The sequence below is a fragment of the Lactuca virosa genome, chromosome 5, assembly GCF_052849685.1.
Source record: "Lactuca virosa cultivar CGN04683 chromosome 5, Lactuca_virosa_CGN04683_v6, whole genome shotgun sequence".
Taxonomy (NCBI): Eukaryota; Viridiplantae; Streptophyta; class Magnoliopsida; order Asterales; family Asteraceae; genus Lactuca; species Lactuca virosa.
In genome coordinates this window covers 164520873-164592961 of record NC_136430.1, presented here as the reverse complement: position 1 = coordinate 164592961, position 72089 = coordinate 164520873, and positions in this window count along the sequence as shown.

Genomic DNA, 72089 nt, shown 5'->3' with positions numbered 1-72089 from the left:
CACACATTAGTGCACGATTTCTTGAGCCATGGGATTCTTTTATATGGTGGCTATTAGGGTTACACCATGTAACTCATAACTTTACCCATTCCTTATGCTCCATGGATTTTAACCTCCATGGAGTATCCATGGGTCACCCCATGGACTTAGTCCAACATAAGGAATCTTGGATCACAAGCCCACATATATAAGAATGAATGATTTACACAATCAACCCATATATTTAATTAGTCTCCTTTTGATCACTTAATTAATTCCAAATTAATTCTTGATCAATACTAATTAAATAACCTTATTAATAAATTAGAACTTATAGTATATATTAACCAACCTTAAGTGTTATTTCTCTCATTATAGTCTATCCAAATGCATGATGCCATGCAACCCAAATGGACCATGCCGGGTCGGGTCAAGTTTTACCAATTATAGTTATGGACTTAGACATTAATCCAACAGTCTCCCACTTGGATAAGTCTAAAACTATTATTGCGTATGACTTCAGGAACCGATCAGCAATCGTAGCTCTCAAAAGCTTCTGTCGAACTCTGACCTTGTCGATGAACTCTGACCTTTGTCAATGACTTGTCCATTAGATAAGGGATCATATATTCCTCCATTCTAGATATCATATGGACTGAGACATGGATTATCAATCATTCTCTCTGTCCATTTGTTGTTTCCCGATTTCCGATTCATGATGACTGACTGATTGAACAAATCAAATCAGTCCTGGCTTGGCCAAGCACTCACATGTATCATCTTTAAATCATCGAGGGGCCCACATATATCGCTTTTATCCCGAAGGTAAAAGGAATGGATAAACTTCGACTCATATGGCTTGTTCTACTACTTGTTGAATCATACACAAAGGCACGTTTTATAACATCGAGTTACCAATGCATTTTCGTGCAATCAATGTATAACCAACTCATAGTAACAACTCATATCTCTAGGTTTGAAGAATATAAGATATTATCGTCTCATGATCACTCGTGATAAAATCCATGAAGTGATTCAAATGAGCGCGGGTTGAAACCAATACTCAGAACTTATGAGCACTCATGAGTGTTGTAGCACCACTTTGTCCACCAACTTGGACCTCTACAAACCAACCCATGACAGTCTTGATTCATATCTACTTCCAACATATGACCGACTGTGGATGGTTTGAATAACTTAATCATTCAGGAAGAGCGACTTAGTTATTCTGGAAGTCAAAACATGCAAAGTGAAACACAAGAATAAATGAATCAAATATGGTATCAAACCCTATGAATATAAATAAACACTTTTATTTATCACCATACTGATTACTCATTATTCATTGTTTCGGTTTTATCAACTTTATACTTGAATTAAAAACACTAGTTGTCCCATGCTCCAAGCATGTACACTATGTTTTTCTTAAACAATAGCTTTGCCATACACCAAGTATGCACTCTATGTTTGTCTATGATCCTTACTTTGTGAAATAAACCAATTGAACGTAATTTCAATGATTCTAATTTCACACTCCCAAATCCTTATCGAAAAATGTGAGAATTTCAAATTCCTATCATTTATCGAAATCTGTTTAGATTTTAAACTTATATGCACTGACCCTCCTGTAATGAATATGTACAAAGTCACAAAGACTTGTCAAAAGTCATTATAAGGTATTCCAATGGAGATCAACTCCATGGAAACTAAGTCTCATATTCAAAGTACATTGCTTTGGACATGCTTCTTGCATTAAGTTTTTCTAATCTTACACAGATAACTTCCACCTATGGAGACAACTCCATATTCTCATTTTGACTATCACTTCTGAACAAGAGATGCCTCTTTTCAGAATATGTCAATATGGTCCTTCCAAAATTAGCACTATACTTCCAACTGTCCCTGAGCAACCAATCTTTGGTAAACCTCAGATTGTCCTCGACAATTGCTTAATCAGTTTAGTCATATCCAATTCTAGACCTTTTCCCTTCTTAATGCCTCTGGGCATTTGGAAAAATTTAGAAATGACAAATATTATAGCACATGCAATCGATCCTGTACCCAAAGCAAATGGTACACGATTCATGATGTCTCACATAAAGACATGATTCTAGACCAGTCTTTTGCTACAATATTTTTATTTGCCATGTTTTCAAAATTTGACTATGAAGAGGGATGCCGTAATCATAATCGAATTTTGAAAACGCAATATATAGAATTTCCTTAAGTTGAACCAATCCAACATGAAATTCATATATATATTCTTGACAAAAGATGATTAAGGTCTCAATCTAAGCCTTTAGAACTGAAATGAAGTATATCCTCTCCCTTAATTATAACAAAAACAACTTTTTCAATCCCTGCAGCCTCACGAATTAAAACTTTTGTTTTCTATAATTAACATTGCTAACTTGCAACACTAACAATAATTATCATGCTCCCACTAACATGATGATTATTAGCATAACACTTATGCTCCCACTAGCTTTGACATGTACTCAGAAATCAGTTGGACTTCTAGAAATCAATACTTTATTGACTTTCTTACCAAAGTTCAGATTTCTGATACCAGATGCTTTGATAAAACTTTATCAAAATCATACACCTTACCTTAGATAGCATGCATGTGTGTCTAAACAATTTCAGAACTATGAAAAGGGATGACGTAATCATAGTCTCAATTGTTTAGACCTTTTGCCATCTGCTTCAAATCTACTTGGTGGAAGTGTTTCCTCACCATCATTTTCATGAATCGGAGAGAAACCTTATTACCCTTAGATTTTATGGTGTATGTGTTCTTATCCATGTGAATCGTCAAAACCATAGTCACAAGACAAGGATAATGACAAATCCAAACACATATGGACTGAACTCAATCTTAACTTCTTGCCACCTGGCAGTACAAGGCCTGCCATTGCTTCCAAGTTGTTATGAAACCAATTGAGAACTCTAAGAACTAATGCAAAACCAACTTTAACTGGAATGGGCACAGAAATAGAAGTATGTCAACACAATTGGTTATAAACCTCAAGTCGTGTGCTAGTGAAGAACCTCAGGTTTTACTCTTGATTAGTTCTTGAGACTTTCAAGACCTTTAAGACTCCCACTGTCCTCTTGACATATAAGACTCTCTTGTCAAATATTCAAGGGATAGTGCGGATTCTATATCAAGACAAACACTTCACACAATTGGCCTTAGTTAGTCTTTGTTTAATCCAAAACATCACAACTTACCAACTTCAAATGTACAAGAGTAGGACACTTTTACTCTTACATTTGACAAGTGTTATAAACCTTTCTTTAAGATATGTCACTCAATTTATAGTCTTGGAGTATGACTCTAAGACTTGTTTTGAAACGAAGTATGACTTATCTTCTTGATTTAACCATTTCAACAATTCATGACTCCTCTTCTTAGTCATAAGAATGCACTAAGATGTCGTTAGAAGACCAATTGTGATGTGGTTCTTAAATCATTAAGATGATCACAAAACATGATACTAAATTACTCTCCCATCTTTTCAGATTTGAGAAAACTTTTATCTTTCTGCCTAATTTGATTCTTCTCATTCGTTCTGCCATACATTGAGACTTTTCCAATGTTTCAGAATTATACTTAATCTTGTAAGTATAACCATATTTACTAAACTTTAGTAAATCATGACGAATAGTCTTATCGATCTTTGTGGTGGACTTGACCAGTGCACAAGAATGTGTACTCGATCCCTTTAGTCCTTTACTTGATTCACACATCCATGTGAACAAGTCTTAATTTTCCAATGCTTGAAAGTTCACATTCATCATACTATTCAACTTGCATGATTCCAAGTTTCTATCCAACTGAAGCCTTGGGAATGAGAATCTTTCCTTATTTGGTAAATTATGACACTATCACAAACGAAAGAATCAAGTCCATTTTTTTTCTAAATATTGCTATTAATGGAATCATATAAACAACCATTTTTCACAAATACCACTTGTAAGGATATTTTAAAATAAATATAAAATTAAAACCTTTTATTTTATTTCAAAACTTTGCGGAAAAAACTTATCCTTACAGTGCAAATGCATATGAAAATCTTGTTGTTATCTATTCCTAAGCAATATATCATAACTCCTAAGTAACAGCTTCAAAAATTCTGATCACTGAACCATGCGATTGAAATCCATCTTCGCGATCAGAATCAGCATATACTTCCTTTAAGTTTCTTCACTTTTCTTTGATTCTTAAAACATCAACATGTGACCGAGTCACATCATGTAATAAGAATCTCAAAATAGAAACTTAACAGAGTTAGATAGTGGACTTTTACCTAAAGTAGAGTCAAACTTCTTGACTTTATCAACCTTATGATCTTTCAGGTAAATAGGCAGCTTCGCAATCAATGCCCCTTCCTTTGGCAAGATAAACATATGGACTCTTTGGTAATGGGACTATCTCAGACTTAGCCTTTCTCTTTACCATTTGGTCAACCGGGTTGACTATGGCCAATCCCTTTCCATTGGGAAAAGAATGCTTTTTCTGGATATCCAACGTTACCATTGTCAATGTCCATTGATAAGTTGATCTCCTAATCAGATTTGCTCTGCCAGTGCTCCAAATCATTGCTGATTAAGCACCCCAAAGCAAATAGATAAGATCATTCTGGGTCATGTCATAGTCCTTTACATGGTAGTTCATAAGGAACTTACTATGTGACTTAGAAAGTGATTGAGCATCCAACTTTCTCAAGACTTTGGCACCCAACTCTCCCGGCTTGTCAATATGTGACTTCATCTCCAAGATGTGATCACACATAGACCTTGCTTGCCAATAGGGCTTGAGTGACCTTAAATTTTTCAAGAACTTGTGGGTTAGGGAGAATAATTGGAGGAGGAGAAGGAAGTGAAGTTTCAAGAGATTTGGGAAGATCATAGATGTCTGAACTATACATCTTTTGGGAGATATTCAAGATAGTTGATTTAAGTCCTTAATATAACACCCAATATGAGATATTAAGGCTAGGACCCAACACAATATTTTATAACTTGGAAGAGGGATGCCGTAATCCAGGCTATAAAATATTTGAAGGTAGGTGAATGACGATTCACCAATTTCCACCACGAAAAACGAAATGTATTATTAGGTTTTAATTGGATTTGAAACTCCTAGATCTTTTGAGATTCATTGAACTTTTCAATGGCATGTTTCAATCTCGAGTGTGCCCTTCAGGTTTTGTGACTGGGATGCCGAGGATCACAAAACAAGGTGTGAAGTAACCATGCAAATTACTTGGTACCCTTAATATTTACCCCTCAATCGATGTGCCGGTTAACCACACGAGCTCCACCGATACTATGATAAATATTAAGATACCCTTTGCCTACCTTGTTAAATCCAGGTTAGAGTGCCGGTTAACCACACACGCTCCACTAACGACTTAAGCAAAGTGCAAAGTGTAATTTCATGGGTTAGCACCAAATTCACATTTTCCTAAGTAACTAAGATTGGGTATTAATAAGAGTTTAGTTACTTAGTATTTATCATTAATACTTTTAATGAAAGGAGAATTATAGTCCTTGTCCTACCCGTTCGGCTAACGACCCTCCACCAGTCAAGGAAGCGGTGGGTGAGAGTGGACACCCATTAAACTGCCATTTTATAGGCAGTAACCTTATACCCCCCTTATAGACCGGCTTCGTGAATGAGGCCTACTAACGGTAAGACTGACTTTACTCTTATACATATATATAAATATTATTAACTTATAATATTATAAAGTATAAGGGTTGAATTTTAACTTTTAAAATTCTAAGGGCTAACTTGGAATTAAAGTATTCATAAGTGAAAACTTTTCAAATTCCAAAACTTGAGGGCAAGTTTTGAAATTATTCAAAACTAATTAATTCCATAACTTATGAGTTTAAAGTAGTTTTAATTAAAAAAAAAACTCTTCAAGTTCAATAACTTGAGGACAAGTTATGGAAGACTTTAAACTAATTAATAAAAAAAAATAACTTTTTTTTATTGTAACTTATGGAACTAATTAAGGTTACACTTTTTTTTTAATTTAATGAGGAGACTCTTGAACCTCCATAACTTGAGGACAAGTTATGGAGTCATAAAACCATTTAATTAGAACTAGACTCTTCATTTTGTAACCTTTGCCAACTTTTATGAATTTTATGATTCTTAAATGTGACTTTTCATATAACTTGAGGACAAGTTACAAAAACACACTTTGGAATCAACTCTTAGATTAAAATGGATTGAAAACAACTATTTCACACAACTTTTCTATTAATCTAAGAACCTCATAAGAACAAGATAATTCAAATCATCAATCTTCAAGAAATTAGCATGAACATACAAACTAATACAAATCTTGAAATTATGACAATTATCTTAGAAATTGGATTAGCATGAACATTACCACATCAAAAACAAGTTTATAAGTCCAAAAACATCTTAGGGTAATGTTCCTAGTCCAATTCCAGCCAAAACAATCGAATATATGCATCCAACTCGATTTTTCAGCTACTTTTGCAAGTATAACAAGAAAACAAGCCTAGGCTCTGATACCACTGTTGGGTTATGAGCATTCTAACACTCCTAAGTGTACATGCAACCCTAAATACATTGGATCTATGTTTTCTCTATTATACATACAATTATGAACATCCAAGGTATTATCCTAATCTAGCATACAAAATAATAAATATAACAAGATAGAATACATACCTCTTTGATGTAGAATGTCTTCATGAAGCTTGAGTGCCTAGTGCCCCAAGTGTGACACCTCAAATGGTTCACACAACACCAAATACACTTGGAATAACTTGAGAGAAACTTGAACACTCCTTGAAATCGTCTGGCCCTCACACTCACACATTAGTGCACGATTTCTTGAGCCATGGGATTCTTTTATATGGTGGCTATTAGGGTTACACCATGTAAATCATAACTTTACCCATTCCTTATGCTCCATGGATTTTAACCTCCATGGAGTATCTATGGGTCACCCCATGGACTTAGTCCAACATAAGGAATCTTGGATCACAAGCCCACATATATAAGAATGAATGATTTACACAATCAACCCATATATTTAATTAGTCTCCTTTTGATCACTTAATTAATTCCAAATTAATTCTTGATCAATACTAATTAAATAACCTTATTAATATATTAGAACTTATAATATATATTAACCAACCTTAAGTGTTATTTCTCTCATTATAGTCTATTCAAATGCATGATGCCATGCAACCCAAATGGACCATGCCGGGTCGGGTCAAGTCTTACCAATTATAGTTATGGACTTAGACATTAATCCAACATAATACTGGATGAAAAGGTACTATATTTGTATCCTTAATACCTGAGATGCATAGTGGGACTTAAGTGTAGGGAGTACTATGCTTTGATAATGGTCAAATGCTGTTCCTTAACCGGACAGTTATAAAGTCCATTTTCAGGTATGATGTGAACTATGCAAGAGGCTTATGTAGTCAAGATGGGATTTGTTCCTCTTATGTGTTGAGAGTTAGACATCCAAGGCGCCTTACCAAAAGTTGAACAACTAATGAGATTGATCTCGATCCGCATCTCATGTTCAAGATGATGTCTGTAGAAAAGGGATAACTGATAAACTCACCTTATACCCCAATTGTAGCTTTGTGCTTTTGGGAACTAGGCGTTGATAGAATGGCACAAAAAGTTGTATGGTCTTTGGGGAAGTGAAATGTTGCTAGACGTTCACCACTGTCTATATCAGTCTATTATGAATCTTGCGCAAGTGGGAGATTGAAAGGTCTAGTATGCTCAAGAGTCATATTGAAGTGATATTGTTAAATAACACATGATACTAATGGGTCACACTAACAACAACTTGATATAACTGATTATCTATAAGAAATTGATTTTAATAAATATTCAATAAAACTCTTATAATTAAATTGGAAATTATTTGTTTCATGGATATAATAATTTTCATTAGCAAGTAACGTTATATTATTTCATATGGTATGACTTAACAAGTCATGCACAACCTTTTGGACTAGTTGAAAACCTTTTGTCTTTTACTCAAAAGACAAAGTTTATATTTTATAAACCTTGAGTTTATAAAATTTAAACTAACTTTCCTCTTTTTTATGCAATTTTCGAGATTGCATAAAAAGAAGAAAAAGTGTGGTTTTTTGACTTGTTTAATCAAAAGTACTAAGCCTAAGAAGCATGCTTGGACACACTCATGACAATAGGGACAAGCTTGTCTAAAGTGGAAGTAACTAATGGTTAATATCTTCACTTTATGCATATAAATAAGAGGGCTTGCATTTGGCTAGATTGCTCATTCATTCCTTGAAGAAGTGGCTGAAACTTCTTCTCTCCCTCTGATTCTCTCCTAATTAATTAAGAACACTTGAAGTTACTTTCATCTTCAAGCCTTATTTAAGTTCATATTGGTTATGAACTTAAAGCTTAAGGGTGTAAGAGTTTTGGACTAGCATCTACATCAAGTTGAGTCATTGTTGGTGTCTCAAAGGTTCCACATTCTTCAACAACTTCCAAGCCTCCCACGAGGACCCAAAGAACTACAAAGGTTGTTATTTCTTCACCTCTTCTTTGGTTGGTGTTTTAATCTTTCTATAACTTGCAAGAAGATCCTTGGTGGGTATAAAATGTTTATGTTATTTTAAAAATTAAAGTCTTCCGTTGCCATATTTTTCTAGTTAATGATACTATTTTTGAACTAAAACCCAACAATATCTTCATAAAAAAACATAAACATGCATGTAAGAGTATTACCCAAAGGTTAAAAGTTTTATCCATCATATATTAGGTCTAGGACCTTTGTGTAAAGTCGTTGTCGAACATGTATTTTGTTTGCATGGCATGCAATCTCCCTTGAAAGTGTAAAATGAGTGAAAATTCGTAGAAAGGGGGGGGGAGGGTATGAACTCACCTTTTGTGCTTTCCCTAGTAGATGGCAAGAAATGGTGGGAAGATGATGTAAGAATCAAGTGACACCTTATTGAAACTCCAAGATCTTGCCTAGGGTTTTTGTTTCAAGAGTGAAAATGAGACAACCAAAAGATGATGGTAGAATGTACTAGGATCTCGAAAATATGAAGAAAACTTACCAAAAATACTTGCAAAACACTGCCAAAAGCCTTGAATCAACTAGAGAATTCTTGGAGAGTTTAGAGAGTATAGAAGTGAGATTAAAGATGAAATGGTGGGGAGGGAGGCCTCTTGGCCGAATTTATAGAAGGAGAGGGAAAGAGAAGAGTGGTGGTGGTTTGCATGGGGAAGAAAAGAGGTAAGGTGTTGTGAATATTTAATTTAGGGTAAGCTTCTCTAGATTATTTTAATCAAGTAGGGAATCTTGATTAAAATATTCAAGCATGGTTCCTTGATTTCTTTATTATATGGATGATATGATGATGTTGTATATGGGGAGATATGTTGGGAGAGAAGGGACATAATTCGTCTCATATAGTTTTTATAAAAACCTAGCCCTTTTTATAAAAAGTTTGTCATTTTTATAAAAGTGTGGTGGGATTTGAGAAATTGGTAAGGTTTAATAATTGATAAAAATATTGTTATTTAATATTATTAACATGTCACACCCCGCTAAAGCGGAAATACGGGGCGTGACAGTACAAAGGGTTTCATAGCAAAAGTTAAAAGACAACACCAACCATAGTATTAATAATCATTACAAATTTACAATGAGTTTGAACAACTTTTTAAAAGAAATTACAATGTATTTAAAAGACAACACATGTGAATGCTCCTACAAGTGATGTCTCTATGTGCCACTTACTCGATGATTCCTGAAAAAGCATGTAAAACGAGCGTCAACTATAAAAATAGTTGGTGAGTACTCACAGGTTTATAACATAACATAGTTCGAAGTCATGAAAATCAGAATATTTATAACAATTTCCACAAACAAATGTTCATTACTAAATAAGTAAATAAGTTTTCATGAATAGAAGTTCATTGCTAAAACGAGTAATAAAGTTTTCATAAATAGAAGTTTGTTGCTAATATGAGAAAAAAAGTTTGTTGCTAAAATGAGCAAACAGGATCACTACTACAAAGATCAAACAAGTTCGTTGCTACAAAAATCAAACAAGTTCATCGCTAAGACAAGTAAATAAGTTTCCAATAATAAAAGTTCGTTGTTATAATGAGAAACAAAGTTTGTATGTGCGTAGTGATCAAATCATGAGTTCACTACCCAAGCCTAAGACCGAATGCCCTCTTGAATGCTATGTCTATCACTAACATAGGGAGAAATAATGGTAAAATGCACTCAAGCGAATTGTGCGAGTGAGGAGTTGTCTACCTCCGAATAGCGCTATCCATAATGACCATAGGCTAAAATGAGTTAATAAGTTGTGTGAACTGATTCCAGGGACTTAAACATGATAAGGCCTCATGAATTAACAATAACATATACATACACCACAAAATATAGCAACCAAGTTTGATACAAGTCAAATTAAATACAACGAACAATAAACATTTTTTTGTACATGCTTTTCCACCCCAAAACATTTAAAAAACGAAAATAGGGGGATTCGTGAATACTCACAATGATACGTTAAGGTATTTGTGATGCCCTAGGCTAACTTCCCTCACGTCCTACTACCGATTCCCTACGATAAGGTTACACACTAGAAAGTCTCTAGTCGAAAATCTGTCACCAGTATACTTAATTTCTCCAATAGAATTATGTCAATATTGTGTCAAAATTAGGTTTTGTATAAGTTGCAAATACTTTTCTGAAAATTCAGATTTCCATATACCAATTGACTTATTACATTTGAAAGTGACAAATCCCATTTTGTGTTATTGTTTGAAATGCATTTTAGCACTTGTGGAAGGGCTTTACAAACTAAAAATCCAAAACTAAATCAAATCAGTTCTAAAAATTTCCAAACTTTACATTTCAGTTCTAACTATAATTTAGAACCCTCTTATAATTTTTCATGATTTTTAAATATGTTTTACCATTTTGCCACCATTTAATTCCTTGCAAACATCATAAAATCGTGAAAAATAATAAACAGTTAATAAAAAGTTTCAATCTTTTTTTAAAACCTGTTATACAATGTATATAAACTGGGGAAAAAAAAATACTCAAATTGATTTTCAAACAGTTTAACCCGATTTTATGATTTTTGTGTATTTATTATAGAAAAAATCAAAATAAATAGGAATCAGTTTATAAATTTCTCCAAAGATTTTTGCCACTGTTATTTAACATATATAAGCTTAGAAAAATATCAAAGTTGGTTTTCAATCAATTTGACTATTTTTCTTTGTTTTATTCATTTAAATAAGCATTAATTAATGAAAAATTAATAAACAGTAGGTAAAATGCACTAAACTTTTTATTTAGGATTTATATGTAATATAAGATATTCTGATGCATTTTTATATGTTTTGGATAAGTGTAGCTATTTTTCATTAATTTAATCCCTTAAACATTCATCAAATCGGAAAAATAAGAAATTGTCTTGGAAAAATCTGGAAGAATTTTCATGGAATATTTATAATGTATAGAAGATTCGAAAATTATGAAATATGGATTTGGACATTCATAACTGTATCTTGCTATTTATTTCTCTTCAACAAAAATTAATTATAAATCAACAGAAAACAACCTTAGAAATGAACACAACTTCATGAAAAGTCTTAATAAGTGCATAGGTGATATCCTAAATTTACCAGAATTTATTAACCATAAAACTTATTTTATATGTTTTGGATAAGTGTAGCTATTTTTCATTAATTTAATCCCTTAAACATTCATCAAATCGGAAAAATAAGAAATTGTCTTGGAAAAATCTGGAAGAATTTTCATGGAATATTTATAATGTATAGAAGATTCGAAAATTATGAAATATGGATTTGGACATTCATAACTGTATCTTGCTATTTATTTCTCTTCAACAAAAATTAATTATAAATCAACAGAAAACAACCTTAGAAATGAACACAACTTCATGAAAAGTCTTAATAAGTGCATAGGTGATATCCTAAATTTACCAGAATTTATTAACCATAAAACTTATTTTATATGAATTTTTTCTCTATTTTCTTGCAAAAATTACAATAAATTGAGAAAAACGATTTATTTTCTGAAAATTTCCAAATCATCTTATTTTGTTGTTTGGATTCTGGGAAAAATCGGATTTGAGCGGAAAAGAAGTTTTAGATATTGAATGAACTTATTTTTGTTTAAAATGATGTTTCTAAATGAAAAACTTGAACGCATGTGGTTTTGAATCTTTAAAACTTGTAAAACTCAAGTTGATGGATTTGATTTAGGTTTTGATAATTGGATTTCACCTTCTAACAACATGCATGTTGTTTTTGGGTGAAATCCTACCACCACCATCATCAAATTCGACATGCATGAACATGCATGTGAATAATTTCAAAGAAAAGTGTTTATGGAGAAGAAAAATGCAAGAAAACTTGATATTTTGAAAGAAAAGTGAACAAAATGTATGGAAATTGATTTTACCTTGAAGATCAACTTCAAATGATGAATATTCTTGAGTAAAATGAGGGATATTTGCTGGAAATTTCATGGATTTTGGAGCTAATTCATAGAGGGAAAGAATGAGGGTTTTAGAAAGAAGAAAATATAGATTCTATCTCTCTAGATAGCTCATCTCTCTCGTCATCTCTTTGGGGTTATAATCCACCAAAATCATTCACCAGAATACAGAGATGCTTATGAACTCATGAAGAATTGACTGGCTAAATCTCTCCCACAGATTTGAAGTGGAGAGAGGATATTTGATTTTTTTTATTAATTCCTTAATTTTTATAAAGTTTCTTTCAATTTACTCTCCCACAGATTTGAAGTGGAGAGAGGATATTTGATTTTTTTTATTAATTCCTTAATTTTATAAAATTTCTTTCAATTTATTCTCCCACAGATTTGAAGTGGAGAGAGGATATTTGATTTTTTTATTAATTCCTTAATTTTTATAAAATTTCTTTCAATTTATATAAAATGTGTATCTTATATAAATTTTGTTCATAACTCTTGGATTTTTAGCTTATAAATGTAAGTTTAATGTTAATGAATTAATTTAATTTCCTTGATTATATTTCCACATTTTAAATATATTAATTTGATATTATAGTGTGTATAAAAACTTTTATGGGATTTTAATATAAAACTTCATAAATTGAAGTTTTTATGACTTTTAGGGTTTTAAGGAATTTTGTAAATCTTTGGATATCAAAATTAATTGAATTTTGAGAATTCAAACTATTTTAGAGTTTCATAACTCTTATTCAAGTTAGAAATAATGTTTGTAATTTATTTTTATCGGTTTATTGGCATTTCTATGTAGTGGTTCCGAGATTCAAGTGAAGTTGATGAATCGAATATACTAGTCCTAGTTTCAACTTTGACTTAAGTTTTTATGAGATTTTTACCTAATTTCTACTTCTAGGTCAAGTGCATGATGTGTCTACATGATTCATGCAAAGATGTTCAATTCAAGGAATGACCCGAATATGGATAGTCATTACAATTAAGTAGTTGTAGAATTCACATACCAATGTGAAATCTAAGTACACTATCCTTCGATTCTACTTGTTTCCAAGTTTCTAGTAGGTTATAACATAGTTCCTAGTTACAAAGTCTAGTATGTGTCGTGACTATATGTGCAACTAAGTTTATTCAAATCTAGAACTGTCTCAACTTTGATGGTTGTCACATAACAATAATATTAACACCTTATAATTAAATTGGTTTTCTCAAATTCGTTATATAAAATGTGAGTGTTAAACGTGATAACATTTCGTTTTGTTGATGTATGACCTTTTTCCAGAATAACCACCGAAGTATCAACTAAATACTAGGTCATATGATGTTTAAAAAGTGTTTATGGATTTGTGAACAAGTAAACCTCATGTTATGAACATTACCCAATTCCCAGTAATATTTGTGTGTTTTTATCAAATTACTACATTACCGTAGTTTACTGATCACAATAAAAGCGTTTATTCGATAATGGATTCAAAATAGCGTACATAGCATTATAATATTCAATAATACATTAGGGATGTTACGAAAATCACATTTCGCTTTTTTTTGACCTAATATACGCATAATTGACTTTTGTTGACCCTTGTTGACTTTTGTTGACCAAAATTTGACGGATGTCACATCATCCCCCGCTGAAAGGAATTTCGTCCCGAAATTAGTCTTGGATATCGGGTTCCTAGGGATTTAGGAAAAGTTGGGCATACTTCTTTTTCATTTGATCCACACGCTCCCAAGTGTACTCAGGTCCTCGCTTAGCGTTCCTGCAGACCTTCACTATCGTAATGCGACTTTGTTTCATTTGTTTGACCTCCTTATCCATGATTTCGACCGGTTATTCGATAAAATTTTAGCTTTCATTAACCTCAATATCGTCTAATGGAATGACAAGGGTTTCACCGGATAGACATTTCTTGAGGTTTGATATGTGAAAGGTGCGATATATATTGCTAAGTTCTTGTGGTAGTCGGAGCTTGTAGGCTACAAGAGCTATCCTTTAAAGGATTTCAAAAGGTCCTATATAATGTGGATTAAGTTTAACTCGTTTGCCAAAACGTATCATCCCTTTCCGTGGAAATAATTTTTATAGTACTCGGTCGCCAACCTGAAATTCCAAAGGCTTGCGCCTCCTGTCTACATAGCTTTTTTGTCGATCTCGGGATACTTTCAGTAGTTCTCGTATCTGAACGATCTTATCTGTTGTTTCCCGTATGATCTCAGGGCCGGTGAGGGTGCTATTGGTCTCTTGACCCTTAGCCAGTTATGTGTCTCCGACTTCAGCCCAACATAATGGTGATCTGCACTTATGTCCGTATAGTGCCTCAAACGGAGCGGATTTGATGCGGACGTGGTAGCTATAGTTATAAGAGAACTCAATCAATGGTAGGTGAGCGTCTCATGCTTTGTCAAAGTCCATCACATAGGCACGAAGCATATCTTACAATGTTTGAATGGTTCGCTCACTCTAACCATCTGTTTGTGGATGGTAGGCTGTACTCATATCGAGCCGGGTCCCCAAGGATTTATTTGCAATGATTGCCAAAAAACGTGAAGTGAACCGGCTGTCCTTATCTGCGATTATGGACAATGGCACATCATGCTGTCTTACGATGTCCTTGAGATACGTCCAGAGTATTGCTTCTGACTTAAGGCATATGCTACGACGTTTTCCTTGCCTAGGTTGTAACGAATATCACATTCGTAATTTTTTAACAATTTGAACCATCTTTGCTGCCTAATGTTAAGCTCTTTTTGGTTGAGGATGTGTCCAAGGCTCTTGTGGTAGGTAAATACTGTACACTTAGTGTCGTACAAGTAGTGTCTCCAAATCTTCAGGGCGAAGACTACGACTCCAAGCTCAAGATCGTGGGTAATGTATTTGACTTTGTATGTTTTGAGTTGCCTAGAAGAATAAGCGATGACCTTTCCTATTTGCATCTGTACGCATCCCAACCCTTGATTCGAGGCGCGTAATACACGATGAAGTCCTCCGTGCCTTCCGGAAGGGATAGGATTGGTGCGCTACACAACGCTTACTTCAATGTCTGAAAGGAATCCTCTTGTTTGTCTCTCCAGTCAAAACTCACTCCTTTCTGGGTTAATGTTGTGAGGGGTTTAGCTATCTTAGAGAAGTTCTTAATGAATCTCCGATAGTAACCCACAAGACCCAAGAACTGGCGTATCTCTGTCGGTGTCCTTGGTGCCTTCCTGTTCTCTACTGCCTTTATCCTGGATGGGTCTACATGTATTACTTCTTTGCTGATTACATGTCGTAGGAAGTCTACCTTCCGTAACCAGAACTCGCACTTTGAGAAATTTGCGTAAAGTTTCTCTTTTCATAGTAATTCTAGTATTGATCGCAAGTTGTCTAGGCACAGTCTGCATATGCGATTCATGAGGTCCATGAATACTGCTGGAACATTGGTCAATCCGAATGACATTACTAAAAACTCGAAATGACCATATCGAGTTCTGAATGCTGTCTTCGGAATATCTTCTTCCTGAACTCTAAGTTGGTGATAACCCGATCTCAAATCGATCTTTGAGAAGTAGCTGGATCCATGTAATTGGTCGAACAGATCATCGACCCTGGAAAGCGGGTACCGGTTCTTGATGGTCAGCTTGTTCAGTTCCCGATAGTCAATACACATTCTAAAGGCTCCATCTTTCTTCTTCACGAATAAGACTGGCGCTCCCCAGGGTGAAAAGCTTGGTCTAATGAATTCCTTATCTAATAATTCGTGTAGTTGAATAGAAAATTCTTGCATTTCCGTAGGGGCCAATCTGTGACAACCGTCAAATTCTGGTCAAGTCAAAGTCAAATAGAGTTAACAAGTCAAACCGGTCAACTCAATTAACCTTGTATATTAGGGTTTGCATTATGTTACTACTGTACAAATCGCTATTTTAATAAGAAGTTATCACTTGAAAAATTCATATGTTCAGAATTCTCAAACCCTAATCAGGGTAAGTGATGAGACTACTTGGTAAAACACTATTCTGTACCCCCTCGGGAGCGTATAACATTCATAACGTGGCTTAGCGAGGTTTACAAACCTTGCGTGACGAAGCTAAACATCCAAAAAGGGCACAAACGAAGTCGCTCTCAAATCTCTCCCAAATCTCTCTCAGTATGTGAAATCTCTCCAAGAATATGAAATCTCTCCCAAATCTCTCTCAAAAATCTCTCTCAACTTTTTATAATCACTCGGGGCATCCCGACCCTTACTTTAGTAAAAAACAACTCGAAACGGGAAGATAAACGGAAAAACAGCTCTATAGGAGCGAAACCCTCTTAGAGGCGAAACTCTAAGAAGCGAAACCCTAAGAAGCCTCTTGGACCGAAACCCCTCTCATGGACCGAAACTCCTAGTAAGAACCGAACTTGCTTGGACCGAACTGCTATTAGAACCGAAACCCCTATTAGAACCGAAGTCACCTTCGGGTTTGACTCCTTGCGCGCCTCTCGGTTCATTTCGCTCCTTCAGAGTTCGGTCTATTTCGCTTCCCACCACCTTCGGTCCTAGCCTTGCAACCGAACCCTTCTCGGACCGAACCTGCTTTTGGTTGTTCAGCACCATGGACTGAACCTCGCCTCCTGACTTCGGCTGTTCGCAGCTTCTTCTCGGTTTTCGACCCCAACTTAGTTTTAAGCCCGTTTTTTCGTAATTTTAACGCGGGATTTTCACCCAAACTCGTGTTTTGACTTAAGAGACCCTATATTATCATATATTAATCACATTTTGAGGAAGGGGATCCTAAACTAAGTACAATATCTTTTGGGAAATATATGGCGTTGGAGTGTTGACTTTATCTAGAGTATGACACAAGTTAACACCCATATCCTCATAGGACAACCCTCAGTCACTATTCCTCCCTACCTTGTCAACTATTGGTCCTTTGACACCCCTCCTCCAGCTGCATAGCTTCATCAAAAGCGGGAAACTCTCATATCTCCTTCCACTTTACTCACTCTCTCTCACCAAAAAGCAAACACCACTCTCTCTCACTTTCCCTCCCCAGAACTCGAGATTTAAAGGCTGTTCTTGAGCTTTTCACTTCAGTCCTTGTAAGTATATTCATCCTACATTTGAATACTCTACACTCCTTCACTCAAATTATGAATCTCTTATACAAATGTCGTCATATTTGTGCTTAGGATCTTCGAATCTTCAAGTATCTCCCAAGTGTTCTTGACTTGGAAACCTTTCTTCTTCCACCTTCATCTCAGGGAATAACTCAAGGTGATTTCATACCCCCCACATTTTCATGTTTTTCTTCAAGTTTTAGGGGGAGAATACAAGTTAAAACACCAAAAATTTAACTAAACTCAAACATCAGATTTCAACAGGAAAGTTTGGTTCCATTCACGGACTGTTTTGACCATCTTAAACTTAATATCTTTCAAAACTGTTTTATATGAAAATAGTTCAGGTTCTTACCTTTAAAATGACTACTAGCACATCTCCATACGATTTTTCTACGATTTATGGTGATTTTTACAAAACTGCCTATCAATTCAAAAACAAATTCGGACTAGTCTGTGAATATGAACATTTTCACACAAGTTAGAGACTTCTAAAAAACATAATAAAAATTATGAATAAACTAGACACATTTTCTAAACTCTCAGAGTTTACGTATTCAATTTTTGACTTCGTATGATTTTTCTATGACTTTTCTAAAACAGTGTAGAAAGATAAAAACAAGTTAACAGCTTACAATATTCATAACACTTTGTAACATGTTGAGCAAAGTGTAACCTTTGATGACTTTGTATTTTGCATGTGTTTATCTGTTGTGATATGTTTATATAACAGAAACTACTCTATAAAGTATAAGGGTCCTTTGTAATTTCAAATAATGCAAGATGAAACATAATAAGTATAGTCATGCATTGGTTAAACTGTTACATACACATAAAGGGTCTCACCACAATACTATCAGATTTTCAACTACTACATGATAAACTATAATAGGTATGGTTTAGGAAACTCATATCACTAATTTGGCACGCAAAGGGGGATTTCACTCCCACCACAGAAAATGTTTTTACTCAAACACTACACGTAAACTCGTTAACGTAAGTTGTGAGACAATTCTTCAAATGTACTCTTAGAGTACGGGTTAGAAATTCCTGTAAGTTATAACCAGAATCTGCTTTAGGGAGAGCGTGATAATTGTGTATAGATCTATATTGGGATTGACACCCCACACCTTGCTGCTAGCTACAGCGGGTGACAAAAGTCATAATAAAATTTTAACGTCTGAAAAACATTGTAACATGTCATCCGGTTGTAGTATGGTTATAGCGACTCACATAGGGATTTAACATCACTTAAAGTTTACGGGAAATTCTACTTTAAAAAGGAAACGAAGAGGGGTTTTATCTATTTAAAACTGCATTCTTCGTTTAAATTACGAACCCACACTCATGCATTCGGTCTTGGGGTTTAAGACTACATAATATTTTATAAGGAAAATATTGGATTTTTCTTGTGTATACATTTCATTTTACCAATAAAGGTTTTTCCAACATTTCACCCAAAAGCTTATGAACTCACCAACGTAATTGTTGACACTCTTCCAAAACTATTTGTATTCTCAGGAAACCAGTGAAACAGGTAATCAACTGCTTTTGAGGATGGGACGCCAGACGTCAAATTATATATTTTTGTCATCATAATGTAATTGATTTTAAAACATGTAAACTCATACTATGGTGTAACTTTTTCAATTATATTTGTGATGGTTGTATTTACTATGCGCACTATTATACTCGTTGTTGTGATACTATACATGAAGTCCTCCACCCCTGAACGTTTCCGCCATCCTTGGTTTGGGGGTGTGACACAATCTGTACGGAGACTTTGCTATGGGGGCTGCTTCTGGGATTAAGTCGATTCTAAACTCGACTTTTCGTACAGGCGGTAATACCGAGAGGTCTTCTAGAAACACATCAGGAAAATCACGGACTTCTGGTATGTCCATGATTTCCTTCACCTCTTTCTTCTGGTCCACTATGTGTGCTATAAATGCATAATACTTCTTGTGCAAGTACTTCTGCGCCTTGATGCACGAGATGATTCGGAGGCCCTTGCTTTGTTTATCACTGTATCCCACGAGGGTTACGTTGTTTGGTAGGTTGAGTCGGACGGATTTGTCGTGACACATGATGTCGGCGCGCTGAGTGGTTAACCGATCCATGCCGACTATTACGTCGAAGCTCCTAACAGTCATAGGCATGAGATTGATTTGTAAGGCGTGGTCATTTAGTGTTAGGGTGCAGTTTAGGTAAATTTCTTTGGTGTTTTCGGTTTGCCCGTTAGCCATCTCTACCGTATAGATTTTCTTAAGTGCTTGTGGGTTCTGATTTAGTAGTTGTTTGAACTTATGTCTAACAAAGCTTTTCTCGGCACCATTGTCGAAAAGTACGTATGCATAGGAGTTATTGACAGGGAACGTACCAGTTACAGCGGTGGGCTCCTGCATTGCTTCTCTTGTTCACATGGTCAACACCCTGCCTTGTCCTCCTCCACATGGATTCTTTGTTTTTGGACAGTCCTTCTTGAAGTGTCCTGTCTCTCGACATCCATAACAAGAGCGGGTTGCTCCTGAGTTGGAAGTTTGGTTGGCCACTTGGGTTGGGGCCCTACATAACTTGGTAGTGTGCCCCTTTTGTCTTCAACTGGAGCAATACATCTACCTACGGTTCCGGTATGGTGTTAGGGACATCTGTCATATTTTGGGAGGTTCCCAGAGTATTGCTTCGTTTGGTTGGTGGATGCAGTTGTGATAGCGGAGACAACTGCCATTGTCCCTTGTTTCTTCTAGGGAACCTATTGGGTTCTTTTCTTCTTTTTATTCTAGAATTTCCTGTTGTTATCTCTCTCTTTGGGAGGGTCGGATTTCTGAACCATGGTTCCCTGGCGGATGCCTTGGCCAGTCAACTGATGAGCAATGCGCTTTACGCTGTCAAAGGTGGTTGGTCGAGAAGAAATGACCATCCATTGGATTTGTGGGGTAAGACCCTAGATGTATCTCTCTATCTTTTTGTACTCAGGATTAACCATTCCTGGGCACAAGACAACCAGATCATTGAAGCGGTTGGTGTAAGCTGCTATCTCGGAATCCTTCATGGTGAGATTCCAGAATTCTTGTTATAGGCCTTGCATCTCGCTTCTTGGGCAGTGTTCTTCCGTCATCATGACCTTTAACTCCTCCCAGCTCATGGAATTTGTATTAGTAAGGCCCATAGTCTTTACATGGCTCTTCCACCATGACAGTGCGAAATCCATGAAGGTGCTTGCAACAAACTTCACCTTGGACTCGTTTGCGCAAGAGCTTATCTCGAATACAGATTCATTCTTTTCAATCCAGCGTGTTAGTTTGATTATCCTCCATCGCCATAGAAGTTCTTGGGTTTGCAGTTGGAAAAGACTTTGTAGGAACCAAATCAAGAATTTCCCATGTTGTCATTATGGGAACTGTTGTTAACGTGTCCTGATCCCTCATGTCTATCGGCATGGTAGTTGCCTACCACGATTGCTACCCTTTGTACAATTATTTATTTGATTGCAACTGCGTCCATGGATATCGGTGTTGGGGTTGGTGTTGGTCTCGTACGAATTCTTGAGCTTCGTCTGAGTGGCATGACCTCAATAGGCTAACCTATCTATCAGATGCCAAAATAGCATACAAGATGTCCATCCATCTTTCTCATCTCACCAGTAGCTTCTTCTACCCTTTTCTCCATGGCCGCTGCTCTAGTCTCAGCTGCTAGGGCTTGTCGCTCCAAGGCGGCCACCCTCTCCTCTAAGGAGTGTACGGGGGTCGTAATGTCCACCTACTCATCCTGTAGGACTAGTATGGTCTGCCTATGGCGGTCCTGCTCTTCATCGATGCGTCGAACTCGAACCGTCGTGATCCGGGCCTCACCTACGACCTCCATCACCTCATGGCTGAGGGCCTGAACTCGGGTGTCCAGGCGGGACACTTGTGGTACCATGATAGGCAATGCTCGGTATGTGGTGGTGCTAGGGCCCAGACATGGTGCGACGGATGCATGCCAAATGTGGATCCCATACCATCCTCTCTCGCCCACGAGTGTAGCTGTTTCTCCCATCATGCAGGCGCATCCTGAAAAGTGGGAGGTTGAAGGGGCTCATCTCTGCCCCTGATGGGATAAGACTCGTCAATGATCTCCTCGATGTCTATATCCTCGTCTGACTCCTCCTCAGAATCCTCTTTTGGATCCTCCTTAGGGTCTTCCTCGTGAATCTCCTTTGGTTCTTCCTCGATCCAACCATTAGCTACCATAGCAGGATAATAGGGGTCTCCATGGTGGAATCCCGTCATCTCTAAGAAAGAAAGGGCGCATGAGTATGTGCACTATGTGATTCTTAATATAGTAACTAATACTACTAATTCGTTAATGCAGACTCTTGACAGGGTTATTAAGTATTATTATGTTGATTACTTGAGTTTTATATTGTTGTCCACTATACCCACACTTAGTTACATGTCGGTCAAACCCTAGTCATGCGTAGTTGATCAAACTACGTCTGCCCATGGTTCGACAACATGTTATACTAAGTCTATTCATAGTATCCAACCTAAACTTCGATGTTCTTGGTTTGTTTTATTGCGATACTGCCTTTGGTTGTATATGTATACTTTTATATAATATTGTTATTATATTCTAAATTATAATTGTAAGTTGTAATTTTTAGTCAGAGGTATTAGTCCCTGTATCTATAGTTGTATTTCTTACATGGAAGAATATACTCAGTTCGCTATAGACAATTGCTCTGATACCAATCTGTCACACCCCCAAACCGGATGGCGGAAACGTCCTGGGGTGGAATGAGAATTACAGCATCACAATAATTGTATACATTGAAACACAAGTACATAAAAAACCATCATATCATATGATTATATCAGTTACATGACCCAAATGTTACTTAGTATCAGAATACATTACAAGATTTGCATTTTATCAAATATAGTAGTTCCCGTAATGATATTTGGTGTCTTGTCTTCAAAAGTAGCTCCACTGATCCGAGCTTAATTGTTTCCTGAGATTACATGTTGTTTTAAAGTCAACATAAAGTTGGTGAGTTCATAAGAGTTTAGTTGTAGAAAAATCCGATATTTTTCCGTAGATGAAAATCGTATCTCCGTCTTGTAAAAAGTTTTGTATTTGTACACCTTCAGCATAAAAGAAGAATGTATGAGTGCAGTATGTATCCAAAAGCATTTATAAAATAAAAGTTCCCATAACTTCTAAACTTATAAAAAGTGTGACTTGTCATGTGATTTTTATTATCAAAAAATCGAGTGTATAAGTAAATAACCATACTTATAAATATAGTATATAAGTAAATAACCATACTTATAAATGTTGTGTATAAGTAAATAACCACACTTAAAAATGTAGTGTACAAGTAAATAACCATACTTATAAATGTAGTGTATAAGTAAATAACCATACTTATAAATATATTATATAAGTAAATAATCATACTTATAAATGTTGTGTATAAGTAAATAACCATACTTATAAATGTGTTTTGCACTAGAATTTCACTATTCGATGTTATAGTGAGCCCCTATAATCGAGCTATCGACTGTAATGTTGCCGGCCACGACGCTTCTTCGAACGTCGTGAAATGTTAATACAATTATCACCCTTTACCCGTCAATCGTGGTTGTAGCTAGCAACCATAGGTGGGGGTTGTCAATCCCATATAGATCTATACACAATTCTCCCCCTCACTTAAGATTTAACGATTATAAGGTCCGGGACTTAGCGTAATGATTGAAGAAATGTCTCACATAACCATCGAAAGTATGTTGTTCTAGGTTGTAAATGAAATCTAAGCTTTTCCATGCTCAAAATGTTGTTCCAAATGTATGTTGATTACCCACTGTGTAATAGTATTACCCAATGGATAATGGTATTATCCAATGGGTAATTGTTTTATCCAATGTGTAAACAAAAAGTTTTAATCTTTCACAACTAGACTTTTGGTAAAAATGTTAGTTTATGTTTATCCATTGTGTAATAATATTATCAAATGGATAAAGATATTATCCACCATACAATATGTCTAATATGTGAAACTTGTGCATATGAAAGAATAACAATTGTGTGCTTTCTTTGAAAACATGAATATATGTATATATCTTCATAAAAAGAACATAAACGTGCATGTAAGAGTATTACCCAAAGGTTAAAAGTTTTATCCATCATATATTAGATCTAAGACCTTTGTGTAAAGTCATTGTCCAACATGTATTTTGTTTGCATGGCATGTAATCTCCCCCGAAAGTGTAAAATGAGTGAAAATTAGTAGAAAATGGGGTATGAACTCACCTTTTTTGCTTTCCCTAGAAGATGGCAAGAAATGGTGGGAAGATGAGGTAAGAATCGAGTGACACCTTCTTGAAACTCCAAGATCTTGCCTAGGGTTTTTGTTTCAAGAGTGAAAATGAGATAACCAATAGATGATGGTAGAATGTAGTAGGATCTCGAAAATATGAAGAAAACTTACCAAAAATACTTGCAAAAAGCCTTGAATCAACTAGAGAATTCTTGGAGAGTTTAGAGAGTATAGAAGTGAGATTGAAGATGAAATGGTGGGGAAGGAGGCCTCTTGGCCGAATTTATAGAAGGAGAGGGAGAGAGAAGAGTGGTAGTGGTTTGCCTGGGGAAGGGAAGAGGTAAGGTGTTGTGAATATTTAATTTAGGGTAAGCTTTATAGCTTATTTTAATCAAGTAGGGCATCTTGATTAAATATTCAAGAATGGTTCCTTGAGTTCTTTATTATATAGATGATATGATGATGTTGGATATGGGGAGATATGTTGGGAGAGAAGAGACATAATTTGTCTCATATAGTTTTTATAAAAACCTAGCCCTTTTTATAAAAGTTTGTCATTTTTATAAAAGTGTGGTGGGATTTGAGAAATTGGTAAGGTTTAATAACAAATAAAAATATTATTATTTAATATTATTATCAATAATATAAAACCTTATAATTAAATTGGTTTTCTCAAATTCGTTGTATAAAATGTGAGCGTTAAAAGTGGTAACATTTCGTTTTCTTGATGTATGACCTTTTTCCAGAATAACCACCAGAGTATCAACTAAATACTAGGTCATATGATGTTTAAAACGTGTTTATGGATTTGTGGACAAGTAAACCTCGTGTTATGAACATTACCCAATTCCCAGTAATATTTGTGTGTTTTATCGAATTACTACATTACCATAGTGTACTGATCGCAGTAAAAGTGTTTATTTGATAATGGATTCAAAATAGCGTACGTAGCATTATAATATTCAATAATACATTAGGGATGTTACAAAAATCACATTTCGCTTTTTTGACCTGATATACGCACAATTAACTTTTGTTGACTTTCATTGACCAAAATTTGACGGATGTCACATCAACAGGTCGTGTCGGTCACATTAGTAGTGAATGAGATACTTACTTTGGTGGTTACTGATGAATATATAGACTCATAAATAGGAAATATTTGATAATAAATACAAACGTGATTAGATGAGAGTAATTATTAATGTTGAAAGCGGAGATTAATATTATCTTATAATATTATAGTGATGTATGAAGTAATAATTAGTTACAAAGATGAATATTGAAGTGTAACTAAAGAAGTATATTATTTGCGCATTATTGTGTTGATTATGTGATGTATTTGACGCTATGCTATGTGAGTGTTTGAATGCATGCTTATATGATGCTTGCCTGACCCAATTGGGATATGTGCGTTCCATAACAACGTACTTATGATTGACTCACTTAGCGTATGCCGATACTTGTTTATTTGCTTGTTACTTCTGTCTTGGATTGGTGCATGTAGCATGATATGATGCACTACAGGGGATGGTGGCTTTTTAGGTAGTTTTATTTAGTTTATCTTTAATAATGATACCATTTTGGCATGCCGTGAGTTTTAATTTATGTTTTCTTTTGAGAACTTACTTTGGTATTCGTTTTTGAGAACTTTTATCTTGATAGGACTAGTTTTGATGATAAAGTAATATTGGTGCGTTTTCATAACTAATTAAAACAAAACTTTCGCTAGCGTATTTTGGTTAAAAAAAGTGTTTAAAATAAAAAGAAAAATATGGGTGAAAAATCAGCATGAGATTGATTTATATTCGTGCCACGTGTCTATACGATATCTTATATAATGAAGAAAAAGGTTGATCACTTATCTAAGGGTCAACGTTTGATTATATCAGAGTTCGACAGTGGCTGTGGAAAGCATACTTTGCTGGTTATTCAAAGTCTATATTAGCAATTTTAGTTGATGAATTTTCCCAGTGGGAAACTGTTGGAATAGGTGTCGAATGTCATAACTAAATTGTTCAAGGACTCATGGTCATAATTAAATTGGTATAAATTTATGGAATAAAGGTAAATTCCTTTTTGGCTTACCTTTAATAACTAGAAATAGCTACAAATGACCTTACGAGAGAGATAAAATGATGTGTTAATTTATTATATGATTAATAAATTAATTATAATTAATTAATTATTAATCAAAATTAATCTGGAATTAATTCATGATTAATTGGAATTAATTAATGGTGCAAATGTTGATTTGTAATTGTTCATAATTGAGCAAAAAATGCAATTATAGATGATTCCATGATATATACGGTTTCATGAGGTCTTTTAGGGTTTCTAGAAGCCTCCTGGTAACTGATAGGTTAACAGCCTTGAATAGATTAAATATTATTTAATTAATCAAATCAGGGTAAATACTAGATATCCATATACTATAAATAGGACCCATTGGAATCACAATTTTGCACCTATCCTTACAAGGATGATGAAATCCAATTTTCATTTTGTCTCCCCTCTCCTGTTAATTTCTAGGGTTCTAGAGTATTGGGTGTGAGTCATTAGGGGCATTCACAATATTGGCGCAAGCTTTCCATGATCCATTTAAGATCAAAGGAGTTAGAATATTTGATTATATTAAAATGTATGTTTTAATCCTTGTGAATGTTGATTTCATGTATGTTAGTTTGATTTCTTAATAAGTATGTTGCTATAAATTGAGAAAATACCATAGACTTATAGGTTTCATGTACCCATAATATGATTAGAATTCCATTGCGTAATTATTCTTGTTTGTAACCTAGAAAACCGATCAGATACTCGATCTGAGGCTGGGCAAATTGACATTTTTTCCGGTTGCGTATAACATGTTCTTCCGTAGCACCTCCAAAATTGTGGCTAAGTGTTCCCCATAATCATTCTCTGTTTTAGTCCATAATCATTCTTTATTTTACTGTACATCAAGATGTCATCAAAAAAATACGAGTACAAACTTAGGCAAGAAGGGTTGAAAGACTTTATTCATTAATGATTGGAAGGTGGCTAGAGCATTGGTAAGGCCAAAATGCATTACCAAAAATTCGTAATGTCTCTCATGTTTCTAAAAAGACGTATTTGGTACGTCTTTGGGCTTCATGTGAATATGATGATAACCTGATTTTAGGTCTATTTTGAAAAAGAAGGCTGCTCCATGGAGTTCATCAAGCAATTCGTCAATTACTGGAATCGAGAATTTATCTAATATGGTTGATTTATTTAACGTGCGATAATCCACGCAAAATCTCTAACTATCGTCTTTTTTCATCACCAAGAGGACTAGACTGGAGAAAGGGCTGGTACTCGGCTAGATCACATCCGCCTGCTATATTTCTTATACTAAACGCTCAATCTTGTCTTTTGAATGTGCGGGCAATGGTACAGTCTAATGCTAATTGGCTGGTTGTTATTTCGAAGCGAATCGGAGTTGTCATGGCTGCGTTTTGGTGGTATACTACATTGAATCTCGAACACATCTTTAAAATCAAACAATATGTTCTGAACCGCTAGGGAATGATGATCCGATATTATGTTCTTGTTTCAACAAGATTGAAATGCACTAAAAAGCCATATTTTTCATATTGCAAGGTCTTAAACATAGTTTTTCAGGATACAAGTGTTTTGGATAATCACGGGATCACCCGATATTGTGATCCAATGACCCCCTTCCTATAACTGCATGCGTAGCTCCTTCCAAATTAGTTGTCATGTCACCTAGAGTTTGGAGCCATTTGATCCTCAAAATAAAATCAACTCTACCATGTTCCAAAGGAAAAAAAGTTCCTCAATCACTTGGAGTTGTTTCACCATGCTGTTACCCAACTTCAAACTAACCATCCTAGTCCCCGTAACTGCCACACTGAGTTTTTTCACCACCTGTTTAGAAAAAAAGTTGTAGGTGGCCCCACTATCAATTTGTACCACTACCAAAATGTTTCCTTCTACTTTTATTGCTTGAGGTGGTGTTAGCCTACTAACTGAGTTCAAGGAAACTTCAACCATATCTAGATGAGCATGGTCCTCACCTTCTTCCTCTTCCCCATCACTTCCTTCCTCATCAACAAGCAAAACCTGTAATCGATTCCCTGTAGAGAACTTCCCATCACATGTGAAACATATACACTTAGCTCATTTTCAGCTAACTCCATCTCTTTTAGTCGCTTAAAATGCCCTCCCGCCCACTGTTATTGTCGCCCACGGTTGACGTTGCGGATGTATAGTTAGGTTTTGTTGTTCCAACGCCCCCAATCGTAAGTGAGTAAGAACTTCCTCCTGTCTCCGCACCACTCACTGTCTTATTTTCATTCATCTTCACTAAAATCCTCATGGCTGAGGCTAGGGTTTCTGGCTCCTTCACCCTGATTACTGAACGCAGATTAGGTTTCAGCCCCTTAGTTAACATGATTTCTTAAACCTTTTCAAGAATGTCGAGAAGTTGACATGCAAAACTCTCAAACTTGTTCATGTAATCGCGAACAAATCCCTTTTGTTGAATGTCCTAGAACTGTTCATAAACACTACCTTCTTGTGACGCCTGAAAACGATCTAAAAGCTTGCGTTTAAATCTATCCCATAATCGAAACTGGGTTTTGGCCTCGTTCCAATGATACTAGGATAACGCTCCCCCTTCCATGCAAATCGAGGCTACCCGTAACTGGTCCTTCTCCTTGATCCCTTGAATTTCAAAGTACAACTCTAATTGGTAAATCCAGTCGTGTGCGTCCACACCAATGAAAACTGACATGTTCATTTTGCATAAGTCATGTAGAGGATCTTTAAAATTCCCTACCGACCCATTCTTCTTCTTCTTGGACCCCACCGACTCGTCATCATCTTCCTCGGACCATCAATCATACTTTAACACCTTCTTCTTTTTCTTTCCACCATTACCTGAGTCAGATTATATATCGATGATCACCTTTATCACTTCTTGGAACTGCATTGCATTTTCAATAAGATTAGCCTCTACTTCTTCCCACATCTTAGCCATGTCGGCCTCCAGATTGATGATCCTTTCCATGCTGCTTACCATTTTGCCACCAAAACGATGAACATCAACCGATGAATAGTGTTTATGTGAACAGTACTTTCGATGAATATTATTGACGTGAACATTAATATGTGAACAATGTTTGTGAAGAGTAATCTCGATGAATCGTGGTGTTGCCACAAATCTTTGCTCTAATACCAATTGACAAGTACCACAATTCACACCCTAAGGTTAGAATCTATAAAATCTTGTATTCGAGAACAAATGGAGCACTATATTCATAGTGTCCGGCTAAAAAACCCTAGATAAACCTTAAAATTGGAAACTAAATCAAATATTATTAAATAAAATAAAATATCCTAAATTACCCCTCCTTATTTTTGGTGCCTTTGGTACACCATGTCAAATTTACAAGACATATCAGCTGCTACCATAGAAATAGGGATTATAACATCTTCTTTGTTTCAACCAGCTAATCGTCACTCATGTATGTCAAAGCATCTCTGAGTTATCTCAAGTCAAAGCATCTCTGAGTTTCTACCAAAGTACATGGCCCATTATTTTCTTCTATAACTACATCACGAGAATGAGATAATTGTCTATTTATTGTAGATTCTCTTTAAATTTTCTATGTTCATAAGGAAAAACAGTATTTGATTTAAATTTATATGAAAAAAAGAGTTAGATGAAAATTGAAAAATAAGTTACTTCACATGGAAAACAAAATTTGTGATGTTAAATGAAACAATATAGGATTTAAAAAATTTCTAGCAAACGCAGGACCCTACGTATTATCTTTCTGTTACATGCAAAAACATTACAGATCATCAAACAATTTATAGTAAGGGATGTGAGTAAAAACCTTCAAAAGTGGACAACCTTTTGTTGCTTTTAAAGCATGTTCATGATCATACCATGAAAGCTCTAATGTGACCTAAATATCTATCTCTCATAACACTAAAACATAAATTCATAAAATAACACTTTAAGTGAAAATTAAAGGGTTATTTCCTTTTTTGTCCATTATTAGACAAAGTATTTAGACTATGTTACATTACTTGATAGTTAGAGGAGGTTAATTGTAACTATGTAATCTATTTATATTTATGTATCTTTTGCCCTAAGTAATACAATACACATTTTCAGAAAAGTTAACTTGGTATCAGATCCAGTCGACCCTACCTTCTACGACAACAGACCATCTTCTTCTTTTCTTCTCGTGTCTGGCTTGTTAGCTTACCATGGCAATTCAATCCTCCTCAACAGTAGAAAAACACTCGCATAACTCACACAAATTTTCCTTCACATTTTCTCCAACAAATTACGGTTTCTGGAAAACAATGATCTATCCGTTTCTAATCACAAACAACCTTTTCCAATATGTTGATGGCTTTCTCCCATGTCCATCCTAACCCCTACCAGGCGTTTCTACCGATGCACAGCCCAAAACCCAACTGAATCCAAACTATGCTATTTGGATCTTGAACGATGCACACGTTCGAATATTGATTATGTCAACAATCTCTGAAGCCTCCTTCCCACATTTTCAAGGTGATACTTCTAGAGATATATGGATCTCCCTCGCACGCACGTATGATCCGCAATCTATCTCTGGGGAATACACCCTAAAGGTACAATTACTCAAGATAGAGATGAAATCTGAAGAATCTATCTCTACATATTTTTCCAGAGAAAAAGAATATGTGGAAGCCCTCGAAAACATCTGAGAACCAGTCAAAGAAAAGGATAGTGTCATGTTTGTTGTTTCTGGTGTTCGCGATGAATACAACGGTCTGAAGTCTAACCTTCTCTCCCGAGAACATCCCATCGCCTTCGTCGATCTTTAGGGTCTCTAATATGATCATGACTATAAGATACATAAATCTGCTCCTGTCATCTCTCCTGTTCAAGCCTTTACTGCTACAACCAATCGACTATTATCTACTACACCCGCTTGTCAATCTGATATAATCCAATCCATACAACAAATGGTGTATCAACTTGGCTTACAACTGCAACCGGCCAACCAACCCGTTCAAGAATTTTACTCATCTCGTTACCAAAATTTCCGATGACGTGGTAGTGGTCGTGGACGAGGCTCAAACAATCAGCAAACCGGGGGAAACAGAAACCAATAGTTCTACTAGGCGACAAATCAGAACACTGTTTACGAAACCTGCAACAGACGTGGCATTGGTCATGTACCCTCTCAATTCCCTAACCGTGATCCCGCTACCATCAAGAGATCACCTCAGCAACCATCTGCCAATTTTGCATACTCCAGATCCCAACAAATGCCTACATTGGTTTTTGACACCAGGTCAAACATATATGTCACACAAGACACATCAACCTTCAAACACCATGAACCTTATTATGGTGATGGTTTTCTCCATTTTAGCAATGGTAAGGGCTTACCTATCCTTCATGTTGGTTCTAATCGTTTTCATTCACCCTCTAAATCCTTTCACTCACAAATATTCCTCATGTTCCAAAAATAAAAAAAATCTTATTTCAGTTCAATGTTTTTGTCAAGATAATCACGTTTTCTTTGAATTTCACTCTTCTTTTTTTGCTGTCAAGGACAATCTTACTCGCACAATCCTCCTCACGGATCCAAGTGATAACGGACTCTATTCCATACGTCTCCTGCAATTTGGTAGTCATCCAAAGACTTGGACATCCACACTCCCAGCTTTTAAATACTACGCTTCTAGATTTAGTTTTCCAGTTTGCAATAAAAATTTTGTTTCTTTTTGTAATTCATGTCATATCGGAAAGTCGTCCAAAATATACTTGTCTTCCTCAAATTTTAAGAGTACTCATTTTTTGAATTTACTTGTTTGTGATGTCTGGGGCCCCGCTCCTATTCTTCCATTAATGGTCATCATTATTTCTTATTATGTGTTGATGATTACTCTAGATATATGTGGCTCTTTCCATTGAAACACAAGTCAGATGTGTTAAGTGTCTTTAAATAGTTTACTATCATGATAGAACGCCAATTTAGTACCAAAATTAAATCTGTCCAAACCGACTGGGGTGGCGAATTTCGAAATCTATCACAAATTTTCACCTCTCTTGGGATTCTTCACCGACTCTCATGCACTCACACAAGTGAAGATAATGGCCTTGTTGAACGCTATCACCGACATGTTGTCAAAACTGGCCTCACTCTCCTTTCCTAATCTCGTGTTCTGCGGAAGAATTGGCACTTCGTTTATGATACCGCTGTTTATCTCATTAACCTTATGTCCTCACGGAACCTTGCTAACAAATCACCATTCAAATATCTCTTTACACGAAAACTTGACTACTCATTCTTACGGGTCTTTGGCGCATAATGTTTTCCTCACATTCGACCTTAAAATAAGTACAAGATAGATTTTTGATCCATAGCATGTGTTTTCCTCGGATACAGTCCCTCACATCATGGCTATCGGTGTCTAGATACCACCACCATACGATTTTTCATTGCCCAACATGTTTGTTTCAACGAATAACACTCCTCCTTTCAGTCTGATGCATCTGGTCCTCAACCTCCTAAACCATCAACCATGACCACCAAATCCATATGTATCTATCTAGCTAAAAGATCAAGCCCCCATCGATACACCATCATTAACCGTACCACTTCGTACCTACATTCGCCAACAACGAAAAGGTATCATCCCATTTACCACACCGAGTTTTATCACAAAACCCGTTATCAAAATTGCTGCTCCCACTACCGAATCAGTCACTGCTGAACCAGTCACACTGAATCGACCACAACTGCCACATCAAACCGGGCCCGTCCAGCGAATCTGTATCCGAATCAAAAACCACATGTTCCTTATGATCCAACAGCGTATCAAACTTTCGTTTCTGATGAAATTGAGCCTTCATCAATTTTAGTTGCAAATCAGTCTCCCAAAGAGCGGAAAGCCATGAATGGAGAATATAGTGCGCTTATGCAAAATGGCACTTGGTCCTTATTTCGTCTAGTTAAGCATGTGTAACGCCCGCAGATTCGGGCTAGTCAATTTAGAGACAATGAGCGTCAAAAATAATTTTTTTATGGAACATTATTAAGAAGGAGTAATCTTAACCAAGTTATAGTATATGTCACAAGGGTTCTGTACATATAAAGAACGCCGAAATCCGAGTTATAACGAAGAATTTATGACCCGTCGAAGTTTTACGGCAAAACTGGCACGACACTGGGAATCATAAAAAGTGAATTTACGATAAATTACTTTCTAGCCTTAGCGATCTAAATGAAAGTCGTAGTATATGTTAAACCGAGAGTGTGCATAAAAAGAACGTCCAAATCTGACTTCCTATGAGGAAGTTATGTTTTTTTCTAAGATTTAGCACAACAGTGCACAACCCGAAATTCGAAATTTAGGTCGGTCGATTTTTAACCAAAATAGTCTAAATGAGAATTGAAGATCTCATTAATAGGAGCTCAACGATAGAAAGACAGTCGAAAACGGAGCTCGTAAGCGAAAGATATGGATGAAACTTAGTCCCTACTCTTCGAGCGCGGCGAATTCGATACCATAAGCCTTTCTTTCTCTCTCTAACTTCTCTCTAGACTCCCTAAACCCCCCTAAGGCCTAGGAAACTTCCCTAGCACTAGAAGAAAGCCCCGGAGCACACGAAGGCTCTGAGAAAAAGAGATTTTCGGTTCAGAAGCTCTGCTCCAGCGGAGCCCGATTTTTAATAAAACCCGCTGTAAGTGAAATAAGCCTACCATAATTTAAATATAGCTTATATTTAAATATAATATCGTTATTATGAACCTAGAAATAAGATTTATCAGCGATTCAAAGTTGTTATACTGATTGATCTACTTATGAGAATGATGTCTAGGCTGTTATTTAGTGAGGTGTTTAAAGTGGGATTTCCAAACAGTATACTTCGTATACCAAACGGACCCTACCTCCGATATGATCCTACCTGGTTGTTCCTTACTTGATAGATAATGAAGTAGACTCTGAGTTAATGACGAATCTAGACTAATAATTAGTCACAATAAATATTAAACTAAAATCTAGTGGTAATAATACTAGGTTTCGTCGAAGGAAATCATATTGTTAAGAAGCGAAGCGCTGCTCGAATATCGAGTCGTCACTTTAACAAGTGAGTGCATAGTTACTTTCATCTTACACATAGATATGAAGTATTTTACATAAATTATGTGCTATGTGTGCATATTATCTGTATACTTGCTATCTATGCTAGATGAACGATTTTATACATGTTTTAAATGATTTAAACTGTATATGCATTTTATATCTACAAAATATGTTGGGTAAAACATGGGTAGATTAGAGTTGAGATAAATGATGAGCGATGAAAGATGAGATGAATGATGAGCGATGATATATGAGTGGTAAATTATGGTGAGAAGCGATGACCTAAGCGATGAGCCAAGCGTTGAGCAAGGCGATGAGCCAAGCGATGACCTAAGCGATGAACCAAGCGATGTCCCAGTCATCTAGTAGAGTATGGATGACAACCACCGACTATTCTAGATAGTCCAGTGGAACACTAGCAGGCTCGCAACCTGTAGGTGTTGTGAACGATGTGTTCACCCGGTGTACTCTAAACCCTGGCGACTATGCGACTTAGTTCCTGTTGTATAAACCCTGGCGACTATGAGACTTAGTGCCTAAACCCTGGCGACTATGCGACTTAGTGCCTGTCGAGTAAACCCTGGCAACGATGGATTTCGTGCCAATTCCTTAGGAATGAATGAACGAGGAATAGCTAATTCTTAGGGTAGATCCTTAAGAGTAAAGAAGATAATGGGGATGGGTAATTGGGTTGATTGTTTGATGTTTAAACATAGTAATTATATTATTGTGGGTTGAAAACCCTATGTACTCACCAGGTTTCCTAACCTGACCCACTCAAAGAGGTGTAGATCACTAGTGTAAATGAATGTAAGTTCTGTTTATGCTTATGTTTCTGTATTGACAATGACAACCCAAATGATTTAAAATGAATAAAAATACATTTATTCGGAAATGCTTTGATAACGTATTTACCATGTTTTACTGGGAACAAATTCCGCAACATTTTTATCAAAAGAAGTACTCTGATTTTTTTAAAGCATAAACAAAATTGGTCTTTTCTAGCCGTGAAAATGAGGATGTCACAGTTGGTATTAGAGCATTAGTTTAAGCGAACTAGGAATAAGGATTTATTTCTAGACTTAAACTTAGAATGCTAAGCGATGATCGTGAGGAGTGTGTCTAATATATTTTAGGAAGTACACCTGAATAGACACGAGCACTAGCTCATTTAGGGAAGATGCCTAAATTGCTTTTATGTGCTAAATGATTTTGCGATGCTTTATGATGCTATCGTTTGATCGGATCTATGGTCTGTTGCCGACCGGATCTGGAAATTTTATGTGTTCAGATTTCTAAATGTTTAATTGCGATATTAGAACTGGCATGTAACTTTTCAGAGTAATAAGGAGGAATACGCATCTAAATCTTCTCTATCTATATTCTCGTCTAGATACACTGAACGCATGCTTCCATGAACATAACGTCTTGGTGAAGACTCGTAGCGAATTGAATAAATGGAGGAAATAAGAAGGCTTACGATAGTGAATGATACCTATCAGAAGATATCGTAAGAGTGGTATCTTGCTTTTAGCATATGTCTGATAAAATAACGTCACGTATAGAGGAATATGGTACATACGAATGTACACATTTGATTGGCGGGATGATAGAACGATTGGTGTAATTCCTAAAGTTGTCCTATCGTCTGGTGTTTCCATCACCAACCGAGTTGAAGCAGAATTGTTGTTGAAGATATGCATGGAAGAAGTCCTAGTAGAGTCTAGGGAAATATTTATGATTATTTGGACACATTCGCATGTGTTAAATTGTTTTGTGCTTTTAAGAAATAAGAACTTGGGGACTGCGAGACAATACTTGGGATGAGTATGAGTAGGTGTGGATGGTAGTAGAGGCCTATACAACCGGAAGCACATGACTCACACTTGGATCAGGGAAAGTCACAAGGTTACCAAGGCGCTAGTAATTGATTCTGTTTTGTTCATGTATGTCGTTACCATCGTTTCGGTAATGACCATGAAGATAATTATTATTCCGATCCTAGTGGTCATATCATGCCGAGTCCGACTAAGATGAGTATGTTACATGGTTCAGAGAACGAAGATCGATGTCACATCTGACTTAATTCAGAAGATTGAAGTGAAAGATAATCGAAGCGATCAATAGAAGTATGGCAATCGTTGTTAAGATTAGAAGCTTGTAACTAGAAGTGCTACATGCTAGAAAGTGATTATATCACATTAGAACATGCAGGAAGGTATATTCCGTTCAGGAATTTGACTCTAAAATACCTGAGTCTAAGCGTTGCATCATACGACGAGATGTCATTAGAACATGTCCCATCAGTCTGTTATGGTAATCGAAGTAAATACTGTTTCCGGAGGAGCAAGAGTCTCCAATAAGGATCGAGATTGTGACTTGAAGGTGACGATTGAAAGTCCAACGTGAGATAGAGAGCGGGTGCAAGATCGAGGACCGCCTACAGTCTAGAAGTCCAAGAGTTAGATACTCATTCGAAGGAACATAGGAGTTACGGTTATTACCTAGGATGAAAATATAAAATATGGAGTCATTGTACAAGCCCTATTTCGTTGATCATTCCGGGACGTAATCATCCTAAGGGGGAGATAATTGTAACGCCCGCAGATTCGGGCTAGTCAATTTCGAGACAATGAGCGTCAAAAATGACTTTTTTATGGAAGATTATTTAGAAGGAGTAATCTTAACCAAGTTATAGTATATGTCACAAGGGTTCCGTACATATAAAGAGCGCCGAAATCCGAGTTATAACGAAGAAGTTATGACCCGTCGAAGTTTTACGGCAAAACCGGCACGACACCGGGAATCATAAAAAGTGAATTTACGATAAAATACTTTCTAGCCTTAGCGATCTAAATTAAAGTCGTAGTATATGTTAAACTGAGAGTGTGCATAAAAAGAACGTCCAAATCTGACTTCGTATGAGGAAGTTATGATTTTTCTAAGATTTAGCACAATAGTGCACAGCCCGAAATTTGAATTTTAGATCGGTCGATTTTTAACCAAAATAGTCTAAACGATAATTGAAGATCTCGTTAATAGGAGCTCAATGATAAAAAGACAGTCGAAAACGGAGCTCGTATGCGAAAGATATGGATGAAACTTAGTCTCTACTCTTCGAGCGCGGCGAATTCAATACAATTTTGTAAATCTGAGATAGAGTGAGAATTAGCCGACGGGATCTAAATGAAAGTTGTAGTACTCGTAAATACCAACGCGTGGATATAAAGAACGTAGAAAACGGAGCTTGTACACGGAAGATACGGACGAAACTTAGGGCCTACTCTACGATAAAACCCCTATAAATAAGAGATGAACTCTTCATATTTTCTTCACACCATAAGTCTTTCTTTCTCTCTCTAACTTCTATCTAGACTACCTAAACCTCCCTGAAGCCTAGGAAACTTCCCTAGCACTAGAAGAAAGCCCCGGAGCACACGAAGGCTCCGAGAAAAAGAGATTTTCGGCTCAGAAGCTCTACTCCAGCGGAGCCCGGTTATTAATAAAACCCGCTGTAAGTGAAATAAGTCTACCATAATTTAAATATAGCTTATATTTAAATATAATATCGTTATTATGAACCTAGAAATAAGATTTATCAGTGATTCAAAGTCGTTATACTGATTCATCTACTTATGGGAATGATGTCTAGGCTGTGATTTAGTGAGGTGTTTAAAGTGGGATTTCCAAACAGTATACTTCGTATACCAAACAGACCCTACCTCCGATATGATCCTACCTGGTTGTTCCTTACTTGATAGATCATGAAGTAGACTCTGAGTTAATGACGAATCTAGACTAATAATTAGTCGCAATAAATATTAGACTAAAATCTAGTGGTAATAATACTAGGTTTCGTCGAAGGAAATCATATTGTTAAGAAGCGAAGCGCTGCTCGAATATCGAGTCATCACTTTAACAAGTGAGTGCATAGTTACTTTCATCTTACACATAGATATGAAGTATTTTACATAAATTACGTGCTATGTGTGCATATTATCTGTATACTTGCTATCTATGCTAGATGAACGACTTTATACATGTTTTAAATGATTTAAACTGTATATGTATTTTATATCTACAAAATATGTTGGGTAGAACATGGGTAGATTAGAGTTGAGATAAATGATGAGCGGTGAAAGATGAGATGAATGATGAGCGATGATATATGAGTGGTAAATTATGGTGAGAAGCGATGAGCAAGGCGGTGACCTAAGCGATGACCTAAGCGATGAGCCAAGCGATGACCTAAGCGATGACCTAAGCGATGAACCAAGCGATGGCCCCGTCATCTATTAGAGTATGGATGACAACCACAGACTATTCTAGACAGTCCGGTGGAACACTAGCAGGCTCGCAACCTGTAGGTGTTGTGAACAATGTGTTCACCCAGTGTACTTTAAACCCTGACGACGATGCGACGTAGTGCATGCTGTATAAACCCTGGCGACTATGAGACTTAGTGCCTAAACCCTGGCGACTATGCGACTTAGTGCCTGTCGAGTAAACTCTGGCAATGATGGATTTTGTGCCGATTCCTTAGGATGATCCTTAGGAATGAATGAACGAGGAATAGCTAAGTCTTACGGTAGATCCTTAAGAGTAAAGAAGATAATGGGGATGGATAATTGGGTTGATTGTTTGATGTTTAAACATAGTAATTATATTATTGTGGGTTGAAAACCGTATGTACTCACCAGGTTTCGCAACCTGACCCACTCAAGCATATTTGAATCACAGGTGCCGATACGAAGTTACATTACACCGAGAGATTAAAGAGGTGTAGATCACTAGTGTAAATGAATGTAAGTTCTGTTTATGCTTATGTTTCTGTATTGACAATGACATCCCAAATGATTTAAAATGAATAAAAATACATTTCTTCGGAAATGCTTTGATAACGTATTTATCATGTTTTACTGGGAACAAATTCCGCAACATTTTTATCAAAATAAGTACTCTGATTTTTATAAAGTATAAACAAAATCGGTCTTTTCTAGCCGTGAAAATGGGGATGTCACAGCATGCCAATATTGTTGATTGTAAGTGGGTCTACAAAATTAAGAGAGATCAATCGGGTGTCGTCAAGCGTTACAAAGCCAAACTTTTCGCTAAAGGTTTTCATTAACAACCTGGTATTGATTATCATGACACGTTTAGCTCAGTCGTTAAATTTACAACCGCCAAATTTGTTCTTTCTCTTGCTGTCTCATAACTTTGGCCCCTCCGTCAGTTGGATGTTCTAAATGCCTTTCTTCATGGTGACGTAATAGAGACCATTCATCTTCGACAACCACCCAGATTTACGGATCAACAATGTCCAAACCATGCATGTCATCTTCACAAATCCCTCTACGAGCTCAAAGAAGCACCACCGTCCTGATTTCATCGTCTTTCATGAGCACTAGTCCCTCTTGTTTTTATGGGGTCCAAAACCGCTCCCTCCTTGTTCATATATTCCTTTGGTGGCATCCTTCTTTATATGCTTGTTTATTTAGATTACATCATCCTTACGGGTAACAATCCTACTAATATTGAAAACATTGTCAAGCAATTGAGCAAAACATTTGTAGTTTAGTACATGTGTCCTCTCTCCTATTTCCTTGGGATTGACCAAAACATTTGTAGTTCAGGACATGTGTCCTCTCTCCTATTTTCTAGAAGCCTCCTGGTAACTGATAGGTTAACTGCCTTGGATAGATTAAATATTATTTAATTATTCAAATCAGGGTAAGTACTAGAGATCCATATACTATAAATACGAGCCCTTGGAATCACAATTTTGCTCCTATCCTTACAAGGATGATGAAATCCAAATTTTATTTTGTCTCCTCTCTCCTGTCAATTTCTAGGGTTCTAGAGTATTGAGTGTGATTCATTAGAGGCATTCACAATGTTGGTGGTAGCTTTCCATGATTCATTTAAGATCAAAGGAGTTAGAATATTTTATTATATTAAAATGTATGTTTTTAATCCTTGTGAATGTTAATTTCATGTATGTTAGTTTGATTCCTTAATGAGTATGTTTCTATAACTTGAGAAAATACCATAAACTTCTAGGTTGCATGTACCCATAATATGATTATAATTCCATTGCATAATTATTCTTGCTTGTAACCTAGAAAACCGATCAGATACTCGATCTGAGGCTGGGCAAATTGACATTTTTTTCCAGTTTTCATATAACATGTTCTTCCGTAGCACCTCCGAAATTGTGGCTAAGTGTTCCCCATAATCAATCTTTGTTTTAGTCCATAATCATTCTTTATTTTTCTATACATCAAGATGTCATCAAAAAAACACGAGTACAAACTTAGGCAGGAAGGGTTGAAAGACTTTATTCATTAATGATTGGAAGGTGGTTGGAGCATTGGTAAGGCCAAAAGGCATTACCAGAATTCGTAATGTCCCTCATTATTCTAAAAATACGTCTTTAGTACTTCTTCGGGCTTCATGCGAATATAATGATAACCCGATTTTAGGTCTATTTTGAAAAAGAAGGTCGCTCCATGGAGTTCATTAAGCAAATCGTCAATTACTGGAATCGAGAATTTATCTAATATGGTTGATTTATTTAACGTGCGATAATCCATGCAAAATCTCTAACTATCGTCTTTTTTCATCACCAAGAGGACTAGACTGGAGAAAGGGCTGGTACTCGGCTAGATCACGCTCGCCTTCTATATTTCTTGTACTAAATGCTCAATCTTGTTTTTTGAATGCGCGGGCAATGGTGCGGTATAATGCTAATTGGCTGGTTGTTATTTCGGAGCGAAATGGATTTGTCATGGCTGCGTTTTGGTGGTATACCACATGGAATCTCGAACACATCTTTAAAATCAAACAATATGTTCTGAACCGCTAGGGAATGACGATCCATACTTATGTTCTTTTTTCAACAAAATTGATTATGCACTAAAAAGCCATCTTTTTCATATTGCAAGGTATTAAACATAGTTTTTCAGGATACAAGTGTTTTGGATAATCACAGGATCACCCGATATAGTGATCCAACAATCCCCTTCCTATAACTGCATGCGTAGCTCCTTCCAATTAGCTATCATGTCACCTAGAGTTTGGAGCCATTTGATCCTCAAAATCATATAAGTTCTACCATGTTCCAAAGGAAAAAAAAGTTCCTCAATCACTTGGAGTTATAGTAGTGACATGGTGACTCCTGTACGAGTCCCAGAGTTTTGTTTCACCATGCCGTTACCCAGCTTCACACTAACCATCCTAGTCCCCGTAACTTCGACACCGAGTTTTTCACTACTTCTTTAGAAAAAAAGTTATAGGTGGCCCCACTATCAATTAGTACCACTAACAAAATGTTTCCTTCTATTTTTAATGCTTGATGTGGTGTTAGCCTACTAACCGAGTTCAAGAAAACTTCAACCATATCTAGATGAGCATGGTCCTCACCTTCTTCCTCTCCCCATCACTTCCCTCCTCATCAATAAGCAAAACTTGTAATCGATTCCCAGGGGAGAACTTCTCGTCACAGGTGAAACATATACACTTAGCTCATTTTTCGGTTAACTCCGTCTCTTTTAGTCGCTTAAAATGCCCTCCCGCCCGGCTGTTATTGTCGCCTACAGTTGACGTTGCGGATGTCTAGTTAGGTTTTATTGTTCCAACGCCCCTAACCGTAGGTGATTAAGAACCTCCTCCTGTCTCCGCACCAGTCACTGTCTTATTTTCATCCATCTTCACTACAATCCTCATGGTTCAGGCTAGGGTTTCTGGCTCCTTCACCCTGATTATTGAACGAAGATCAAGTTTCAGCCCCATAATTAATGTGATTTATTAAACCTTTTCAAGAAGGTCGAGAAGTTGACGTGCCAAACTCTCAAACTTGTTCATGTAATCGCGAACAGTTCCCTTTTGTTGAATGTCCTAGAACTGTTTGTAAACAATACCTTCTTGGCCTCGTTCCAACGATAGTAGGATAGCGCTGCCCCCTCAATGCAAATCGAGGCTACCCGTAACTGGTCCTTCTCCTTGATCCCTTGAATTTCAAATTACAACTCAACTTGGTAAATCCAGCCGTGTGCGTCCACACCAATGAAAAATGACATCTTCAGTTTGCATAAGTCATGTAGAGGATCTTTAAAATTCCCTACCAACCCATTCTTCTTCTTCTTGGACCCCACAGACTCATCATCATCTTCCTCGAACCATCAATCATACTTTAGCACCTTCTTCCTTTTCTTTCCACCATTACCTGAGTCAGATAAGAGATCGATGATCGCCTTTATCACTTCTTGGAACTGCATTGCATTTTTTTAATAAGGTTAGCCTTTGCTTCTTCCCACATCTTAGCCATGTCTGCCTCCAGATTGATGATCCTTTCCATGCCGTTTACCATTTTGCCACAAAAATGATGAACAGTAACCGATGAATAGTGTTTATGTGAACAGTACTTTCGATGAATATTACTGACGTGAACATTAATATGTGAACAATGTTTGTGAAGAGTAATCTCGATGAATCGTGGTGTTGCCACAAATCTTTGCTCTAATACCAATTGACAAGTACCACAATTCACACCCTAAGGTTAGAATCCATAAAAGCTTGTATTCGAGAACAGTGGATCTCCAAATTAGTCCATGAGTAAAATTTATTTTAAATGTCTGAAAAAAAAACAAATGGAGCAGTATATTTATAGTGTCCGATTAAAAAACCCTAGATAAAACTTAAAACTGGAAACTAAATCAAAAACTTATTAAATAAAATAAAATTTCCTAAATTACCCTCCTTATTTTTGGTTCCTTTGGTACACCATGCCAAATTTATGAGACTTGTCATCTGCTACAATAGAAATAGGGATTATAACATCTTCTTTCGTTCAACTAGCTAATCGTCGCTCAAGTATGTCAAAGCATCCCTGAGTTAGCTCAAGTTAAAGCAACTATGAGTTTCTACAAAAGTACTGATGGGTTTTGAGCACTATAAAAATCCTATGGTGCATATACAACCCTAGATGCTTTAGATCTAAGTTTTCTCAAGTTATACATGCAATTTCATTATATCCAAAGCATACACCCTAGCTAGCATGCAATTGAAGATATACAACATAAAAACTAGTTAGATGAATACCTCTTAGTTGTAGCTTGTAGTTCTTGGCCTTTCAAGAGCTTAATACCTCAAGTGTGATACCTCTAATGAGTTACAAACAACAAAATCAAATGGAGGCTTATGAGAGAGAGGTTAGGAAGCACAAAATCGGCTAGGGTTCCACCTTGAAATGCATTGGCCGATTTTAGGGGGGTTAGGGGTTACATTTATAGTGTGGAATTCCTAGGGTTTCTTACATGTAAACCCTAATTCACCATGACTCTTCACATTTCATAGGCCCTTTGGACTACACCTTCATGGACTCTCATATAGATTTAGTCCATCCCTAATCAACATGGATCATTAGCCTAAACTACAAGTATTACCGATTTACCTAATCAGTCCCCGCAAATTTAATCAGTCTCTTTTGATCACTAAATTAATTCCAAATTAATTCTTGATCAATACTAATTAAATAATATGATTTCTCAATTAATATATTATTCATATAATATATTAATAAATTACAAATAACCTCTTTCTAAAATGTCCATCCTATCAAATTGCTCCGGTGAAGGAAAACCAAAAGGACCATGCTACTATCGGGTCAAGTACATACCAATTATAGTTATGGGCTTAGACACTTAATCTAACAGTCTCCTACTTGGATAAGTCTAATAACTATAACTGCCATTGTAAATTCAAAATCCGATTAGCAATCGTAGCTCTCAAAGACCGCTGTCGAACTCTGACCTAGTCAATGACGCGTCCTTTAGATAAGGGATCATATAATCCTCTGTTCTTCAAGATATCGTGTGGAAAAAGACATGGAACATATTCATACTTATTGTCCAGCAATTTGTTTCCCGGTTTCTTATTTGTTTGACATAGAACTTAATTGAACACATCAATTGAGTCTTGACTGGGCCCGACACATAAGTCAAAACAAAATCATCGATGGGCCCAAGATATCACTTTTAATGCTCTTAGGATAAAAGGAACATATAAAATTCGACTTATATGCTTGTACCAATTACTTGTTAAATTATACACAACAATACGTTTTATAACATCAAGTTACTGATGCGTTTTCGTACTATTAATGCACAACCAACTTGTAATCAACAACTCATATATCTTGGTTTGAAGACTATACGATATTATTGTCTCATAATCACTTTTGATAAACTCCATAAAATGATTCATGTGAGCGTGGGTTTAATCCAATACTCAAATCTTATTTCAAGAGCACTCATGAACGTTGTAGCAAACTAAACACCTTAGACAATCTACAAACCAATTCATGACAGTCTAATTTCATAACCTACTTCCAAAGTACGATCGACTGTGGATAGTTTGAATAATCATATTATTCTGGAACTCAAATCATGCGAAAAGTGAAACATAAAATAATCAATTGACAAAAGACAATAAACTTTACTTATAAATAAAACCCATTTTATTTAATCATCAAATGTTAATTACATTTTTTTTATTACAAGTTTATAACTATCTATCTAATCACTAAAACTAATATCGTCCTTCATCCCAATACTCCTAGCATGCTGCAAGTGCTTAACCCTACTCAGTTCTTTTGTAAGGGGATCTGCTGGGTTATCCTCTGACGATACCCTCTTCACTACGAGGAGTCCCTTTTCTACTCGATGTCTTATGAAGTGATATTTTCTGTCGATGTGCCTCTAATGGATCACAAACAGTACAAGCAAGAGAATGATGTATAGGAGAGAGGATGAGAGGCAAAATTCGGCTCCAAGCTTCCAAGGGATCAAGTGACCGATTTTGCTAGCCCTAGGGGTCCTTATATACTTGAACTTCTTGTAACGCCCGCAGATCCGGCTCCAAGATTACTTAGAAGGATTAATATAAATCAAGTTGTAGCATATGTTACAAGGGTTCCGTACATATAAAGAACGCCGAAATCCGAGTTATAACGAAGAAGTTATGGCCCGTCGAAATTTCATGGCAAACCGGCACGACACCGGGAGACGTAAATAGTGAATTTACGATAGATGACTTTTTAGCCCTAGTGATCTAAACAAAAGTTGTAGTATATGCTAAACCGAGAACATACAAAAAAAAAAGAACGCCCAAATCTGACTTCGTATGACGAAGTTATGAATTTTCTAAGATTTGGCAGAGCAGTGTACGACCCGAAACTTGAATTTTAGTTCGAGCGGTTTTTGGCCTACGTGACCCAAATGAGAGTTGAAGAACTCATTAATAGGAACTCAATGATAAAAATACAGACGAAAACGGAGTTTGTATGAAGGAGTTACGAATTCTTCGCAGTCATTTAACAATCTAATCTCCTCATACTGTTAAATTTAAGATCAGTCGATAATTAGCCGACGGAGTCTAAATGAAAGTTGTAGATCTTGTTTTTACCTACGCGTGGATATAAAGAACAACGAAAATGGATATTGTATGCGAGAGTTATGATATTTCTAAGTCGGGAGGCTGCTGTGCGAGTTTAGGTGACATGGCGCGATCATAGACGTTGCTTTCTCTCCAAGGCAAGGCATCAGATGATGACACATGGCACTGACTCGGCGAGTCAGTGACCCAACTCGGCGAGTCCATCAGCCGGGCAGCCTATAAATAGAGGTGTCGGGCATTGCCATTTCTTCACACCTCTCAAGCCTTCTTTCTCTCTCTAGAACCTCTCTCTAGCTCTCCTTAAGCCCCCTAAAGCCTACGAAAACCCACTAGCACCCAAAGGAAGCGCCGAGGCTCCCGAAGGCTCCTAGCAAAGAGCTTTTTGGCTCGGAAATGCTGCTCCAGTGAAGCCCGTTTTTTAATAAAAACCCGCTGAAAGTGAGTTATGCTTACCCTACTTTAAGTATAACTTATGTTTAAGTTCATTATCGTTATTATGAACTTATAAACATGATTTATCACTGATTCTAAGTCGTTATAGTGATTGATCTACTTACGGGGATGATGTCTAGGCTGTGATTTAGTGAGGTGTTTAAAGTGGGATTTCCAAACAGTATACTTCGTATACCAAACGGACCCTACCTCCGATATGATCCTACCTGGTTGTTACTTACTTGATAGATCATGAAGTAGACTTTGAGTTAATGATGAATCTAGACTAATAATTAGTCGCAATGAATATTAGACTAAAATCTAGTGGTAATAATACTAGGTTTCGTCGAAAGAAAATAAATTGATAAAAGCAAAGCGCTGTCTGAGTTCGTAATCGCCACCTTAACTAGTGAGTGCATAGTTACTTTCATCTTACACATAGATATGAAGTATTTTATATAAATTACGTGCTATGTGTGCACATTATTTGAATACTTGCTTCGTATGCCGGATGAACGATTTTATACATGTTTTAAGTAATTTAAACTGTATATGTATTTTATATCTACGAATATGTTGGGATAAACATGGGTAGATGAATGATGAGAGATGAAAGATGATATGAATGAATGTTGTCAGCTATAGACTTAGTGCCTAACATATAAAATCGGCAGCTATGGACTTAGTGTCTATCGAATAAACGTTTGTAGCTATGGACTCAATACCTGTTAGATAAACATTGGTAGCTATGGACTTAGTACCTATTAGATAAACACTTGTAGCTATGGATTTAGTACCTGATGAATGAACTTTAGCAGCTATGGAATTAGTGCTTTACGAACGAGCATTGGCAGCTATGGACTTAGTGCCTGTCATATAAACCCTGAAAGCAATGGACTTCGGAATGAATGAATGCAGGATAGATGACTCTTAGGGTAGACCTTAAGAGTAAGGAAGATAATGGGGATGGGTAATTGGGTTGATTGTTTGATGTTTAAACATAATAATTAAATTATAGTGGGTTGAAAACCCTATGTACTCACCAGCTTTCCCAACCTGACCCACTCAAGCCTATTTGTATCACATGTGTCGATATGAAGTTACATTACACTAAGAGATTAAAGAGATGTAGATCACTAGTGTAAATGAATGTAAGTTCTATTTATGCTTATGTTTCTGTATTGACAATGACATCCCAAATGTTTTAAAATGTATAAAAATACATTTCTTCGGAAATGCTTTGATAACGTATTTATCATGTTTTACTGGGAACAAATTCCGCAACATTTTTATCAAAAGAAGTACTCTGATTTTTATAAAGCATAAACAAAATCGGTCTTTTCTGGCCGTGAAAAAATGGGGATGTCACAGTTGGTATCAGAGCATTAGTTTAAGCGAACTAGGAATATGGATTTATTTCTAGACTTAAACTTAGAATTCTATGCGATGATCGTGAGGAGTGTGTCTAATATATTTTAGGAAGTACACCTGAATAGACACGAGCACTAGCTCATTTACGGAAGATGCCTAAATTGCTTTTATGTGCTAAATGATTTGCGATGCTTTATGATGCTATTGTTTGATCGGATCTATGGACTGTTGCCGACCGGACCTGAAAACTTTATGTTTTCAGATTTCTAAATGTTTAATTACGATATTAGAACTGGCATGTAATTTTTCGAAGTAATAAGGAGGAATATGCGTCTAAACCTTCCTCTATCTATATTCTCGTCTCGATACATCGACCGACTACTTTGGTGTGCAGAACATCATGGTGAAGACTCGTAGTGAATTGAGTAAATGGAGGAAATGAGAAGGCTTACGATATAGAATGGTACCTATCGGAAGATATCTTGCCTTTAGAATGCGTTTAATAAATAATATGTCTAGTACGGGAGAAGTACACTTTCGATTAGCAGAAAGAAAGATTTTTGGTATAATCCATGAAGTTATCCCACCGTCTGACATTTCCATCACCAACCGAGTTGAAGCGGAATTGATGATTGAAGATACGCATGGAAGAAGTCCTAGTAGAGTCTAGGAAAAATTATATGATTGTTTGGACACATTTGTATGTGTTAAAATGGTTTTGTCATAAGAACTTGGAGAACTGCGAGACAATACTTGGGACGAGTATGAGTAGGTGTGAATGGTAGTAGGGGCCTATACTACCGGAAGTACAGGACTTACGCTTGGATCAGGGAAAGTCACAAGGTTACCAAGAAGCTAGTAATTGATTTTTTTTGTTCATGTCTATCGTTACCATCGTTTCAGTAATGACTAAGAAGATGATTGTTATTCCGACCCTAGTTGTCAAATCAAATTGAGTCTGACTAAGATGAGTATGTTATGTGGTTCGAAGAACCAAGTCCGATTTAGCATCTGAGCTAAGCCAGAAGATTAAAGTGAAAGATAATCGAAGCAATCGATAGAAGTTTCACGATCGTTGTTAAAGTAAGAAGCTTGTAGCTAGAAGTGGTTCATTCTAGAATATGATTATATCACATTAGAACATGAAGGAAGGTATATTCCATCCTTGAATTTGACTCTAAAAGACCTGAGTGTAAACATTGCATCATACGATGAGAGGTCATTAGAACATGGCCCATTGGTCTATTACGATAATCAAAGTAAAGTCTGTTTATGAAGGATCATGAGTTTCCAATAAGGATCAAGATTTTAACTCGAATGTTACAACTAAAAGTCCAACACAGTATGAAGAGCGGGTGCAAGATCGAGCACCGCCAGCAGTTAAAAAGTCCAAGAGTTATATACTCATTCGAAGGAGCATATAAGTTATGATTATTACCTAGGATGAAGAGATAACGTATGGAGTCATTGTACAAGCCCTTATTTGTTGATGATTCCGGGACGTAATCATCCTAAGTGGGAGATAATTGTAACGCCCGCAGATCCGGGCTAGTTAATTTAGAGACAAAGAGCATCAAAAAATGAGTTTTTGATGGAATATTATTTAGAAGGAGTAATCTTAATCAAGTTGTATCATATGTTACAAGGGTTCCGTACATATAAAGAACGCCGAAATAAGAGTTATAACGAAGAAGTTATGGCCCGTCGAAGTTTCGCGGGCAAACCGACACGACACCGGGAGACGTAAATAGTGAATTTACGATAGAGGACTTTTTAGCCTTAGTGATCTAAACAAAAGTTGTAGTATACGTTAAACCGAGAACATAAAAAAAAGAACACCCAAATCTGACTTCGTATGAGGAAGTTATGAATTTTCTAAGATTTGGCATAGTAGTGCACGACCCGAAACTCGAATTTTAGTCCGAGTGGTTTTTGGCCAACGCGACCTTAATGAGAGTTGAAGAACTCATTAATAGGAACTCAATGATAAAAAGACAGATGAAACGGAATCCGTATGAAGGAGTTACGAATTCTTCGCAGTTATTTAACAATCTAATCTCCTGTTACTGTTAAATTTAATATTGGTCGAGCATTAGCCGACGGAGTCTAAATGAAAGTTGTAGATATTGTTTTTACCTAAGCGTGGATATAAAGAACGTCAAAAACGGAGCTTGTATGCGAGATTTATGATTTTTCTAAGTCGGGAGGCTGCTGTGCGAGTTTAGGTGACGTGGCGCGATCATAGCCGTTGCTTTCTCTCCAAGGCAACGCATTAGATGATGACACATGGCACTGACTCGGCGAGTCTGTGACCCAACTCGGCGAGTCCATCAGCCCGGCAGCCTATAAATAGAGGTGTCGTGCATTGCCATTTCTTCACACCTCTCAAGCCTTCTTTCTCTCTCTAGAACCTCTCTCTAGCTCTTCTTAAGCCCCCTAAAACCTAGGAAAACCCCCTAGTACCCGAAGGAAGCCTCGAGGCTCCCGAAGGCTCCGATAAAGAGCTTTTCGGCTTGGAAACGCTGCTCCAGCGAAGCCCGGTTTTTAATAAAAACCCGTTGTAAGTGAGTTATGCTTACCCTACTTTAAGTATAACTTATGTTTAAGTTCATTATCGTTATTATGAACTTATAAACATGATTTATCACTGATTCCAAGTCGTATATTGATTGATCTACTTACGGGGATGATGTCTAGGTTGTGATTTAGTGAGGTGTTTAAAGTGGGATTTCCAAACAGTATACTTCGTATACCAAACGGACCCTACCTCCGATATGATCCTACCTGGTTGTTACTTACTTGATAGATCATGAAGTAGACTTTGAGTTAATGATGAATCTAGACTAATAATTAGTCGCAATGAATATTAGACTAAAATCTAGTGGTAATAATACTAGGTTTCGTCGAAAGAAAATAAATTGATAAAAGCGAAGCGCTGTCTGAGTTCGGAATCGCCACCTTAACAAGTGAGTGCATAGTTACTTTCATCTTACACATAGATATGAAGTATTTTATATAAATTACGTGCTATGTGTGCACATTATTTGAATACTTGCTTCATATGCCGGATGAACGATTTAATACATGTTTTAAGTAATTTAAACTGTATATGTATTTTATATCTACGAATATGTTGGGATAAACATGGGTAGATGAATGATGAGAGATGAAAGATGATATGAATGAATGTTGTCAGCTATAGACTTAGTGCCTAACATATAAAATCGGCAGCTATGGACTTAGTGTCTATTGAATAAACGTTTGTAGCTATGGACTCAATACCTGTTAGATAAACGTTGGTAGCTATGGACTTAGTACCTATTAGATAAACACTTGTAGCTATGGATTTAGTACCCGATGAATGAACTTTAGCAGCTATGGAATTAGAGCTTTACGAACGAGCATTGGCAGCTATGGACTTAGTGCCTGTCATATAAACCCTGAAAGCAATGGACTTCGGAATGAATGAATGCAGGATAGATGACTCTTAGGGTAGACCTTAAGAGTAAGGAAGATAATGGGGATGGGTAATTGGGTTGATTGTTTGATGTTTAAACATAATAATTAAATTATAGTGGGTTGAAAACCCTATGTACTCACCAGCTTTCCCAACCTGACCCACTCAAGCCTATTTGTATCACAGGTGTCGATATGAAGTTACATTACACTGAGAGATTAAAGAGATGTAGATCACTAGTGTAAATGAATGTAAGTTCTGTTTATGCTTATGTTTCTGTATTGACAATGACATCCCAAATGTTTTAAAATGTATAAAAATACATTTCTTCGGAAATGCTTTGATAACGTATTTATCATGTTTTACTGGGAACAAATTCCGCAACATTTTTATCAAAAGAAGTACTCTGATTTTTATAAAGCATAAACAAAATCAGTCTTTTCTGGCCGTGAAAAAATGGGGATGTCACAGTTGGTATCAGAGCATTAGTTTAAGCGAACTAGGAATATGGATTTATTTCTAGACTTAAACTTAGAATTCTATGCGATGATCGTGAGGAGTGTGTCTAATATATTTTAGGAAGTACACCTGAATAGACACGAACACTAGCTCATTTACGGAAGATGCCTAAATTGCTTTTATGTGCTAAATGATTTGCGATGCTTTATGATGCTATCGTTTGATCGGATCTATGGACTGTTGCCGACCGGACCTGAAAACTTTATGTTTTCAGATTTCTAAACGTTTAATTACGATATTAGAACTGGCATGTAATTTTTCGAAGTAATAAGGAGGAATATGCGTCTAAACCTTCCTCTATCTATATTCTCGTCTCGATACACCGACCGACTACTTTGGTGTGCAGAACATCATGGTGAAGACTCGTAGTGAATTGAGTAAATGGAGGAAATGAGAAGGCTTACGATACTGAATGGTACCTATCGGAAGATATCGTAAAAGTGATATCTTGCCTTTAGAATGCGTATAATAAATAATACGTCTAGTACGGGAGAAGTACACTTTCGATTAGCAGAAAGAAAGATTTTTGGTATAATCCATGAAGTTATCCCACCGTCTGACATTTCCATCACCAACCGAGTTGAAGCAGAATTGATGATTGAAGATACGCATGGAACAAGTCCTAGTAGAGTCTAGGAAAAATTATATGATTGTTTGGACACATTTGTATGTGTTAAAATTATTTTTGTCATAAGAACTTGGAGAGCTGCGAGACAATACTTGGGACGAGTATGAGTAGGTGTCAATGGTAGTAGGGGCCTATACTACCGGAAGCACAGGACTCACTCTTGGATAAGGGAAAGTGACAATGTTACCAAGAAGCTAGTAATTGATTTTGTTTTGTTCATGTCTATCGTTACCATCGTTTCGGTAATGACTAAGAAGATGATTGTTATTCCGACCCTAGTTGTCAAATCAAATTGAGTCCGACTAAGTTGAGTATGTTACGTGGTTCGAAGAACCAAGTTCGATTTAGCATCTGACCTAAGCCAGAAGATTGAAGTGAAAGATAATCGAAGCAATCGATAGAAGTTTCGCGATCGTTGTTAAAGTAAGAAGCTTGTAGTTAGAAGTGCTTCATGCTAGAATATGATTATATCACATTAGAACATGAAGGAAGGTATATTCCATCCTGGAATTTGACAATCACATGAACGAAGGTAACCTGTCCTTTAGATAAGGGATCATATAGTCCTCTGTTCTAGATATCGTGCGGACAATCACATGGAACATAGTCATACTTATTGTCCAACAGTTTGTTTCTCGATCTCTGATTCGTCTGACATAGAACTTAATTGAACACATCAATTCAGTCCTGACCGAGCCCGACACATAAGTCAAACCAAATTATCGAGGGGCCCGGATATCGCTTTTACCCTCTTAGGATAAAAGGAATAGATAAACTTCGACTTATATGCATTTACCATTCACTTATCAAATCATGCACAATAATGCGTTTTATAACATCAAGTTACTGATGCGTTTACACATTATCAATGCACAACCAACTTGCAAATAATAAACCATATATCTAGGTTTTAAGACCATATGATATTATCGTCTTGCGATTACTTGAGATAAATTCCATGAAGTGATACCAGCAAGCACGGGTCTAATCCAATGCTCAAATCTTATTCATAAGCACTCATGAACATTGCAACAAACCTTTGCTATGTCTAATACATTTTAGACAATCTACAAACCAATTCATGACAATCTTCTTTCATACCTACTTCTAAAGTATGAGCGACTGTGGAACGTTCGAATAATCTTATTATTCTGGAAGTCAAAACATGCAAAGTGAAACAATAGGTAAATAATTAACACAAGACAGTAACTTTACTTATAAATAATACGCCTCTATTTAATCATCAAATGTTAATTACAATTTATCTATTACACGTTTCGAAGCTATCTAATCTAAACTAATATCGTCCTTCAACCCAATGCTCCTAGCGTGCTGCAAGTGCTTGACCCTACTCAGTCCCTTCGTAAGGGGATTTGCTGGGTTATCCTCTGACGATACCCTCTTCACTACAAGGAGTCCCTCTTCCACCTGATATTGAATAAAATGATATTTCCTGTCGATATGTCGAGATCTACCATGGTCCCTTGGTTCCTTGATCAAGGCAACCGCTCCTTCATTATCACAGAAAATCTCCATAGGCTCCTTTATGGCTGGCACAACTCCAAGGTCTCCGATGAATTTCTTCAACCATATTGCCTCCTTTGACGCTTCGCTAGCTACTATGTATTCTGATTCACACGTTGAATCAGCTACAGTCTCCTGCTTGGAACTTTTCCAAGTTACTACTTCTCCATTTAAGGTAAAGACCCAGCCCGACTGCGAACGGTAGTTGTCTCGGTCGGTCTGAAAACTGGCGTCACTATATCCTCGCACCCTTAAGTCATCACTCCCACCGAGGACTAGAAACCATTCCTTGGTCCTACGAAGATACATAAGAATATTCTTGATTGCGGTCCAATGTGCTTTGCCAGGGTTCCCTTGTTATCTGTCACACCCCAAAACCGAAACGGCGGAAACGTTCGGGGGCGGAGGACGTCATGTACAGTATCACATCAATGCATAATAGTAAACAAGCAACAACATCATCCATTTCATTAATAGTATAATGTAATACAAGTGTGTTCTGGGTATAGTTTATAAGACACCAAAAATAAATAACCAAAATATAGACGAGTCTTGAAAGCTCCGTCTTCTAGGAAACCTGGTCACGGTACCTGTCTACTGGTGACCTGAGAATACAAGTTATTTTGAAAGCATAGATCAGCATTAAAGCTGGTGAGTTCATAAGTATTTTAGTGTCATTGTTTGTATGAAAGTGTTTGTAAATGTTTGGTGTAAATGTTTGTAAGTGTTTGTAGTAAATGTTTGTATCTCCTAGAAAATCCTATATTCTCTACTTTAAATGTAGCCTTCTACCAAGACCCGAATGTTCTATATGTTGTTTGTTTGTAAAAGTTTGTAATTTTCCCATGTAAGACTATCATGTCTAAAATATAGTTTACATTACCGTTTATGTGAGAAGATCACAATGTGAATACAATGGGAAAGTAAAGATGTACTGTAGTATTATATATAAATAACTACCAATGTACTAACTATCTTAAACCAGTTGTTAATTAAGATAAAATGTGATGAGGTTGTAATCATACTTGATTGACTAGCAAAACACAACGATCAAAGACGTCGAGAGGGTATGTGACAACCGTCAAATTCAAGTCAAAGTCAACAAGTCAAGGTCAACAAGTCAAACCGGTCAAACTTAATTAGTACTTGTATGCTAAAAGTTATTCTATGTATAAAAATGTGCATTTGTATGTCAAGAATTCAAGTGTCTTGAAAAATCTATGTGTTAACAATGTAAAAACCTTAAAAAGGGAGTTAAACGCATCAAAACACGACTAAGGACCCTTGCGGGGACTTAAAACAATAAAAAACGAAGTATAACAGGATTCACGAACCTTACATTACGAGATTATGCGATAATAATGGCTAAGATCAAATCTCTCCAGATATGTGAAATCTCTCCCAAATCTCCCCAAGTATGTGAAATCTCTCCCAAATCTCTCCAAGTATGTGAAGTCTCTCCCAAATCTCTCCAAGTATGTGAAATCTCTGTCAAATCTATCCAAGTATGTGAAATATCTCCAAGTATGTGAAATCTCTCCCAAATCTCTCCAAGTATGTGAAATCTCTCCCAAATCTCTCCAAGTATGTGAAATCTCTCCCAAATCTCTCCAAGTATGTGAAATCTCTCCCACATCTCTCAAGTATGTGAAATCTCTCCCAAATCTCTCTCAAGATCTCTCTCAACTTTTTTTAGTCATCCCGACCCTTAACTTGGCCAAAAACCGCTTGAAACGGTGAGTTATATCGAAAAACAGCTAAATAGGGCCGAAACCCCTCTTAGGAATCGAACCCTCTTAGAGCCGAACCTCTTAGAGGCGAAACCCTAAAAAGCCTCCTGGACCGAACTGCTGAAGAACCCGAAACCTCCCTTCGCATTCGCTTGCGAGACCCTCGGACCGAAGCACTTCTCGGTTCTCATCAACAGCCGAACACTCCCTTCGGTTCTAAGCACCAAGGACCGAACCTCCGGCCCAGACTTCGGATGTTCGCAGCTTTTACCCGGTTTTCGACCCCGACTTCGTTTTAAGCCCGTTTTTCATTATTTTAACGGGATTTTTTCACCAAATTCATATTTTTATCATTTTTAACCCCCAGAAGTCTTACTTTAATTATTTTTCAAGGATTTATTAATTAAAATAGCTTAGATTATCAAGTGGGTCAAGTGTGCCCACTTGTCCTCCATATGTCATCCTCTCTTTTGCCACCTTATCCACATCACACAAACCAATGCACACATCACTTCAAACTCACAAGTTGCTCCAGCAACCTTATATATAAAGAAATCCCTGGAGGATTTCTTGATTTACTTGCTCATTTCAAACATACACACACTTCTCATACCAACTCAAGAAATCTTATTTCTCTCTCTACTTCCCACCACCTTGTGCAAGTGTTCTTGAGTCATTTATTCACTTATTGGTAAGTATTTCCTTTTAACTCAAGTGCTATTACATGTTTTCATAACACTCTTCGATCATCTACACACATATTAACATGAAATCGTTCTTAGGATCATCCAAAAACTTCGTGTGTTCATCAAGTGATCTAGACTTGAAACTCATCATCTTCAAACTTCCACTCTTCAAGAAATCACTCAAGGTGAGTTCATACCCCTACATTTTCTAGTTTTCTTCAGTTTTCAGGGGGGGGGGGATACAAGTTAAAACACCAAAACATATTCAAAACTTAACTTGACAGCTTACAATAGAAACGTTGTGACCTGTTCATGAACTGTTTTACCTAACTTAAACTTAATATTTTTCAAAACTGTTTAATATGCATGTATTTCAGGTTTATACCTTTAAAATGACTACTTGCACATCTCCATATGATTTTTCTACGATTTATGGTGATTTTTACAAAACTGTTTATCATTTCAGAAACGAATTCGGACCAGTCTGAGATTATAAACACTTTCACATAAGTTAGAGACTTCTAAAAATCATAATAAAAATTATGAATAAACTAGACACATTTTCTAAACTCTCAGAGTTTAAGGATTTAGTTTTCGACTTCGTATGATTTTTCTATGATGTTTTCAAAACAGTGCAGAAAGAGTAAAAACTAGTTACATAGCTTACCATATTAACAACACTTTGTAGTATGTTGCACAAAGTGCATAACAATAAGTTTCTAAATGTTTGGATGCATTCTTGTTAGTTTACCATCATAAACAGAAACTAGTCATTCATGTTAAGGAATTTTCCATTCATTACGAACACGTATAATAAACTATAATAAGTATGGTTTATGAAATTTCCGATAAAAGCATACTACATGGAAAAGGTTTTACTCTCAAAACAAATGGGTTTTTCATATACTACATGATAAACTATAATAGTAATAGTTTATGGATTTCATATCACTAATTTATTTCATAGAAGGTGATTTCACTTCCACCACGGAAGAGGTTTTATACTCAAAACTATATGTAAACTAGTTAACGTAAATTGTGAGACATTCTTCTTCGGGGTACTCTTAAGTACCACAGAAAAGTCCTGTAGTTATAATCAGAATCTCTTGTAGGGAGAGCATGATAGTTGTGTATAGATCTATATTGGGTCTGACAAACCCGCACCTGAGCTGCTTGCAACAGCCAGACCGGCAGGTCTGAGGTGACAAGTGTCATATCATTCCGACACCTGAAGAACGTCGAGTACGAGGTCCTCGAGTTATAGTATGGTTATAACAACTCACATAGGGAGTTAACAATCTTTCAAGTTTACAGGGAAAATTCTACTTTGAAAAGGGGTTTTATCTATTTAAAACTACTTGAACATTAATAGTATAACACACACACTCACATTCTCGGTCTTGGGATTTAAGGCTACATAACTTTTCATAAGGAAAATATTGGATTTTCTTTGGGAAAACGCATTACGATTATAAACATCATAAGTACAAAACACACACTCATATTCTCGGTCTTGGGATTTAAGGCTACATAACTTTTATAAGGAAAATAAGGGATTTTCTTGAAGTATACATGACAAAGTACCAGATTTATTACTAAATGGCTTTCATGACATTAAAACTACGTTTCATCTAGAATTGTTAGACTTCAGCTATAATTTGCTAAGTGTGCATGTTAGAGTTATATATGAATTTAGTCGCAATCGACCTAGAATTGGTGGGCCCGCCTTACTTCCTGTTCCTTGTTTGGTTGTGGACCTAGGGCGGACCCATTATATTCGACAGTTTATTTAACTTAAATTTTATATAACTTATATACACTGGGGTGATTATAGAAGGAATCTACAGGTCTTTCTAGGGTACATTATTGGATAACATAGGAGAGTTCATTTCGCGTTTAATAAAGAAAATATTGAATTTTCTGGAATCATACTCTATCGCTTTTTACAAGGAAAACGACTTCTTTCTCAAATAAAACTCTTATGAACTCACCAACTTAATTGTTGACACTTTTTCAAACTACTTGTATTCTCAGGAATTCAGTGAAACAGGAAATCAACCGCTTTTGAGGATGGGACGTTAAATCGTCAAACATTTCATTTTTGTCATCATAAGTGTAATTGATTGGAAATATGTAAACACATACTATGGTATAACTTTTTCAATTATATTTATGATGGTTGTATTTACTTTGAGCACTATTATACTCGTTGTTGTGATACTATACATGAAGTCCTCCACCCCTGGACGTTTCCACCATCCTTGGTTTGGGGGTGTGACATGGTATGACATTCGTCACGCGTAGACCTGCAGGTCCCACTGTAGCTAGCAGCAAGGTGTAGGACAGTCAGTCCCGTATAGATCTATACATAAATTCACGCTCTCCTTCCAGGAGACTCTGGTTACAAAACGTGACACAACAGTAGATTGCCATGCCATGAAATAGTGGCTCACATTAGTTTTATAGTATTCTAGTGTTTGTATAGTATGTTCTAGTGTATTGTATGTTCTCTCTGTTCTAGTGTATAATATGTTCTCTTGTATAGTGTAGTGTATGTTCTCTTAGTTTCTCATCATAGTATGTTCTTTCTGTTTCTCATAATAGTAAGTTTGTATTGACTCATGAATGAACTGAATCTTGTATATCTCATTTGTACTAGGAATAGTGAGTAGTAAACCTCTAAACTGTACCTATTATAGTTTACTAGCAATGTTGTTTGAATGACTGAGTATGTTTGTACACCTTTGCTACCCAAAGGTGTTGAACTGATGTAAGAACTTTTATATCTATACAGATATACATAATATATAACTAAGACTCTAACAACATTCAGACAAATAACCGGATACCCTAAGTCCACAACCAAACAAGGAACAGGAAATAAAGTGAGTTATCAGTCCTAAGTCCTTTCATCCTTAATTATATAACTATATCTATATAGACATGATTTTGACAATATCTAAGTTAAAAAGAGTCTAATAAGCAGTTTATCAGATAAAAGAGTTTTAACCGTTTGAATGGTAACTGATGACTTGATGTCAGTTTATAAAATGTTTTGAAGAGTTTGTTTGATGAAACAGTTTGAAGTATAAGAAAATCCACCTGTTCGATATCTATTAATCACATATGATTGATATAACAACTATAATGTTATCAACTTGTATTCCCCCACATAAAAGCATTTAAAATCATTTAAAAGATAAGTTAAGGGGTATGAACTCACCTGTAGTGAGTGATACGAAAGTAAGATCGATTGTAGGATGCTAAGTGTCAAGTGAAGACTCGAGCACAAATGGATCCTAATAAGTATATAATGACATATATATGTATATAATTAGTTTATAAGCAACTAATCATGATAGAGATTCACCTTAGGAACTAGGAAACACTTATATTGAAGTGTTACAATCACAAAGGATTGCATCTAAGGGGTTTACGGTCACACAATGGAGTTTACGGCCATTATGTTTACGGCCTAAGGGAGTATACGGCCCTAGAGTGTACAGTCAAGGAGTTTACGGCCGTACACTCATGGGAGGACTTACAAACGAGGTGTTTTATGGTCCTATCAAGCATTCTACAAGTACTTTCGATTCTAGTCTCGAATATAAGGGTGTTTAAGGGCCAAAACATCCAACAACACAAGAGTTTACGGCCATGCAAGGGTTTACGGCCGTAAACCCTTGATGTTCATGTATCTTATGATGATCTAAGGCTAGAATCAAGAGTTTAACAAGTCTAACTAGGAGATAGAATATATACTCACGTTTTTTAAGCTTGAGAGGGGGTTCACGGTCCAAGAAATAGTGAGTGTTCTTGGTGAAAATGTGAATACTTGAAGATCTAACCAAAAAGAATGATTCCATGGATGAAAACATGAATCTTCACTAGATATAGAAGAATATCAACTTGAAAATGGAAAGATTACTTACAAGATTGAAGATCAAGAAGCAAGTTCTTGATGATACTTGAGAGAAAATCGAGTTCTTGAGATGGAAGTGTGTGAAAAAGGTGAAAAATGAAGGAATAACTCATATGAAAGGAAGAGTTCACGGCCAAGGAGGTGTTTACGGCCGTAAACTCTAGTTTACGGCCGTAAACTCCTTAGGGTGGAGTTTCCAGCTTGTATGTTGCACATTGAACTCTATACGATACTTCCTAACACTTTATCCTTTAAGGTACTAGGCTTAAAACACTCAAAAAGACCTTTAACAGGGCTAAAAGATAGCCAAAAACAAGTCTGACTTTGATTGAATCGAATGGATGCACAAGATAGAAATTTCGGGTTGTCACATCATCCCCCCGTTAGAGAGAATCTCGTCCCGAAATTAGAGTTTAAACAATTAAGCTATTACAAATAATTAAACGAAGAGATGATGATATTTCAGTTTCATTTGATCCTCGCGCTCCCAAGTGAATTCAGGTCCTCGCTTGGCATTCCAGCGAACCTTCACTATCGGGATACGGCAGTGCTTCGTTTGTTTGACCTCTCGGTCCTTGATCTCTACAGGTTCTTCCACGAAGTTAAGGCTCTCGTTGATCTCAATCTCGTCGAGTGGGATTACAAGAGTCTCGTCAGACAGACACTTTTTCAAGTTCGAGACGTGGAAAGTAGAATGTACGTTACTGAGTTCGCGAGGTAGTTTGAGTTTGTAAGCTACAGGGCCAATTCTAGCGAGAATTTCGAAAGGCCCTACGTATCTTGGATTTATCTTTCCATGCTTTCCGAAGCGTATCAAGCCCCTCCAGGGTGAGACCTTCAATAGAACACGGTCACCCACCTGGAATTCCAAAAGTTTCCTTCTCTTGTTTGCGTAGCTCTTCTGTCGGTCTCTAGAGGCTTTCAATCGCTCACGAATTTGAACGATCTTCTCTGTCGTTTCCCGAATGATTTCTGGACCAGTGAGAGTGCTGTCAGGAACTCGTCCTTTAGATAACTGAGTGTCACCCACCTCAGCCCAGCACAGAGGGGATATGCACTTACGGCCATAGAGGGTTTCAAATGGAGCAACCTTTATGCTCGTGTGATAATTGCTATTGTAGGAGATCTCGAGAAGGGGTAAATGAGTATCCCATGCCCTCCCAAAGTCTATCACGCAGGCTCGCAACATATCTTCCAAAGTTTGGATAGTCCTCTCACTTTGTCCGTTGGTTTGCGGATGGTAGGCTGTACTCATGTCCTGCCTAGTCCCAAGGGAACTTTGTAGCGACTGCCAGAACCTCGAAGTGAATCTACTATCTCTATCAGAGATAATGGATATGGGAGCACCATGCAGTCGTACGATCTCCCTAATGTAGGTTCTAGTGAGTTTCTCCATCTTGTCATTTTCTTTGATAGGCAGGAAGTGTGCGAAATTTGTTAACCTGTCTACGATCACCCATATGGTATCGAGACCACCCATTGTTTTGGGCAACTTGGTTATGAATTCCATTGTGATCCGCTCCCACTTCCATTCAGGTATCTCCGGTTGCTGAATTAAACCTGAGGGTTTCTGGTATTCGACCTTAACCTTGGCAAAAGTAAGGCATTTACTCACGAAGGTAGCAATCTCTACTTTCATGTTAGGCCACCAGTATAACTTTTTAAGATCCAGATACATCTTATCTGAACCCGGGTAGACGGAATATCTAGTGTTGTGAGCTTCGGTCATGACAAGTCCCTGAAACCACCGTGTTTCGGTGTCCAGATCCGATCCATGAGATATAAAGCTCTGCCACACTTGACTTCCAAGTTTATATCCATCCCTCTCAGGGATTCACCCGCCATATTTTTTGGTTTCAAGGCTTCAAGCTGAGCCTCCTTAATTTGTGTGGACAAGTGTGAATGGATAGTTATAGTCAATGATTTGACTCTACGACCAGAGTATTCTTTCCGACTTAGGGCGTGAGCTACTACGTTGACCTTTCCAGGATGATAAGGAATTTCGCATTCGTAGTCACTGAGTAGCTCAACCCGCCGACGTTGTCTCATGTTGAGGTCCTTCTGGTCGAATATGTGTTGAAGGCTTTTGTGGTCTGTAAAGATAGTGCTTTTTGTACCATACAGGTAGTGTCTCCAGATCTTCAGAGCAAACACCACTGCCCCAACTCAAGATCATGTGTGGTGTAGTTGACTTCGTGTGTCTTTAGCTGCCGTGAGGCATAGGTGATGACCTTACCTCATTGCATCAGAACACAACTGAGTCCTTGGTTGGATGCATCACAATAAACCACGAAGTCTTCTATCCCTTCGGGGAGGGATAGTATCGGTGCGGTGCATAAGGTTCGTTTTAGCGTTTGAAACGCTTTCTCTTGCTTCTCTTCCTAGTCAAAGGCCACGCCTTTCTGGGTCAATGTTGTAAGCGGTTTCGCAATCCGAGAGAAGTTCTGAATGAACCTGCGATAGTAGCCAGCGAGGCCTAGAAATTGATGAATTTCTGTAGGCGTCTTTGGTGCTGACCAGTTCTCAATGGCCTTGATTTTGGAAGGGTCCACGTGAATTCCCTCTTCACTAACTACGTGACCCAAGAATTCAACTCTTCGAATCCAAAACTCGCATTTAGAGAACTTCGCGTAGAGCTTCTCTGATCGTAGTGTTTCTAAGACCTGACATAGATGTTGACTATGCTCCTCCTTACTACGAGAGTAGATAAGTATGTCATCGATGAATACAATGACGAATTGATCCAAGTAAGGACGACACACCCTATTCATTAAGTCCATGAATACTGCGGGTGCATTGGTCAATCCGAATGGCATCACTACAAACTCGTAGTGTCCATAACGAGTTCGGAAGGCTGTCTTCGGGACATCCTCCTCTAGCACTCGTAATTGGTGATACCCGGATCTCAGATCTATCTTTGAAAAGTAATTCGCCCCTTGCAGTTGGTCGAACAAATCGTCTATGCGAGGCAGAGGGTAACGATTTTCGACAGTTAGCTTGTTTAGTTCTCTGTAGTCGATGCACATACGGAACGATCCGTCTTTCTTCTTTACAAACAAGACCGGTGCTCCCCAGGGTGAGAAGCTTGATCTAATAAAGCCCCTGCTGAGCAATTCATTAAGTTGACCGGATAGCTCCTGCATCTCAGCTGGTGCTAGACGACAGGGCGATTTGGCTACTGGGGTAGCCCCTGGAACTAAGTCGATTCTGAACTCGACTTGACGTTGTGGAGGTAATCCTGGTAGTTCTTCTGGAAAGATGTCGGGAAAATCGCGTACCACCAAAATGTTCTTTATGTCTTTCGTCTCTTGGCTCACATCGACAACATGTGCAAGGAATGCGCGACATTCCTTTCGTAAGTACTTCTGGGCTTGAATGCTCGAGATGATACGAAGGCTCGTGCCGAGTTTGTCGCCGTAGATAATTAGGGTTTTGCTAGACGGTAGATTAAGGAGAACGACCTTCTCGAAACACATAATATCGACACGATGAGAACTCAACCAACCATGCCGATTATGAAATCGAAACTTTTTATTGAGACCGGCATGAGATCGATTGGAAATAAATGGCTATCTAGAGTTAGTGTACATCCTATGAATATGCAGCTAGTACTCTCTGTCTTTTCGTTAGCCATTTCTATAGTGAATGGTTCTTTAAGTGCACATGATCTTTGTTTAAGCAAGTGAGCAAATTTCTGGTTCACGAAACTCCTCTCCGCTCCACTATCAAACAGTATGCATGCATATGAGTTATCGAGGAGAAACGTACCAGTGACCACTGTAGGCTCAGAAACTGCTTCCTCGTGGCCTATAGCCAAGACTCTTCCCACTCTGCCGGCATTCCCTACCTTCGGACAGTTCCTCTTGTAGTGGCCCACCTCGCCACATCCGTAGCAAGCCTGACCCACACCAGCGCCGGGGACTTGGTTGATCGGCCTTGCCGGAGCCTTGCAGAAACGGGTAGTGTGTCCCTTCCTGTTGCAGTTAGAGCACTGCATTTCCCAGCAGGGTCCGTTGTGGTGGAAGCTGCACTTGTTGCACTTGGGCAAGTTCCCAACATATTGCTTTGCCGGAACAGCGGCAGCAGGTGCTATCGCGACATGAACAGCCACGACTTGCTACTTTTTGGCCGAGTTCTTCTTCTTGTTATCCCAGAACTTCTGCTTGTTATCAGCGGCTTTAAAGGGTTCTGGGATAGCTAGGGTTGTTGTGGTTGGTGGGGTGCGGACTCCATGATCAATGAGCCGTTGTGCCAATCGCTTGGAACTGTCGAAGGTAGTGGGGTGTGAAGCTAGTACATTCCCTTGAAATGGACGCACCGGCCCCTAGATATACCTCTCTATATTCTTCCCCTCTGTAGGGACCATGGATGGACATAGTGCCACCAGATCGCTGAATTTGGCAGTATAGGCCACTGTCGGAGCCCTTCATGGTTAGGCTCCACAGTTACTGTTCCAGTTTTTGAACTTCGCCCCTCGGGCAGTAGTCCTCGATCATGAGCTCCTTAAGAGCTTCCCAGCCCATAGCATTTGCCACTATAAGAGTTAGTGACTTGACATGGCCATTCCACCACGTCAGGGCTCAGTCCGCGAAGGTGCAAGCAGCAAATTTAACTTTGCTCCCTTCCGGACAGGAACAGATCTCAAAGATCGATTTCGTTTTCTCGAACCATTGCGAGAGGGCAATGATTCTGCCAGTCCCATTGAAGGACCTGGGCTTACAGTTGGTGAAGTCCTTATACGAGCACTCCCTAGAGCGCACTGGAGCATCACCTTGAGTGGAAAGAACAGTTGTTCCACTCCCGCTAGTTCCACTAGCGTTGAACTGAGCTAGGGCTGCCGTAACAGCTACATTTACCGTAGCTTGGATAACCGCCAGATTGTATTGTGGAGGAGGTGGTGAAGTTTGATTCGGAGTTATTGGAGTAGTGTGTCTCGCTGATCGACGTGGAGGCATCTCGTAGCTATAAGTTTAAACAGATGAAGATATTGGTAAGCATTCCATATAGAGTATGATGAAAGTGAATCATAGACTAACTCTCCATAGTCCAACAAAACAAATCAGAGTATGATTGATATAGAGATATATAGCAGTAGCAGTCTAAAAGTACTTGGATATGGATTTCTCATAAGATTAGATGACTGTCAATAATATTGGCATTAATGATGTAACAAGTTTGGGAAAAATGACCTAAAAGTAGGTCTTACATCAAACCAAAATGAGAAAATTTTGACAGTACTAAGACCTTAAAAGACTAACAAGTTCAAAGTCTTATCATAGACATGAAACTAAAACTAGAGCTTTTACATAGACCCAAGTTATATCCAAAAGAGAAAGTTGAGTATGCTCTAGCTACGACGAGAACTACTAGAATGAGTCCTTGATTCTGCCAGACAGCGCTCCATTTCCCTCATGCCTGCCGAGCTCGAAGTTCCCTGACTTCGGCTTGGGTTGCAGTAAGTTCTCTCTGCAGGGCCGCATTCTGGTTCTGAGTTCTTTCATGAGCAGATTCCAGATGGCGAATGCATACGGTATTGACTCCCATATCGGCATCAACCTCCATGATTCGGTTGATGGCCGCCCTACACTGCTCATCATTACGAGCAATCCTGCGGACCAGAATAGGCATGATCCTGTCCGCTGAGCCTCCCTCGCTCAGGTTGTAGAAGCTTCGGTCTCCATTGTATGGCATTGGTTGACCCTGTTCTTGACTCCATCTGTTCAAGTTTGCTGCCCACAGAGGTGTGGGGCCTTGAAATGCTGGACGAGGGTTAGGATTTGGGATTGGAGCCACTGGGGGTAGGTTGTTGACTTCCGGCTCGGAGTCAGAATCCTCCGAAAAGTTCTCTGCGAAGTCATCTTCCAAAGGGATTGTATGATTCTCTTCTGGCTCTGCATCGAGCCATCCACCATTACCTTGGTTGGGAAAGTACGGTTCGCCAGGGAGGTTGAATCCAGCCATGTTATCTAAGCGAGAAAAGGGGTAAAAGAAATAGTTAATAGACGTACTACGAAAGATAATTATAGAATGATCCTTACAAGTTACTTCAATACTTGCGTAGTTCATACCAGTCATATGTAACCAAAAATAGAATAGACCTTCGAATAAGTGACCCTAACTCCAAGTCCACAACCAAACAAGGAACAGGAAATAAAGCAAAGATCACAAATTCTAAGTCTATGACACCTTAGTTACATATAACCTTAGTGTATCCCCTCAGCAACTATTGACCTACGAGTAAAGACCTTTTTTTAGTTCTCAAGTAAGTAATTATAGTAACATAAAATACTCCTATAGTATTTTAAGTTTATGTTCTAATGTTTTCATTGTAATAGTGTTGGTAACTTTTTAGACTTGTTGCAACACCACAACCATTCCTAGGAACATGCTAATCACTTCTCGGAAAGATATAGTTGATCAGGTTATATCACTCCCAGATCTGATTATACGTCCGCAAGCCTACTTGTGCTGTCCAACAATCATAATACTTTTGTTCTGTCCTAGTGACACTGATTTTAGTATGAATGCAGGTATATATACTTAGTTAAATATTTTATTATTTAAAAGTATAAACTCTTGGTCAGAGTATTTTAATCTCGTTGTGTTTATAGTTTGTATACTTTTATGGGTTGATATACTCCATTCACTATAAACAAAGCTCTGATACCAATCTGTCACACCCCAAAACCGGAATGACGGAAACGTTCGGAGGCGGAGGACGTCATGTACAGTATCACAACAATGCATAATAGTAAACAAGCAACAACATCATCCATTGCATTAATAGTATAATTTAATACAAGTGTGTTCTGTGTATAGTTTATAAGACACCAAAACTGAATAATCAAAATATAGACGAGTCTTGAAAGCTCCGTCTTCTCGGAAACCTGGTCATCGGTACCTGTCTACTGGTGACCTGAGAATACAAGTTATTTTGAAAGCATAGATCAACATTAAAGCTGGTGAGTTCATAAGTATTTTAGTGTCATTGTTTATATGAAAGTGTTTGTAAATGTTTGGTGTAAATGTTTGTAAGTGTTTGTAGTAAATGTTTGTATCTCCTAGAAAATCCTATATTCTCTACTTTAAATGTAACCTTCTACCAAGACCCGAATGTTCTATATGTAGTTTGTTTGTAAAAGTGTGTAATTTTCCCAAGTAAGACTATCATGTCTAAAATATAGTTTACATTACCGTTTATGTGAGAAGATTACAATGTGAATGCAATGGGAAAGTAAAGATGTACTGTAGTATTGTATATAAATAACTACCAATGTACTAACTACTTCAAACCAGTTGTTAATTAAGATAAAATGTGATGAGGTTGTAACCATACTTGATTGACTAGCAAAACACGACGATCAAAGACGTCGAGATGGTACTTTTTGCAGAAGATTATGAGGTATGGGCTCTTCACTATGAAGATTACGTACTGGGAATTGAAAAACATGGTTCTACTATTTGGCATGCAATGACTGTTGAAACATATAAGTATTCAGAAATGAAGAAAAAAGTCAAAACTCAGAAGGATTATGATGCAATTATTACAGACAATCATGCAACTGATGAGAAGATCAAGCTGATATGCATTCTAAAGGCAATGAGAATTATTCGATTTTCTCTACCTCCTGACACATTCTGTCTTGTTAGTGCATGTCATACTTCAAAAGGAATCTAGGATAGACTAAAGGAATTGTATTATGGTGATGACGACTTGCAAGACTCTTTGCAGACGATACTTTTGTCGGAATTTGGATCTTTTGTGCAGAAACCAGATGAGAATTTAGAAAAGACGATCAATCACTTCAATCACTTGTTAAGCAGAAAAATTAAATAAGATCTTGAGCGACAAGTCATTGAACATAAGGTAACTTTAATGAATTATCTCAGATCCGAATGGAAGGCTATAGTTTCTACTGTTAAGGCACATGAACAATTCAAAAGATATTCGCTGGCAAAACTCGTGGGGATTCTGAAATCTCATGAAGATGAAGTTACTAAGGAAGTGAAGCTTGTCTCTAGTGTTGGATCTTTGACGTTGGTTGCTAAAGGTAAGAAGTCAGTTGTTGATGATTGAGAATCTGACATTTTGGATGATGAACTCTCAAAAGAGGATAAAGTGTTGATGGTATCTAAACCATAGAAGTTATTTAAGAAGAATTTCTCTCATTTTAGAAACAAGTACAAGTAGGGAAACTCCAGTTATGAAAAGCCAAGAGAGGAAAGTTACAAGAATTCTCAGAATGACGAAGAGAAGAAAGAGAAGAAGATGTTGGGTGATTCTGGTTATGACTGTAACTACTGTCATGGAAAAAATCACTTCGTAAAGGAATGCATGCTACGTAAGTAGAATGAGAAGAAGGAGAAGGATAAAGACGAAGCTTATTACGCTCAGAAAGTAGAGAAACTTCGAAAGAAAAGTGCATCCAATGCGAAATTTGTGCTGATTGTGCAAGAGGAAAGTGATGATGGGCAAGTCGAAGTGTGGTCCATGGACTCAAAGGATGATGAAGAGTGTTTTATGGTGAATTCCGAGAAGAAAGGTTATGCAGGCAAGTGTTTGATGGTTCAAAGTGGTAGCTTGGAACCGAGAGGATATGCAACCGATGGTGGAAAAGCTTTAAAGAGCTGTTTTGCTGCGAAGACAATCACAGAGCAGGTGAGCGAGTGCGAGAAGGTGGTCGATAAGGTACATTCTATTCTTAAATCTCTTAACATTCCTACATCACGTTATGATTCTGAATTGGATGATTTACGCTATATGATTTCTAATTTTAGTGATAGCTTAAGAAGGACTCGTATTAGTAATTATAATCTGAATGATAAACTTAACAGGGTAACATTTAGGAATGAAGAGAGACGAATAAGAATAGAAGAATTGGAAGTAGAGCTTACTAGATCACGAGATGATATTATTTTCCTTAAAAGAGATAGTAGAGCACTCTTGAAACAGTGAAATATTTTTTGTTTGATTGCTAAACGTTTGCATTTTAATATTACTCATCTTCATTTGGATTGTGAAATAGGTAAAGATTTGCATAAAATGATTTTGCCTTTTCTTGAATTGAAAGAAGATGAAATTGATGTTCAATGTTATAAATGTGAATCAATTGTGTCTTCATATGATGTTTCTGATTCTTACAGAGTTGAACTTGAGAAGATTGAAGAATATATCCAGTCCAAAGAACATAAAAACATGTTGAAAGAAGTTTTAACTAAAAAAGATAAACAAGAAATCAAATTAAGTGTTATGCAGAAATATGACTTATTATGCAAGAAATTGAATTCGGACAATACTCTTGATTCTGAGAATATTTCTGAATTTGATGAAAGTGAAATGAGTGAAATATCTCTAGAGGACGAAATTGATTGTTCTACTTTTGGACAAAATTTTGATGAATCAAAGAAAAATTTAATTTCTGAAAACTCAATCGAATTTGTTTGAATTGTTGAAAACAAAGGTTCAAAAGTTTTGAAAGAAGAAGCAACGATTTTTCCAAAAGTTCAAACAGTTTCAAATCAAGTTTTTGTAAAAAAACGGACTCAACAAAAATGACACATTTGAATTAACGTCCATGGATGCTGATGATAATGCGAAAGGGTGTGATGAATTTTTCTGGTCAAAGCCAATAGATAATGCTGATGAAACAAAAGATCTCTCAGAAATGACCTCTTGGAAAACAAAAGGGAAATACGTTTCAGAACCATTGAATCGTGTGGACTCTTGTTATTATGCAAGAAATTGAATTCGGACAATACTCTTGATTCTGAGAATATTTCTGAATTTGATGAAAGTGAAATGAGTGAAATATCTTTAGAGGACGAAATTGATTGTTCTACTTTTGTACAAAATTTTGATGAATCAAAGAAAAATTTAATTTCTGAAAACTCAATCGAATTTGTTCGAATTGTTGAAAACAAAGGTTCAAAAGTTTTGAAAGAAGAAGAAACCATTTTTCCAAAAGTTCAAACAGTTTCAAATCAAGTTTTTGTAAAAAAAAAGGACTCAACAAAAATGACACATTTGAATTACCGTCCATGGTTGCTGATGATAATGCGAAAGGGTGTGATGGATTTTTCTAGTCAAAGCCAATAGATAATGCTGATGAAACAAAAGGTCTCTCAGAAATGACCTCTTGGAAAACAAAAGGGAAATACGTTTCAGAACCATTGAATCGTGTGGACTCTTGTTACGATAAGGCCAGACCAAGTGGTACAAAGGATGTATCAAGTGAAACTTCATCCGAAACGAATGAAACACCAGTTAGAAAAGAAAAACCTAAAGCAAACATTCATAAATCCGTTGAGGAATTAATTGTAAAGAAAAGACAGATGAATGAAAGATACAAAAAGAATTTGCTTAAAAGAAAGCAATTTTGGAAGAAAATGAATGCCAATCAAAGTTCTGTAAATACATCAAGATCTTTTAATCAAAAGGTTGATTCATCTCGAATTCCGAAACCAAAATCAAGTTATTTACCAAAGTCACAGTTTTCAAAACCGATTGGGAAAACAAAATATTTTAAGGTTGAAGACAAAGTTGCTTCGGAACCGAAATTTTTTTCTCAAGGAATACGAAGCCAACTTGAAAAAGGAAGAAAAATAGTTTTCAAAAAGGATGGCTCCAAAATTTAAAGAATATATTCACCGAAAATCTAATTTCGTTGAAATCAATCTTTGTGATAACAAAATTGAAGTTTTTAAAATGGAAAAAGGGATAAACCGTACTTTGAAAAGAAAATCCTTTTGGGTTGACCTAACAAAAATTTTCCCCGTTCAAAAGAAATTCTCACAAGGACCCAAGTTGGTTTGGGTTCCTAAACCTTTCTGAATTTTGCAGGTTATGCGTGACAAACAGTATGATTTGGAATGATACATCGATAGTGATTGTTCTCTTCACATGTCAGGAAGGAAAGAGGAATTAAGAGTGTTTCAGACTTCAAAGGATGGCAAAAAAGTGAAGTATGGAAACAACGCCACTGGAGAATAAAGGGATATGGCATGATAACAAATGGGGAAGGTAGCTTATGTTGAAGGCTTACAACACAATCTAACTAGTGTTTCTCAATTGGTTGTAGGTACAGGTCTAAAAGTGTCTTTTGATGAAGAAGGATCAGAAATCACAAAAAAGAAATCTAAAACTGGTCTTCTGAAGTCAAGAACGAAAGGAGAGATGTATCCACTGAATCTAAATCAAATCAAAGGGAAACCATCTATATGCTTACTTACGAAAGCATCTTCGGATGATAGCTGGTGATGGCACAAAAGGCTTTATCATCTGAACTTCAAGGATATTAACAAGCTCATAATAGGTGATCTCGTACGCGGACTACCACTTCTGAAATTTGAAAAGGAACATTTATGTGTTGCCTGTGAGCTCGGAAAACAAAGCAGAAAGAGTCACTCATCTATCAGAAATACCAAAATAATTGAGCCACGGGAATTATTGCATATTGATCTCTGTGGTCCTTCAGCCATCGAAAGTATTGGTGGTAATAAATATATTTTGGTTATTGTTGATGATTTTTCTAGATTCACTTGGATATTCTTTCTTAGATAGAAATCTGACGCAACTCAGAAGTTGATAGATTTCATCAAGCACGTTGAGCTACAACTGCGAAAGCTAGTTTGGAAAATTCGTAGTGATAGCAGTTCAGAATTCAAAAATCATGCATTTGAAGAGTTCTTGACAAAAAAATAAATTTCTCATAATTTCTCTTCACCTTACACTCAACAGCAGAATGGTGTAGTTGAAAGACGAAATCGCTCTCTATGTGAAGCTGCAACGATAATGCTATCATTTGCGAATCTTCCTCTGTATTTCTAGGCTGACGCTGTTGCAACCGCTTTCTTTACTCAGAACCACTCTTACATCAACAAATGATTTTTGATTACTCCATATGAAATTCTGAACAATTGGAAACCTAATGTTAAATTTTTCCATGTGTTTGGATCCAGGTGCTTTTTATTCAATTCCAAAGAAAATCGGAACAAATTTGTTGAAAAAGCCGATGAAGGAATCTTTCTGGGGTATTCGTTAACTTCAAAGGCATATCGTTTTCTGAACAAAAGATCAAAGAAAATTATAGAAAGCTACTACGTTGCGTTTGATGACAATTACATGAAGAAATATCAAAAAGAAGATTGTCAATCTGAGGAAATTTTTCCATCAATAAATTCCAAGACTATTCCTCTTATGAATTTATATGAGGATTTTCCAGATTTGTTTGATGAACCTGACAAGGCAATTTCCTCAGAATCGAATGCCAATGATAATCAAGATGA